The sequence below is a fragment of the Grampus griseus genome, assembly GCF_964374135.1.
Source record: "Grampus griseus genome assembly, chromosome: 2".
In the NCBI taxonomy this organism is placed as follows: domain Eukaryota; kingdom Metazoa; phylum Chordata; class Mammalia; order Artiodactyla; family Delphinidae; genus Grampus; species Grampus griseus.
In genome coordinates this window covers 116520449-116581396 of record NC_139018.1, presented here as the reverse complement: position 1 = coordinate 116581396, position 60948 = coordinate 116520449, and the positions used below count along the sequence as shown (strand labels likewise).

The following is a 60948-nucleotide window of genomic DNA, read 5'->3' as shown; positions in this document are numbered from 1 at the left end:
GCTGACTTCACCCGACGGCAGGCCGTTTTCTGGTGACGGCTGCAAGGTTGAGGCGTGTCTGAAGAGGCCGCTCGGGAAAGGGCCCTCTGGGAGCGAAGGGTCGAGGCAGGAGGGGATCCGGGGTCCGCGATGTGCCCAAGAGCCCGGCAGTGGGAGTTCCCACCTGCGGCGCTGTAAGGACCCGGAGTAACCGAAGGACTCTGCATGCGTCCCAGGACAGTGGGGGAATCGCAGGGTTGTAAACCTCACGCCAAGCCCCGCTCTCGTGACGCGCGCCTTGGAACACTGACAGCTCTAGACTCCTCTCCGACGAAAGCACGAAGACGCTCTCGCGCCGGAACTTTCAAACCGCGGAGGAGCCACGCCCTCCCTGGAATCGGAAGCTTTTCAACTAGTGCCATTTGCAGGCTGCCTATTTATAAAGGGGCGGGGGCCATAGTAGGAACTGCAACTCCCAGAATGCAGCGCGGAGCTTCCTGTTTCCGGCGAGAGGACCTGAGTGAGTGTTTACACCGGCGGCCCTGCGGCCGGGTTCCTTCCGCGGGACGGGTGAGGGCGCTGGGTCCTGGGTCGCGCGGGCTCGACGTGTGTTGACTAGTTAGCTGGTCCCGTGGGAGCGGTGGGGTCGTTACTCAAAAGGTAGTGTCCCTGTCCCAATATAAACTATCAGTGACCTTGGGCCACTGACTTCACCTTTCTGAATCTCGGTTCCTTTGTCTGTAGAATGTAAATGAGAATTCCTGTTTCAGGGAACAGTTGTGAGGATTAAATGAGATATGGTAGATTAAAAGCCCCATTTCCTTCCCTGCCATAAACCTGGAGATGGACGGTTTGAGGATGCCTTAGGGTCTGCTGGGCAGCCTCTGAAGCCTTTTCTTTCCTCTTACAAAGAAGCCACTTTGGAAGCAATAATGATAATAGCAAGGGCTTATCTTGCCTTACAAGGTTCTTCCCTCAGGTTTTTGACTCATTTTCTGGGCACATAAGTACTGGGCATTGGGACAGTAGCGACCAAAAATTCTGGTCTTTGCTTTCAAGAGCCTCTAAGAATGGGATGCGGGGGAGATTGAGAAGTAAATAGATATTTGTAACCCTTTGCCATGAGGGAATATGACAACAATAGAGGGAAGAGAGAGGGGACAGGAGAGGTTGTATTTGGGTTGGTCTTGATGGGAGTTTGCTTAGAGATGGAAGAGAGAAGAGGAGTTACGTGCAGAGTTAGCAGATGAGTGGAGGTATAAAGTGGGGGAGAGCTTTGTTTTGAATCCAGGCTTGGGGAGGGTGGGGCAGCCCAGAGCTCTTGAAGAGGAAGGCTGGCAGAGAGAACAGTTGTGAATGTCTTTTAAAGCCAGGCTGTGCCGTTTAGACTTATTCATAGAGGTGGTCTGGAGTCATTGGAGGGATTCTAAGCAGAGGAGTGACTTGATTAGATCTGTGTTTTAGAATGATGGCTTGGGGGCTTCCCTGGTGGCGCAGTGGTTGAGAGTCCGCCTGCCGATGCGGGGGACGCGGGTTCGTGTCCCAGTCCGGGAAGATCCCACATGCCGCGGAGCAGCTGGGCCCATGAGCCATGGCCGCTGAGCCTGCGCGTCCGGAGCCTGTTGCTCCGCAACGGGAGAGGCCACAACAGTGAGAGGCCCGCGTACCGAAAATAAATAAATAAAAAATAAAATGATGGCTTGGGTGGCAGCATGGATATTTGGTAGGGAGAGGCCAGAGGCAGGGAGCTTGTTGTAAAGCTGTGTGGTAGTTAAAGCAAGAGTTGATGAAGAAACACGGAGTGTACATAAGGGAGAGTGTTGGATGATCTCATTTGAACCTCACAGCATTCCTATTAACATGACTTTTTTTTTTTTTTTTGCGGTACGCGGGCCTCTCCCTGTTGTGGCCTCTCCCGTTGCGGAGCACAGGCTCCGGACGCGCAGGCTCAGCGGCCATGGCTCACGGGCCCAGCCGCTCTGCGGCATGTGGGATCTTCCCGGACCGGGGCACGAACCTGTGTCCCCTGCATCGGCAGGCGGACTCTCAACCACTGCGCCACCAGGGAAGCCCCTGGCATGACATTTTTATGTCCACTTTAAAGCTGAAGAAACTGAGGCTTAGAGAGCTGAAGTCCCTTGCTGTCTGTCATAGGATGAGTGAAGAGAGGACCCCAGGTTCTAGTTCTGGCCTCCTGATGCTGCATCTTGCGCTTTTCCAAGTGTCACCCTGAATTACCTCTCATTCAGCCCCCTGGTGGGGTGGGGGCAGTGTAGGGTCGTGGTCTGTCCTTTAACCACTAAGGCTTTGTTCCTTTACAGGGAGAAAGAGAGAGCGCGAAAGAGAGAGGATGTCTCTCTCAGATTGGCACCTGGCGGTGAAGCTGGCTGACCAGCCACTTGCCCCCAAATCTATTCTTCGGTTGCCAGAGACAGAGCTCGGAGAATACTCACTGGGAGGCTATAGTATTTCATTTCTGAAGCAGCTCATTGCTGGCAAACTCCAGGAGTCTGTTCCAGACCCCGAACTGATCGGTGAGTCTCTGTGGACTAAGGATGGGCTGCTGCTCTGATCTCTTTTGGGGGAGAATAATTCTGGAATTAAAGGGTAAATTAAGAGTTTGGGATTTGTCTCCTAATGTTAACGCTCCAGGGAGTTGATTGTTGTTGGGTGAATGGAAACACAAATCATAATGGAAGTGATTGTTGTTGGGTGAATAGAAACACAAATCATAATGGAAGTGATTGTTGTTGGGTGAATAGAAACACAAATCATAATGAAACTATTGTTGCCATTTTAGTCCTTCATTATACTGAGCTACTTTATCACAACATTCCTTAACTATGACATTGTTGAATTATTTCTCTGATAGAGCAAGAGTTTGGGGTAGGGAGACTTCCCTGGTGGTCCAATGGGTAAGACTCCGTGCTCCCAATCCAGGGCGCCTGGGTTCAATCCCTGGTCGGGGAACTAGATCCTGCATGCGTGCTGCAACTGAGAATTCGCATGCCCCAACTAAGAAGCCTGCGTGCTGCAACTAAGACCTGGCACAGCCAAAAGAAAAAAAAAAGAATTTAGGTTAGGAAGGAGGAGCTGGCTAGGGAAAGCCCCTCAGTATATGGCATTTGAGCTGGGTATTAAGGGGTGGTTAGAAGGATTTTTGGTTGGTTGGTTGGTTAGAGGGAAGGCAGTGAAAAAGGACAGATGGCAAGGGCATTCTAAGTGGAGGAAGAAGGAATTTAAGTATAATTTCTTCCTTCCTTCCTCCCTCCCTCCCTTCCTTCCTTCCTTCCTTCTTCCCTCCCTCCCTCCCTCCCTCCCTCCCTCCCTCCCTTCCTTCCTTCCTTCCTTCCTTTCTTCCTTCCTTCCTTCCTTCTTCCCTCCCTCCCTTCCTCCCTCCCTCCCTCCCTTCCTCCCTCCCTCCCTCTCTCCCTTCCTTCCCCTCCCTGCGTGGCTTGCGGGATCTTAGTTCCCCCACCAGGGATTGAACCCAGGCCCCGGCAGTGAAAGTGAATATAATTAAATTATATTACAAACTCAATGTCATATAAACTGACAAAATGGTATATGCTGGCAAAAAGTGTGTTTTCAGTCATAAAAATATGGGGTTCATCCTTTTTTATTGTTGCATTTTCCCATTCATTTAAATTGAGCAGTCTCCATGGTGTTAAGCTCTATAGAGTTTTCCTGCATAGCTTCTGTGTTTTATCAGTTTGTGCTCGCTAACCGTTGTTATTAAAATGTATTTATTGGGCTTCCCTGGTGGCTCAGTGGTTAAGAATCCGCCTGCCAATGCAGGGGACACGGGTTTGAGCTCTGGTCCGGGAAGATCCCACATGCCACGGAGCAACTAAGCTTGTGTGCCACAACTACTGAGTCCACATGCCACAGCAACTGAAGCCCGCGCACCTAGAGCCCGTCCTCCGCAACAAGAGAAGCCACCGCAATGAGAAGCCTGTGCACCACAAGGAAGAGTAGCCCCCGCTCGCCACTATTAGAGCCTGCGTGCAGCAACGAAGACCCAACACAGCCAAATAAAAAAAATTAAAAATGTATTTATTAAGTAAGAGTACTTTTAAAAGCATATATCATTCTCTAGCTATCTGTCCAATCAAGATAAGGTTCTTAGGGGACAAAAATCATTTAAATTGTTTTGAGGAGCAAAATATAAATGAACAGTTCTTTTTTTTTTTAGATCTGATCTACTGTGGCCGGAAGCTAAAAGATGATCAGACCCTTGACTTCTATGGCATTCAGCCTGGGTCCACAGTCCATGTTCTGCGCAAGTCCTGGCCTGAGCCTGATCAGAAACCAGGTGAGAGAGTGCTGTCTGTTAGACAGGCAGGGCTTCTGTAATATCTACAAGGGAAGGAGGGTCTGTGTGTGTTCTTGAGGCAAGGGCCTGGGTGGAACAAAGGGGTGATTTACTGAGATGATAATAGAGGCTATCTTTATTACTTATTGGATTAGACCACATTGATTAACAGAGTACAATTTTGATCTTGCTGCCAGTGCCACTAACAGAAAGGGATTTGTTTCTCTACTTTTAAGTTCATTACCCACTGTTTTAATGGGGTGGGGAGGATGTGTCTATTTAAATTCCTTTAGGGAGTGAACTTTGTATTTTTGTTATTGTTGTTGTTGTTCTCATTAGAAAAAAGCTGGAAACTCCCTGCTTTCCTCTAAATGCTGTAGTGTGCTCTCATGTTAGCAAATCTTCGCACAAACTGTTGCAGGCGGTGATTTGTTCAGTCACCTCACTCCTGCTATACTGATAATTTATTTTCCTGAAGTTTGAAAATATTCGAGTGGTATGAAAGTAGCTCTTGGAGAAAACATACAAAGCTTGTAATGCTTCTTTGACTTATTAATAAAAGGTGCTGCTTGGAGTTTAAATTTTGCATCTGTGTTTTAAAAGCGTCCCCAAAGATAAGGCTAAGCTGTGTAAGAGATTAGCTTTGTTAAAAACGGGCAGTTTGACATATTTTAATAATGTTCACGATCGCTTTGACTGGTTATCAGCTTGAAATTTTTCCTCTTTTCAATTCTAAACATAAAGGACAAAAAGATCTTCTTTTGTACCCTGATGGGAAGTGAGAAAGAGAAAGGCAGTCTCTGACATCTGGAGGCTGGCCTGGCCTTCAGCTAGGCCTTGAAACATGAACAATTTCACAGGTCACCAACATCTACAAGGCCACTCACTCTGGGACTGTAATGGATCAAGACAAAAACAAGATTCTTCTCATTTCTGAGCAGAGACAAAAACATGAACATTGTCCAAACCACAAAAATGACCAAATATCCCTCTATCCTGGCTATTATGAATTACTGCTGCTTCTTTACCAATTACAGCTTTCATCTTGCGCTAGTTTTCCTTCCTTCTAGATAAGAATTATTAAGATACGTGATCATAAAATCACCCCCACTTCCTGACAGCCTCTAATCCGGAGCAAAACCCTGCTTCCTTAAACTTCACCCACCAAGTCACCCAACCAAAGCCCAAATCCTATAAGTTCTTTCTGACTCCCTCTTATTGAGATGCCCCATGGTTCTCGTGGTGGCATTCTCTCTGTAAGAGCAGTAAACGCAACTTGCTCAGCTGTAGGTGTACCCCTCTGATCTTTGGCTGGAGGGGATTGACAGAAGGAAAGTAGCATTTGTTGCTTCTTCCAGCCAGATTGTTTCTCTTTGATATCTCATTTAATCATTACAGTGGCTCAGCAGGGTAGGGTAACAGCATTAGCATTTTATAGACAAGAAAAAGAGGGTTAGAAAGGTATTTATTCAAGGTCACCTGCTTACAAAATGAATGTAAGAGCTGGGATGTGAATCCAGGTTTTCCTGGCTCAAGAGCCCATGTTCTTTCCACTGAGCTGGCTGCCTCTCACTTCCAAAGGGTGAAACTAGCTCAGAGATGTTAAAGAGACAAGCATAACTCTTAGCTGATTGTGGGCTTAAGATTTTGAGTCCTTTTCATCACTCCTTCTGCCTGGAGATTTATTTTTGAAACAAACGGACTTTTTGTTGGGAGGTGAAAATAAACTTTTGGATTTGAAAATAAACTTTTGTGACAGCATTTTAGGTATTTTATCCTTGAGTGTTCTTCCAAAAGGAAGCGCATTTCTTTTATCTTCCACCAGATTAGATCCTGTAGGAGGAAAAGGTGTCAGTTTCTTCCTTCCCACCTGGATCCTTTTGGTGGTTCTCCGCAGAGGGTTACAAATTCCTTTAGGATCTCACTTAGGCCTGCTGTTTGAGCAGGGGTGTGTACCCCGGCCTCCAGCCACCAAGAACGACTTACTGTTCCTTTGAAGCACCTCTTATATTCTTCCATGCCTTTGCACTCGTTCTCACTTAGGCCTGGAATACCTTCTCTTCCCAGTAAACATCTGCTTTACCTTAAATATCCCTCTCAAACGTTCTCTTCTGGGAGGCAGCTCTGTGTGGGCCTCCCTCTCAGTAATGGCTGTCTGCCTCCATGTTCCTAATGCCCTTGCTGTGGTCTGTGCCTCTGTTGAAGTCCTCAGCATGGTATTTTGTAATTGTGTGTGTGTGTTTAATTCAGTCTCATTTCTCCTACTGTTAAGTTCCTTGATGGCAGGGACTCTCACTTTTTGTATTCCTGTGCCTTGCACAAAACAAGATTTACTCCAAAACCATGGAGTAAATGCTTAGCACAGGTTTGTTGAATGAATAAATTAGGTAATTTACTTGAGGTGAATATTTTTCAAAAGAGACAACCCTCATGATTAGAGCGATAGGTAAGGATGTGGTTGCCACACTGAACCCTAGGGGTGCTGTTCACCTTGCTCTGGGAATGGTGCGTCTGGAGTTGGGCAGTACACAGTCCATATAATCACAAGTAGCCGTTTTGGGTGAGGGTCACCACACTTTTTAAAAGTGTGACCGAGGGTGGACTTCCTGCCTACTCCCCCTTCTTTTACCCAAATTTCTTTACCTGTGAGATGGGCTGATGTCCTAAATAGTAAAGTGACCAAGTAAAACTAAGACAACTGCTAAACTTTCCCATATATATGAGTCATTGTGTCCAAAGATCAAAAAGGAGCTTTGAGTCCCAGTGACATGCTTGTTTTTGGACATGTGATGAGTTTGTTAAGAACCCTAGGAGTACAGTGTTTTCTTGGTCATTGTTGTATTTGTTTTTTTTTAATCAAAATAATATTACAGAGGCCTGAAAGAAAATATCCAAAAGAAAAGAGTTACCCCTGATCCTGTCACCCTAGCTTGTTCCCTTCCAGCCTTGGCCCACGTGCACACTGACACACATCACAAAGTTTTACTAGAGAATGCGCATACAACTATGTTCTATTTCTTTCTCTTAACATATTGTGTCAACATAGCTCCATATTGTTCAGATGGCTTGCAGCACTTATTTTAAATCATTGCACAAAAGTCTGCTGAGTTCCTTATACCCTCCTCCTTTTCAAATGTGAAAAGTCTAGAACTCCTGCAGTGGGATATTGATCAGAACAGTCTCTTTCATGTGGTAAGATTCCCCTCTGCTGGAACTGGAATTTGTTTATCTACTGAAGATACTTAAATGAGAGTGCAGTTTTCACATCTATGGCGTAAATGTTTTTTTTCTGATCGGGTGCCCATTTTTAGTGGGGTGATGAGGGAAGGGAACCTGCATCTGGGCACTTGCTGAAGTGATGTTGTGCGTCTGCAGCAGGGGCAGGGCCGGGTTGTAGGGTAACTGAGTGTCTTGTCCCCAGAACCTGTGGACAAAGTGGCTGCCCTGCGGGAGTTCCGGGTGCTGCACACTGCCCTGCACAGCAGCTCCTCCTACAGGGAGGCGGTGAGTATGTGCCGAGCCCCCTGCGAGATGCTTGCCAGGACTGCTGGAGAGGGGTTGAAGTGGTGTAGAGAGGGAGCTGGAAGCCGGTTGCCAAGGCTCCCAAGAGTTCCTTGGGGAGTTTTTGCCATGTCTGTGGGTCTCAGTAGAGCCCTATCTTCCCCCAAAGAGGCTCTCAGCTAGGCATTGTTGATTCCCTCTAATGATAATGATACAACCTCTCCTGACATTGGCCTCATGGAATGAATATGGTTACAGCAAAGGATGCATATACTGTTTCTGCTGGGCCTCATTCTTTGACTTTGGCTGAACTGCCTGCCCCCCACTCCTTACCAGGATTTCCTCACTGGGAAAATGCACTGATGTCTTTCTATAGGAGAGTCGATAATCAAGATTAATACAGCTACAGGGCTTCCCTGGTGGCGCAGTGGTTGAGAGTCCGCCTGCTGATGCAGGGGACACAGGTTCGTGCCCCGGTCCGGGAAGATCCCACATGCCGCGGAGCGGCTGGGCCCGTGAGCCATGGCCGCTGAGCCTGCGCGTCCGAAGCCTGTGCTCCGCAACGGGAGAGGCCACAACAGTGAGAGGCCCGCGTACCGCAAAAAATAAATAAATAAATAAATAAGATTAATACAGCTGCAAACTTCCCAATATATATAAATGTGAAATGGTAATTGTGTGGAGATTGAAAAGGACTTTTGGGATCTAGAGAAACCTTTGTTATTGGGCTTTTAATGAGAGCTTTTATTTTAGAAGCACTAGAACTGTAAATGGGGGAAAAGACCAGAGATTGAAGGTTTATTGTGCTCTTGCTTTTATATTGTTTGTTTCCCCTCCAGTAAGCCATGATCTCAGAGAAAAAAGAGGTTCATCTGTTTCCTGGGGCTACTGTCCCATTGCGGTTGTGTATGTGCAAGCACTTAGAGGGAGGAAGTACTTCAGCAGAGAGTGGGTATTTGCTGAGTGCATTGAGCTAGTTGGAGTGCTCAGCCCTCCCCACTTCTCTTGCAGGTCTTTAAGATGCTCAGCAATAAGGAATCTCTGGATCAGATCATCGTGGCCACCCCAGGCCTCAGCAGTGACCCCATTGCTCTTGGTAAGTGCAAGGCTGAGCTTAAGGAAATAGGAGCTGTTGGAGAAGGAGAAACCAGGAGGAGGCAATGACCTTAAAGAACCTTTGACCATCTTGTGAGGAATCACTGGTCTTGTGGCTGGAGGGGGAATAATCCAGATGTATTCCATACACCCAGCCCTCCAAGAGTTGTCAGTCCCACAGCGAAAATATGGCCTAACATCAGAAATGAGACTATGAGGAAGCCATGTGAGGGCAGCTGTTAGCCCAAACCACAGCCATCAGGGAAGACTTCCTGCACACCTTGATGGATAAGGGAAGAACCCAGAGATAAGGGGAAAAGAGGCTGGTGTAGTGGTACACAGCATGTAACCTAAGTGCGGGGGGCAAGTAGGGAGCAAGATGGAGAGCACGTGGTTGTGCTGCTGGGGCTTTGCTTCCCCCTCTTCTCGTGAGGGCTGCTTTGTAGTCTCGCGTCCCTGTTAAGCCGGTTGCTCTGAGGCCTGAAAGTCTCTTCTCCCCACTGGATCTGGCTAAATTTCCAGTCTCTGAGGTGAGCCCTGTTCTCCTTCAGGGGTTCTCCAGGACAAGGACCTCTTCTCTGTCTTTGCTGATCCCAACATGCTTGATACGTAAGTATACCCATCTTATTGAGGGGACCCTATCTCTCCTCATGGTCGGGCCAGAAACCTAATCGTCGCCCTGGATTCTGCTCTTGCAGCCCATCCCCCAAATCTGTCTTCTAAATGTGTCAGGAGGTGAGAAGGAGCAAGGGCTATGGGGGGAATAACAAGCCCAAGGGCAGGGGCATGCAGAGATGTTGGGATGAAGCAGCGTTCTGAGGGAGGTGGCTTTGCAGGCCATGCTCACTTTAGATCTCATTCAGTAGATATTAGGGAGCCTTTGAAGGATTTTAAGCTGGGAAGGACACAGGTGCATACATCCCAAAATTTTAGAGCTGGAAGGGACAGTAGAGGTTGTGTCCCCTTATTTGCAAGTGAAGAAAACAGCCAAAGCCTGGAAAGAGAAGGGACCTGTCAAAGATTGCCCAGTGAAGTAGTGGTGGAGTCCAGACCAAAAACTGACCCCTGAGCCTCCTGGGCTGTGCATGTCCCATCATGCATTGCCAGAGGGGAAGGTGAAGCATCTGCAGGGGTGCCCGGGGGTGAAGGCCTTGCTGTTCCTGGGGACAGAGCAGCAGGAGCACAAGCCGACTGGAGGGAGGTGCTGAAGACTGGGAAATTGAAGGGCAGGCGTGGGTGACTTGATTGTTGTTCGGGGCACCCAGAATTCCTGTCATGGCCAAGGGTGCTCTTTCCTTCTTAGTCACACTTGGGTTTCTTCCTGCCCCATCTCAGGTTAGTGCCTGCTCACCCGGCTCTGGTCAATGCCATTGTCTTGGTTCTGCACTCGGTGGCAGGCAGCACCCCACTGCCGGGGGCCGACTCCTCCCGGGGCATGCCCTCCAGCTCGTACCGGGATATGCCAGGTGAGCCCCAGGACAGTGGAACGCAGGCCCCCTCGGGAGCGGGCAGTGGTCCAGGGGTTTGCTTTACTCAGCAGCTATGTATAGTGCTGGCAGAGGGCGTTCCTTGGGAACTCTCAATTTGAGTCAAGGAGTGCATCTGTCCTGTAATTTTCCAAGGGGAGAGATGAAAATACGAATTTGGAGAGTAACTGGAGCTGAGATTCTGGAGCTGCGCCTCTGCCTCTGTTCTTCCTCCTGAAATCTGTTCTCCCTCCTCCAGGTGGCTTCCTGTTTGAAGGGCTCTCTGATGATGAGGATGACTTTCACCCAGTAAGTGGCCTGGCTGCCTGCCATTTGGGGGGGATGGCGCTGGGGATGCACCTCTCCCTGGGACCTGGCACGCCCCAGCTGGGAGGTGATCGGAGGCCCTTTGGTGACCCAGCTATGTCATACTATTGCTGTCTGAACCTGGCAGGTTGGGGAGGTTCCCCAAGAACTGTTCCTGGAACGGGGGTGGGCTTCATCTGAGAACGTCACAGGCTGCTTCCCTGATTCTTGGTGCCTCTCTTGTTCAGAGCGCCAGGTCCACGCCCTCGAGCAGCACACCCGGCTCCCGCCCAGCTTCCCTGGGGTACAGTGGAGCTGCCGGGCCCCGGCCTATCACCCAGAGCGAGCTGGCCACCGCCCTGGCCCTGGCCAGCACTCCAGAGAGCAGCTCTCACACGCCAACTCCTGGCACCCAGGTATGGAGAGAGGGCGGGAAGATCAAGGCCAGGCCCCTAAGGGAGAAGGTCCCAGTGGTAGAATGGATTGACCTTTGCTGATCCTGGTGCTGGATCTGCTTTGAGCCGAACTCTACCTGGAGCCTGGTGGGTTTCCCGCTGCAGCTCAGGCGACCTCCCGTCACCAGCCTTTAGGGCTTAGAAGTCTGGGCCTGATTTCATCACGGGCCTGATTAACTCCTGCCAGCACTTTGGAAGAACCTTCCATCACATAAGACACCCTTACTTGTCCCTGAAAGTGGCCAGACGTCACAGGCTTAAGCGTTCCTGGTGACGGTCACTCCAGCTTGCAAGGCCATGTCTCCCAGTGCTGGGTCCTAGGCTAGGTCGGGGGCTCCATTCCATCTCCCTGGAGCAAAAGAGAACAGAACCTTTCCCGCCCACATAGAGAGCTTTTGGGTACCTCTGTGTGGTTGTCTCATGCAGGCCCCTGCTGGGAGGCAGTCGTGGGGCACCCAGGGGCACCCTGGGTGATGTGACAGCAGTGGGTATGTGCTGGGAGACTGAGGTGTCTCTGAGCGTGGCACTGACCCTGGTTTGTCTCTAGGGCCATTCCTCAGGGACCTCCCCGGTGTCATCCGGCGTCCAGTCAGGGACGCCCATCACCAATGATCTCTTCAGCCAAGCTCTCCAGCATGCGCTGCAGGCCTCCGGGCAGCCCAGCCTTCAGGTCAGTCTTCCCCACTCCTGATGTTCACATGGCTTCTTAGTTACTTTGGACACTGAGCTTTCTTCTGCTCTCTGGAGGCCCTTCCCACTTGGCCTGCTTTGCTCCAGGAACAGCTGGGGCGTGGCAGTGTGACAGGAGAGGATGCTCCCAGCACGGGCAGTTGTCCCTGTGGCTTCCACTCCTGCACCCAGTGACCACGGCCTGGCTCCGCTGACCACCTGGCTTGAATACTTGCGGCAGTTTTAATTGAAGAGACAACTCATCCATTCTGTGAGCGGTGACTGAGCCTTGAGCACATATATACCGGGCCTGGGTCCAGCTCCTGGGGTAGAGACGAGCCAGTGCTCATCCCTGATATGGAGGGGTGCCAGGCAGTTGCTGCAGTGAGGGAGCAACAGGGCGAGAAGCCCAGCCCAGGCTTGAGGTGAGGACCTAGGTCAGGGAAACCTTTTCTGAGGAAGGGGTGTTTGGACTGACTGTCAAAAAATTAGTTAGAGGTTAGCCAGTCAGGGAAGGGGTGTTTGGTTGAGGGGACATGGTGTCCAGGTAGACACAGCCACCTGTTTGAGTGAATGTGGAGGTACAGGTGACAAAACTCAAATAGGCAAGCCCAGAAGACGGTGTCCTTGTGGAGAAGATCCTGAGATGGAGCCAGAGTAAAGGAGAGCAGGAGCCTGAGTGTGAAGGCCTCATTGGGTGCCTGCGTAAGGAGATTAGTCTTGTCTGTGGTCACCAGGGAGCCGTGGAAGATTTTAAGCAGCAAGTGACACCATCTCCCCTGCCTCGTGGAATGTGGAAGCTTAGCTAGCAGCACACCCAGCTCCCGCCCAGCTTCCCTGGGGTACAGTGGAGCTGCCGGGCCCCGGCCTATCACCCAGAGCGAGCTGGCCACCGCCCTGGCCCTGGCCAGCACTCCGGAGAGCAGCTCTCACACGCCAACTCCTGGCACCCAGGTATGGAGAGAGGGCGGGAAGATCAAGGCCAGGCCCCTAAGGGAGAAGGTCCCAGTGGTAGAATGGATTGACCTTTGCTGATCCAAAGGTGCATGACCCAAGGGGTCCACATTGTACTGCATGCCTCTGTGCACAGGCTGTTTGCTTCACTCTCTTTCCTTTGCTCCTAAGCCTGGGGCATGAAGGTCATTTCTGGAACTTGTCCACGGTCATCAAGCCATTAGTGATAGAGACAGGGTCAGGCTGTGTGGTTTTCGGCAGCCCACGTGGCCCTGGTCGACAGTGAGGGGAACGGGAGCAAGACCCGTGGACAGCTGGTCTTTTCCGTTCCTTCATCTTCCCCATCCTGATGCCTGTTCACTCTGCTCTCCAGCTCAGAAGCTTTCATGTGTCTCCCTGGCCTGTAACATGAGTTTGAGTTGGTTTGTGCGGTTTTTTAAAAGCCCAGCACATCCTCACCCTTGCCTGCCTACTTCTCTGAATTTGCATTTCATCCCCACTGCCTTCTCCTTCCCATAGTGTGAACACAGCCTTTTCCCTCAGGTGTGCACTTCCTTCTGCATGGGTTAGAGAAGCTTTGAAAATATGAAATTTCTTTAAACCCTTATGGTAGAGAAGGACTTTCATAACTGAAAGTCAAAATCGAGGAACCATTGTATAAAGAGTAAAAGATATTTTGAGTTAATAAATGTGAACGTTGCTGCATAGCAAATCAAACCCAACCAACCAACCAACAAAAAAAACAAGCGAAGTCTGAAAGCTAATAACAAACCGGGCAAGAAATCTGCACGTATCAGACAAAGGGCAAAACCTCCCTGAACTATAGAAGTTCTTGTGGTTTAGGACCAAGAATGCCATGGAAAAATGGGCAAAAGACATGAACAGACTATTCATGAAGAAGGAAGTACAGATGGCCCTTAAAGCTGTGTAATTCCTTGCAGTCCCATTTCTCGAAATTTATCCTGAAGATGTATGTGCATGTAGAGGATGAGATTTGTACACAGTCAGTCGCTGCAGTGTTGTTTGTAATGGCAAAGACTGGGAACAGCCCAGTTGTACATTTCAGGACATCCACAAGTTGGAATGTTATACAGTTATTAAAAAGTTCTTTATGTATTGGCATAGGGAGCTCTCTAGGATACATTAATATGTTGGGGAAAAAAAAGGAGGGGTGTAAGGAAAGGGTAAATATAGGAATATATATTCATATTTCTTCAAAGAAAATAAAATATGTTATCGGGGTGGGGAGGGGAGTAGATGAGAGCGAGACTTTTCACTGTGTATCATAGTAAAAAGCGAAGTTAATTTAGAAATGTACCCCCCCACCCGTTTGTGTGTGTTTGTGTGTGTGTCTATACATACAGCAGGAGAAAGAAACTTAATCTTTTGAAATTTAGGCATTGAGTACTTTGTGATTTCTCTTTTGATCCTTACGTTACATTTTCCCCTTTTTTATTGGAAAGACTTTTACTGTAACTTGTTCTCTAAACCCTCAGGCCTCTCTTGTAGTTCTCCTAGAAGCGCTGTGTTGTATGGAGCTTCACATCAGCAACTTTACTGGGGGAACCCACCTTTCTGTCTCCCCCTGAAAGGACAGACATAAGCAAGTCACTGCAGTAGCCTAAGTAACAGCTTCTGCCTTTCCTGTCTTTCTGCAGAGCCAGTGGCAGCCCCAGCTGCAGCAGCTGCGTGACATGGGCATCCAGGATGATGAGCTGAGCCTGCGGGCCCTGCAAGCCACTGGGGGGGACATCCAAGCGGCCCTGGAGCTCATCTTTGCCGGAGGAGCCCCATGAACTCCCTGCTCCTCCTGAGCCCCCAGCAAACTGCCAAGGCCGCTGCCCATGGGCAGCACTCTTGAAGGTGCCCCATCCCTCCTCTCCCCAATACACCTGATGGTCGACCTTCTGCTTTGCCCAGTGCTTGGCCTTTCTGGCTGATCTGAGCTGGTAGAGGCAGTGGGGCAAGCATGGTGTGCAGGTTTTGGTGCCGTGGCATCAGGGAGCACAGCTGGTCCCTGCTTCTGGGCCCTGGGTGGAGAATTTTAGATCCACATCCTGAGATGCTGCGTGATGCCCACACTGGTATTTTGGCAGAAGTTTCCAGCGGTAGCCCCCAGAGCCTTTGGTGCTTTGGGTGTGGCATCCTCAGGATGTGCCCAAGGACTGCTGCCCAGTCTCCATGTGGCTGCTGTGTTACAGCTGTGGCCAGAAGAGGCTGTGCTTCTGAGGTGACCGGTCTCAGGAGGGGCCAGGTGGACTTCCGGGGCAGCAGGTCGGGGAAGCTCACCCTCCACATCGCTCCCTCTCCCAAAGGCTTTCAAAAGATTTCTTGTCCCTCCCCTGGCCTAGTCTCACCAGGCACTCTTTGATGCCTGTTGTGTAATGATGCCAGAATCCAGGCCTCAGAGCCATGCCAGGAGGCAGGGCCCTCTTCCCTCTCCTGAAGATGTAAATACAAGAGCAGTTAAATAACAATACTAAACAACACCACCAACACAAACAGGGCCCGGCTTTCATACTGAAGAGAGGGCACGAACCCCCGAGCTGCTGCTCCATCTGCCCGAGCTCTCATTCCCCTGGCACAGTGTTCCCTGGCACGTCGCAGACATGTCCAAGTTGAGCGAGTGGGTTTCATGTGCTTTGACTACTTTGTCAGGAAGAAAATCCTTCAGCTGGTGTCTCGGTGGGAAGTTGCTCAGAGGTCTGCTCCTGCTGTGTCCTCTTGCCAGAGGTTTCATCCACAGCATCCGCAATCACGGTCGTTCGTCTTCTGCTTGTCACCCCCTGGGACAGAAGTTTTACCACTGATGAGGACTGCCTGCTCTGTCCTTTGTTCCCCAGAGCGTTTACCCCTTGGCCCCCTTTCTGTCTTGAAGGACCACACAGAACAGGCCTGCTCCCTCCGCTCTGTGAGCTGGGCTCCGTGAGTTCAGGAGAGTGGTAGCAATTCATTTGTCCTCTGACCTGTCCTCCTGGTTTTGGTCCCCAGCACGTCCTGTTTCTCTCTCTGGATGACCACCAGTCTATCAGCGATACTCTTAAAGAGAGGTACTTGGGAGGCCCCCCTATTCCAGACATGGCCTGAACCGCAGGCCATATCTGGAATAGCGGCCTGCCAGAAAATGTGAAGTCTCCACGTGTCCCTCTCCACGCTAGAGTTAACGTTGAGCGGTGTTTGAATTGGCTGAAGAGACTCAGAGCTCACCAGGCTTCTTGGTGCCAGGTCTCTGTGCCTCAGTGGTCTGCCTGGAACCCAGCTGCCTCTTCGTGGTCAGGAGCAAAGACCAGGAAGCTCTTTGGACCTGATGTCTCTGGTTTGTGATGGAAATAAAGGCCAGTTCCATCCTCACAGGCCTGCCGTGGTCACATGGGGCTGACACAGCCCATCCCGTGCCCGTGATACAGCCTGCCTAGGGCTGATTTCCATTCTGTGGCAACTTGCACCCTGCCCCCAGGGACTGTGCTGGGGCTTCTTAACTCCCCCGGCCCATTATGCTGCGAAACTCTTGGGTGACCTTGCCCTGTCCCTGGAACTGACTCCCAAGTACCAGTTATACTGTTTCCCAGAATTGAACTGTCCCACGGTTTCCCTTTCCCTTCTTTGTCAGCTTTTTCCTCCAGGGTCTTGGCATGTTGGCTTTGCTTCCTGTAGCCATGTTTTAAATAATATATGTTGAGTCTGGTAAGTTCCTCCGCCGAGCCTGGGGCTTTCCATGGGCCAAGGACTCCTTCCTTGCCATTGTCTGCTTTACCCTTTCAACAAACATTCAGTCTCTGCCTTGTGCCAGGTAAACATGACAAGGTCCTTGCTCTCACAGAGCCATGCCATTGGGAAGACAGACCAACAGATGTTTACACTAAAGCCTGATGAGAGTGGGCCGGGCAGATCCTGTGGGCTTGGAGCTCATAGGAAGGGGCACTCACTTGGGTTAGGGTGGGGCTGTGTGTGAGGGAGAGCTGCTTGGAGAAGGTGGCGTCTGACTTGAGACCTGCAGCAGGTGAGGAGGAATCGGGCAGGGAGGTGTACGTGCAGGGTGGGCTGGGAGAGGAGAGGACACAGCTCCTGGAGCCCTGTGTGTGAGGGTGGACTTCAAGGTAGGCAGAGGCTAGATCACTTTCAGCTATGCAAGGAGTTTGGACTTATCCTAAGGACAGTGGAAAGTCACAGGAGAATTTGAATCAGGGGAGAGAGTCAGGCTTGCATCTTAGAAAGGCAGCTGGCTGCTGTGTGTGAATAGATGGGGATTGGGGCGAGCTTGAGGAGGGGAGACCAGCGAGGAAGCTGTTATCCTCTTAGAACTGACAGTGTGTGACGGGCAGTGTAGCAGCTGGGAAGGAGAGGAGTGGGGGGGCGGGGAGACTTCAGGAGTTAGTGTTGATAGCACATCTTGGGAAAGGTGAGTGTGTTATGATTAGCTCCATTTATCCGATGGAGACACCAAGGAGGAGAGGTGAGATCATCTGTGCACAGTCTCATGGTGGGGCAGTGGGCAAATCGGCCTTGGAAACTCAGGTCTTACTCCAGAGGCGGCACCCTTCCCGCTGCTGCCTTCTGAGTGTGGAGAAGTGGGAGGCGGTGTGTGGGTCTCATCAGGCTGAGGAGCTTGGGCTTCATCCTGAAGGCAAAGAGCACCCCTAGGATGGCTCTAGGCAGGGCAATGGAGGACCAGACTCGTGTGTGAGAGAATCTGACAGCTGCGTGGAGGCTGGATTTGTGGGAAGTGAGATTGGGAGTGGGAGACCAGCTAGGAGGCCCATTGCCTCCGGTTGGGACACAGTGGGGGTCTCGACTAGAGCTGCAGTGGGGGAGCTGGGAGGAGGAGAAGGAGGTGAGATGTGAAGGACTCGATGGGGGGGGGCAGGCAGGTTGTGAGTGGGTAGATGGTGGTGCAGCAAGAATGAGGGAGTGGGGGTGGGATCTGGAGTGCAAGACCAGTTTTGGAGATACTGAGCTTGCGGTGCCATGGGATGGCCAGGTGGGGATGTCTTGTAGAGAGGTGGAAGTTTCTAGGATGGAGATAATGATCAGGAAGTTTCAAGTTGAAGGCTGGGCCTGTGTCAAGTGCAAAGGGAATCCAACTTTCCGGGGAAAGGTAGAGGAAAAGGGATGCCCACTAAGGAGTTAGACTTTCTAGGAGATAGTGCCTGATGGGCATGGGCGTGGAAGGGGGAGATGTGCTGCCTCTGGGAAGGCGAGAGCAGAGGTCATCAGAGCTGACGGAGTGCAGAGAACTGGACAGTGGGGCATGGTCAGTGGTGTGGAATGCCACAGAGAAACGTCGTGACCAGGGGCTGACCTTTGACTTGACTCCTTTAGCCATGGTGACCTTGGGGACGTGTCACAGAGCTCAGTTGCAGGGGTTGAGGCCTTGAGTAGGTGGGAGCGGTGGAGGCAGGGAGGGCAGAGAACTCTGGAGTACCTTTCCAGGGAGAGGGTAGTTGGAGGGGAGATGGGATTGAGAGTGAGCTTTTGCAGTTCAGCAGAGGTGAAGTTGGAATTGATCACGAGAACTTTTCTAGGAAGCTAAGGGGAAAAAAAAGGAAGAGACCCCAAAATAGAACATGCAAATATGCAGAGATGGGTGAGTTTTCTGAACAGATCCCTTCTCCTGATATAACTCATATTTGGCTGGGCTGGCATGGGCTGGGCTGGCACAGCTTGCTGGGCACATGGGCCCCGGTTCTGCTCCTTGCCTCAGCCCCATATGGCCTGGGCCCCCGACCAAGCTCTGAGTCCTACCCTGAGGTGGCCTCTTGTTGCCTCTGCCACAGACTTCGGCAGTGAATGTTTGGTGGGGGTGGGGGGGGGGGTGGTATTTAGGCTTCCCTCTATCTGCTTACCCAGCCTCTGCAAACCCCCTCTGGCCCTGGGCTGGGGTGGGGTCAGCTTGGCTGTGCCCCTGGTTTCCCTGGGCTCAGCCGCGTTTGGCTCCTGTATCCTCTGCAGTTGCTGGTGACAGAATTCGGCCTCTATGCTTGAAATGCATTTTGCAGAGACCCAGGCACTGCCCTATTCTACCTTGGCAAAAGCGGCTCACAGCAATGCGGTGCAATGGTGCTCACTCATCAAGCACCCTCTCTGTGCCAGTCATTGAGCTAGGCATCAATACGCCATCTCAGTTGATCCTCATAACAACCCTGAAAAGTAGACATTATTATCCCCATTTACAGATGAGTGCTTCCTGTTAACCGGACGTGACTGTTCTGGGAAACTGGTCTTTCTAGGACTTGGGTGGGATTGTATCAGCACAGTTCCATCAGTGCACCCACCTGGGACCTTGTGCCTGGCTGGCAGGTCGGAAGCTACTCAGAGGGACTGAGGGTCTGTTCACCACTCATCCTTCCTGGAAGTGGCAGCTTGAGTCCTGGAGGGAAATCGGTCTTCTAAGTCAGACTGACTGAGCTGTAGGTCTCTTTTCCACAGAGAACCTAACCTCTTGGAGCCTCAGTTGTGTCCTGTTTGATATTTCCCCTCAATTTATGTAAGTGGATGTTGACAATGTGTATATCTGAGATGCCAAGGCACTCAGAGCTGGACTGGTGAATGTTCTAGGTGACCGAAAGAGTCCGGATCCTGACAATTAGGCATCCCTAGCAAGAGAGAGAGTAACAGGGACACTGAGGTCCTGTGGTGGGGACTAGAAAACCATTTGCTCTTCTGCAGGATGGGGTCTCATTTCTTCCCCACTTGAACCCAGATTCACACTCAATCTTTCTCAGCCAGTATCTCAGAAAGCCACTGCTGATAGATGGGAATGGCTCAAGGATGACCCTAGGCTAAGATCAACAGGATTTAACAGCCCCATGTCTCAGCCCAAGGAGGCAGTGCCTTTGGAGGGGCTGTAATAGGAGCCCTTTACTTTCCACCTTTCCAGCCCTTTACTCCTCCACCTCTCTTCTAAGTGCTGTGTTCTGATCTGACACCGACCTTTGAAGGAGATGGTCATAAACCAGACTGCCTAGCACCTAGGAGAGCCTCAGTAGAAGTTTGTTAAATGACTGGCTGATGATGTTGTAGGAACCAACCAGGATTAGAGAGACCAAGCAAAGCCCCACGGGGGGACCTAGTTGGAACTGGGGTTATTTACCCTGAAAAAGAAGTAGATTTAGAAGGACATGACCTCTATGTTGAAATCCCTGAAGGGCTCTATTCCAGGAAGAGGGATTAGACGTGGTCTGTGTAGCCTTGGAGGATAGATTTAGGACCGATGGGTAGAAGTCTTCCACTGGGGAAGAAGACTTTGTGTCAGAGCTAAACAAGAGGGGCAAGGCTGCCTTGTGGCTAAGCTCATCGCCACTGGAGGTATGTTAGCAGAGGCTACATGACATCCAAAAGGGCTGTTTGAGGGGCTCCCAGGTTGGACTGAATGACGTCTGAGAGTTACTTCTGACCCCAAGAATTGGGATTCTTGGATCACGGTATCCATGAAAGAAAGTGAACTGTTTGTGGGAAACCACATGTCTGCATGCATTTCTTTTCCTCACTCAGGTGGCCCCAGCAGGCCCAAGGATCACATCAGAATTGGGTGGGTCCTGCGACACCGTCCATCCTCCAGAGATTTAAAAGCATGTTTATTTCAGCCTACAAACAAGAAGGAAATGCAGAAGATAGAATGAGAAAGTTTTGTCTACTCTGGTCCAGATAGGAGATAGAAGAACTGCTGATTTAGCTCCTTTTTCTCATTTTGTAAACAAAGAAATGGAGGCCTGGCCTGGGGTAGGGTCTTGCTTAACTTGGGTCAGTGATCAAGCTGGGGCTTCATCTTTGGCCTCCCAGCCATGTCTGGTCAGGAGACTTCGTTAGTCTTGATGGGTTCCGCATGACTCCCACAAGATCCTGCTCTGCCTCAGGCCTTGGGCACTGAGAATGGAGGCTCAGAGATGGATTTTGAGTGGGGCGGGCAGGAGAGGGAGTAGGGTGGAGTGGAGGGAGGAGTTTGTCTCCAGAAAGGCTTGGGAGTGTATATAGTTGACCCTTGAACAAGCCGGGTTAGTGGTGCTGACCCTCTGTGCAGTCGAAAATCCACGTATAACTTACAGTCTGCCCTCGGAAACTGCTGTTCTGCATATGAGGACTCAACTGACCGGGCATAGGACTGTGTAGCACTGTAGTTTCTATTAAAAAAAAAAAATCCACGTGTAAATGGACCCACGCAGTTCAAACCCATGTTGTTCAAGGGTCAACTGTGTTACCTACACACTTGGTCTCAGCTAAGACTCTGTTCTTAAGTGGCCACCAGGTGGCACTCCCGCCACAAGCCCCGTGACATATGGGCAGAGTTTTGGGGCTGGGGATACCGGGCTGCCCTTGGAAGCCATGGGAGGACTTACCATGTTTTGGAGTGAGCTGAGTGCCCTGACAGAAGGAGAAAAGGTCTCTCTTCTGCCAGTCTCCTGTTCATCACTGAATATCCCCCTGTGGATTTTTACTTTTTGTCTCTCAACTTGACTGGCCAGACTCCGATCTTAGCAGTTTAGGGTAGGGCCAGTCAAATAAAAATGCATCTAGAATGACTAGGACAGAGAACAGAGATCCAGGAATGGGATGCTCCTGGGAAGTAGTGACCCTCAGAGCTAAGAAAGGTGGTGGCAATTCTGAGAAGTTCTTCATTTAGGGTGGCTCTGAGCTGGCCTAGAAGGAAGAGGAAGCCTGGGGTAGGAGGGGAGCGGCAGGCACTAGAGGGGACATCCTGTCAGAGGTTTAGGGGTGGGCAGACCACTGAGAGAAGGGTGAGATGTGGTATTAGCGTCTGTATGAGCCGAGGTGGTTTCCTCTGCGTGCCTCGCTTGGTCCAGCCCTGAGCCCTTACATGGTCTTTCATGAGTTAGGCCAAGTCCAGTGGTAGCTGAGGCTATTATGACCATGCCTGTGCCTGTGAGACAGGGGCCTACACACCATGAGCACACAGTAAGTTGGAATTCTCAGATGTGGCCTACATGACCATCAATATCTTAATTTTGAATTATTTGCAAATATTTTAAAATTGGGAGTTTCAACAAAAACTCATTTTTAGCTTCTCTTGAAAAATCAGCTGTCTGTCATATTGAGTGTACTTTCCCATGGCCCCAGGGGCTGGAGCTGTCTACAGCTGCCCTGAAGACAGATCACCCTGGTCTCTCTGCCCCTGCAATGGGTGGTGGTGGTGATGGGGGGACAGGAAGAGTTGGCTATTATTAGTAGCTGCAGGTCCTAGGTGGGCACCAAGCTCTGAGGCTTCATGAAGGGGCTGTCGTGGGCTTGGGCTCCTTATACCTCCCACAGGCCTGTTGTTAGGGGTGGGTCACTCCTTTGAAGACCAGGTGTAGCCATGGGGTCAGGGCTGAGGAGGGGTCAGAGGAAGCCTGGAGTGTGAGGAATGCTCTGAGTATGGTCCTAAAAGGTCTTACTTGGAAGGCTGGGGGAGGCTTCCAGGGCCTCTTGCGGCTTTGGGACCTCAGGTCTATGTGTGTCCATTTCTCTGACTCCCCAGGGGGCTTCTTGGATTTGGCTGTGCCTCCACTGCCCACAGGGAAGACCTCTACAAGGTAGGTTTCTCCTAGATAGAAGCCCCCGCATCATCTCTTTCTCACAGCCTCCTCCCCCTATTCCCCCCATGTGGAGTGGCAGGGAAGGGGAAGGCAGGACTGTGCCTCCCCCTCAGACCTGTCAGCGTCCACATCTGTTGCTTCCTCTGCTGATCCATTTCCCATCATTGACTCTGAGTGTGGATTGTGCCCCTGTGCTTGGTTCAGGCCCAAAAGCCAGCCTTGGGCCCCAGTGAAGAAGGCAGGCTCCTGTCACCACCTACACCATTCTGGTTTGATTTCCCCGTGCTACATGAGGCAGGCAAGTCCACGCCAAACACTGGCCCTGTGCTCTCCCCACCCTGGGTACCCGTTCTCCTTCACGCCCTTACTCTAGCTGCACTCTTTCGCTATAGAGTTACTGTCCCAAATCACTTTCACGGGCTCGCTTCTCACCTCCCCTGGCTGCCTGTAGCCAACCAGGAGTGGGCTGCCATCTGGTGCTGGCCCTTTGCCCTTAGATTGGCTGGCTCGGGGTGTCAATTGGGGTGAAGCAGGTGCTGAGATGAGCATGGAGGAGCCCAGCCAGAGGCCCTCCCTGAACATGAGGTGGGACGGTCTTCAGCACTACCCCGTCACCCTCACCCCAGCCTGGAAAAAAATTCCCTGGCACCTGCCCCAGTTTCCATCTGCTGCCCTGTTTCTTGGGAGGCTGAGCCCAGCCCCTGACCTGCCCTCCTGTTCAGCACCTGGTAACCTGGGCCCCTGTCTGGGTCTTTCTGAGGATCGTTTGGATCCAGCCACACACAGGAGGCAGTAGCGGAAGGGTGCGATGCATTGAGAGCATTATGATATAGAAGATAAGGGGGTGGGCCCCAGAGAGACTGCCTGGACTTCAGTCCCGGCCCTTCACTAATGAGCTGTGTGACCTTGGGCACATCTCATCCCCTCTCTGTTCCTCGGTTTCCATGTTTGCAAAAGGAGCCAAATAATAGCACCTACCTCTTAAGCTTGCGAAGATGAAATGAATTAAAACGAAGCTATGAAACGTTCACGGCACATAGTAACCTCAGCATTAGCTATTGCTATTGGAGTCAGAAAACCCGGGTTCCCATCATGGCTCCATCAGCTGAGCTTGGGGAGATCTCTCTCCCTCCCTGTGCCTCAGTTTCCTTCTCTAATATAGGGATGTGCTCTCTCGCTCACTAAGGGAGAGAATGTAGGACTGGCAGGGAGAACGTAGGTGGAAGTGGGTTGTGTGTTGTGAGTTGCTGTGCACGTGGGCAGTGTTATCGTCAATTCTGAATTCTCAGTTCTTAAAGGCAGGGCAGGCAATTTCTTAATTTGCTTACCTTGCAGAGAGGGCAGACACTGGGGGTCATAAAGTTCAGCAGATGAGGCTGGAAACAGAGTGTCACTCTTGGAGGCCAGCCTGGGCCAGGACGTGCTGTTGGCTTCAGGGCCACAGGCTTGGGTATAGGACTGGGGAGGGGCTGTTCGACTGTCCACAGCCTCCCTCTCTTTGTGGCAGTGTACCTCTGGGCATCATGAAGCTGTTGGCCCTACCCAGCAGGCCAGGAACCTAGTCCTGCACTATCTCTGGAGGCATCCTGATTTCACCTTTTGGCTTGTTGGGGTATCTTAGGAGCACTTAGGGAAGAAAGGAGGGATAGCTGGAAACCAAATATGGAATGGTAAGGCAGAACTTCCCGGTGATAACCTTTTCTTGGCTGTGGAGCTGGACAGAGGGCTGGAGCTGGGGCTGGGGCCAGGGCAGCCTGTTCCCTGTCTTTGGTGGTGTCTGCAGTATGTGAATCGAGTCCAGCTAGGTGTGTGTGTCTTGGAGGCCCCAATGCACCTCTGCTCCTTCCTCCTCAACCTGTCTTCTCTCCGTGCAGTCCATCTGGGGATAGACATCCAGTAAGCACTGGATAAGTGGATTTCCCATCCATGGTTACCTTGGGCCGAAACAGAGATGGAGGGTCTGGACCCTCTCTGGTTTGAGGGAGAGGAGACTTCTTTACAAAGGGCAAACATGTGGCTCTGAAAAGATAAGCTGACAGCAGAGCTTCCTGGGGCTGTTCAGATGACTGCAGAGGGACTGGGCCGGACCCTGCCGGGGGTCACCACCAGGTCATCAGGTTGCCTGCGCAGCTGAGCCCTATGCATCTTGTGGGCAGAGATCACTTAAAGCTGGTCTGATTCTGCCTCCCCAACAGTGAGTCCTGGGCATGCAGGATGCTCCCCTCTCTTTCTACTTGGGGAAGGGGACTTCTTAATTATATCCCCCTCCACTCACATGGAAATGAGTTTGGATTTTCTGAGCATACACCAGCTGGCTGGGGGGGAGGCAGCCCAGAAGGCTGCTGCTGGCTGGGGAAGGGAGGAGAAAGGAGGGGAGGGAGCCAGGCCAAGATGAAAATTCCGTGTTCTCACAGCAGAGCAAGGATGGGGCTCTGAGTGCTCCCCACAGGTTACTGACCCTATGCCTGAAACCCACCCCCCCTCATTAGGGAAAAGCATCTTGCTCCTGCTTATAGGCTCAGAGGAGCTGTTATCCACTCAGGCCAGTCCATCCTCTGAGCACTACAGCCTTCAGGGTCCAAACACTTAACTGACCATTAGCGAGGTTGTGCCCTCAGGAGAGGTCCTCCCTGACTTCTAGGCCAATCCCTTTATGGGGTGGGGGGAGTGAATCTAAGGCCCTGAGAGGGGACAGGACCTGGAGCCGATCACAGAAGACCACAAGTCTGCCTTGCTTCCCGCCCACCCGGGTTCTCCCCGTGGAGTTGCCCAGGAAGAGGTGGTGAAGGTTCCTCGGGCGGCGGTCACTGCGCCCCCTTGGCCAGCCGGGAGGCGAGAAAGGCTGCGGGGGGGGGGGGGAGGGGCGGGGTGGGGTCAGGCGTTTGACTCCGCCTCCTCGCGCTCGATTCTGCCTGCTGTCGCGCGCTGGCTCAGTCTCTGCTGCTCTCCGCTGTCGCTCCCGGGCCTCGGGATGACACCGCCTCCGCCCGGATGCGCCTCCCTCGGCGCCCCGCGCGCCCGCGTTCCCAGTCCGCTGGCTCGGTCCGGGCTCCCGCTGCGGCTGCTGCTGCTGCTCTGGACGGTTGCCGCCTCCCAAGGCCACCCAAGGAACGGACCCCGCATCTCCGCTGTCTGGAAAGGTAGGTGGCGCCGCGTGAGCGGCGGGGCGCGGGATCCGATGCCGCGCGGCGCGGGTGCGGAGTGTGCGGCACCGGAGGGAGTGCGTGCGCGCGGCTCTGCGGGTCCTGGGCTGTCCCCGTGGATAGCGTGTGGGTCTGGGTGAGTGTGTGAATGTGCGCGCTGCTACACTGGAGCGGGCAGTAACGCTGCGGCGAGAGAGCCGCGGGGGCTGGAGACCCGGCTAAGTCACTCCAAGTCCGCCCGCAGCCGGGAGCCGCAGCGCCCGGGCGCAGGGGGGAGGGAGAGGGCCCCTCTCTCGGCCCCGAGGCGCTCTTGGTCCTCCAGCGGTGGGGCCTCTGTGCGGGATCCTTTCTCCCGCCGGGACCACCACCCAGCTCCTCTCTTCCTGAGCTGCGGTCTCCGCTGTCGCGCGGGGCGCAGGCTGGGCCGGCAAGGGGGGCGCGGACCCTTTGCCGCCGCCGCCGCCGCGCTCCGGCTGCGGGAACAAAGACCCCGCTGCCTGCCCCCCGCCCCCGCCCCGGCCCCGAGCGCAGGCCGGGTAGAGGGGGTGGGCACCCAGTGGTGAGCCGGGACGTGGTGCGGTGCGGAGGCTTCAGACACCGGGGCGCTGCCTCTGCAGTGCCGGGACCGGCCGCTCCCTCCTTGTCCGCACGTGGCAGTTGTCACCAGGAATCGGCGCCAGCGTGGGGGGCAGTGCCCGTTGGGTGGGGCGCGGCCATTGGGACCCCCAGGCAGAGGATCTGGGGAAGGGCTGCAGCTTTTAGGCCCTGGTGGTTATGTGAACTTGGGGGACCGGAGTCTCCCCCAGGGGCGCCTCAGTTTAGACCACACTGTACGATGGGTCAGAAAGCCGGCTGGGTGGGTTTTGAGGTTTTTCTGCCGCGAGGGGCTGAGCTCGCCTCCCCTGCAATGCACACATATGCTTCCCCACCTCCAGGCTGACTGGGCTCTGTCCCCAAATTTGGCGGCGCTGGGCCCCCCTGTGGTGGTGGTGGCCTTGCAGTGGGGGGTGGGGGGATCTGGCCCCTCCGGGAGCCCTTTGATGCCTGAGGCGGTTTGCAGGGATTGCCAGAGCCTGAGCATTATCTGGGGCAGGTATTCTTAGCAGAGAGAGAAGAAGAAAAAAAAAAAAACCGCTCAAAGAGCGAGTGGCCTGAACTGCGGCTGCAGTGGAGGGGATGTGACTTGCCCAAGGTCACTCTGCATTGTGTGAGCTCACAGTGCAGTCAGGGGGCTCTGATCTGGCACAGGACCAGTGCTTGTTCTGGGTTAGGAAGTGGAGAAAGATTTAGGCAATTTTTTGGCCATAAAGAGGGTACTCTGGGGGCCAGCTCTGCTACCCAGCCAGAGAGGCATTCCTGGTGGAGGTGGAGCAGGACATCTGGACCTCTGGCCATCTATCTACTCATGGTGGACACCTACACACCCCTCAGTCGTATTAGCTCCAGTCTGAGCTTCCTCTGCCTTCCCAGCATCTTTGCCTTGCCTCAGTCCCCTTAGCTGTCTTGGACAGCACGGCATTTGTACACGCTGAAGCAGATGAATGGCCACATCTGAGTGTTCTGGAATCTCCCTCTGCGCCAAACCTTTGCATTTGGCTCTGCTTGTCCACATCCCCCATCTTCCCAAGATACCCTTCCACACACATACTTAATGCACACCCACCTCTTAGCACCTAATGCTGCCTCCTCATCTCGGGCACTTAGTCCCCACCCTGAGGCTATTTAAAACTGCTTTCTGTCCTCTTACCCACTTTCCAAAGTGCTCTCTCCCCTGCACACAGTTCACTATTGTAGCCACACTGGCCATGCCTTCTGCTTGGTAATACACTATTGACCCCCACTGGGGTGTGCCAGCCCCTCACCTATCTTGTCCAAGGGCCGTCTGTGGTCTTCTTCACCAGTGCCAGGCACCCCACTGGCCAGACAGACCCTGCCATCCACCTGTCCCCCAGGACCACCAGCTGGTAATGGTATGCCTAGCTGACAGCTGCCTCCTAGTTCCTGTGGAGTGACACATGGTAGTCGGACGGGAATGGGCTTGGGCGGGGCAAACGAAGGAGTAGGGTGAGAGGAGGACCCTTGCTGTAGGCCTAGTTCCCTATATACCAGTGGGCTGAGGGGATGCGGACGGTGGCCTCCAGGAATGACTAGATCAAGTGTAATGGTGGTTCTGGAGCTGCTTCGCCATGAGGCCTAGACAGGGCTTTTAGTTATAAGACAGGACAGGTGTGGGAACTGGAATGGGTATGGAGGGATCTTCTCCATAATTTATTGTCTGCTGCTTGGACCTATAAGTTCTAGGGAAAGATTAGATAAGGGAGCTCTGGGAGGGTCCCAGCCTGCCCTTCTCGGGGCGGTTGATGCCTCTCTAGCCTGATGAAGGCCTGGCCCAGAACAGCTCTGGACAGAGAGAGGGATGTGCTAGTACTGACCTGCCATGTACCCTTGAGCTCTGTACCTGTTTCTGACCCTCAGAGCTTGCCAGGGCTCTGGAGGTTGTCCCCCAAGGGCTGTCGCTGACACATGGTCAGTCAAGGATGTGACTTTGTGGGCCTGACCTCCCTGCAGCAGGGACTGGAGGGGGTGGTTTGAAGGTAAGGGCTGGAGGTTGGCACGCTTGTGTAAGCTGTATACCCCTCTCCCATTCCATCCCTGGTTGGAGGAGATGGAGAAGCCCAGGAAGGCCCTGACCTCCAAGGTCAGAGGTGAGCCAGCTTGTCCACAGCAAGAAACAGAGCCCAGTCTCCACTTATCCAGCTGGTTCTGGCCTCACCCTTGTCCGGTTAAACAACAGGATGTTATTGTTGACTTGGTGGCTGCTGGGGGAGCCATTATGGGGCCGCGCCGCAGGGCAGGGGGGTGTTGTTACCTCCTCTAGGGGATGAGGTCACAGCTGGGGCTCTCCAAGCATCACCATTTCCAGTGGAAATCCTTGCCCCCTTGGGAACTTAGATGTACTCATCACCTTCAAGGTGAACTCCCCCTGCCGAACAGGGTGGCGGGGTGGGGGAGCAGTTCCCAGGAGGAGGGGGGGTTTTCTAAGCTGGGAGAGATGGGAGAGATGCTTGGTGATGTCACCTGGAGTTTCCTGCCAAGCTCTGTGGCCCCTCTGTCCTGAAGAGTGAAGATTCTACGAGCAGGCTGGGGTGAGGTAGATGCTGGCACAGGCCCAAGATGACCACGGTGTGGAGGAAAGAGATGGGAAGTTGGAAGCCTGGTTCTGGACCCAGCTCTGCTGATTTTCCTTGCGACTCTGGGCAAGTGCTTGCCTTTTCCTGAGCCTCAGTTTCCTCAAATTTCCAAAGCAGGTATAGGGAGGAGCTTATACTTATCAGAGCACTAATCCCTTGCCTCTCTGGGGTAGGTGGAGGCTGCAGTGGTCTGTTCAAAGCCTAGCAGTGAGGAGAAATTGAAATCTGGGAAGTCAGGGAAATCCTTTAGTTTCGTGTTCTTTCCTTTCTTTTTCTCTCATAAGCGAAGGCTGGTGATCAGCTGGAGGAAGCGGCTCATTTGGGTTGTGACCTCAAGGGTGGGCATAGTAATGCAGCATTTTTGACATTTATCACTTGCTGGGGCCGACCTTGTGCTGGTCCTGGGCTTGGGGACCAGGGATGAGAAACTAGATGTGTCCATAGGCTTCTCCGTGTAGATGGGGAGACAGACAGGCAGGTCAACCTACAGTTACAATGAAATGTGTCAGGGCCTGTAACAGAGGCAGCTGTGGGGGTCGAGGAGGTACCTAACCCAGTCTGCACAGTCAGAGAAGGCTTCCTGGAAGAGGTGATAAGTCAGGATGGCAAGAGGAATAGGAGCCAGCTTGGGGAGGGGTGGGACAGGAGGAAGTACCCTGGTGTGACAGGATTTCAGACCCCAGAACTTGCAACTAGGACCAAGGAGAGGAAAGGAGCTGTGTGGGGGTCCCCAAGAGGGAGACGTTGAGTCAGCCTGGGCCTGGGGGCTCCAGGAGGGTTTCGTGCAGGAAGGGATATCTGAGCTATGCCACCTGACCTTCCACAGCCAGCCCAGCAGTAGGAAGGAAGGACCATGGCAGGCAGGGAAGACTTCCCCAGTGTCACAGCTCCCTGATGGAAATCTGGGGCTGGGTCCAGGGACATCAGGGCTTTCCGCCTGACTCCTGACCACAGGAGTTCTCCAGGTGAGGAGGCCTAGTCCTCAGCAGAGACTCTTCATGGGGTGAGGAGCTCCCCCAGCATCAGCCGGGCCCTACAGGTGTGGGAGGGGCAGATGACCTTCCTCTGCCTAGCTTCCCCTTCCAGGAACCTTCACCTCAGCAGGGGTATATCACTACCCAGGCTGGGCACTTGGGAGAAGCAGGGAGAGCTGGACACTCTTCTTGGAGGAGGGCCAGGCCAGGGCCCCTAATGTGCGGGTGGGAAGCTGAGGCTCAGCCTAGGGGGTGGAGCGCAACAGCCTACAGGGAGCAGTGGTAGGAGTGGGTGGCCCTGGAGTTGACAGCTCAGCCCTCACCTGATGTCCTACCCTCTACCCCTAGTCCCATTTCAGCCACTGCAGTGCTGTCTAGCTATGTCACAAGAGACTGACCACACTTCCCGTGCTCTGGTTGACAGCTCTGGGGCCAGAAAACTTCCCCTTTTCTTGGTTTCCTTTTATGGCAAGGCCTGGCTGCCCTGGAAGCTTCCTCTTTTGTGGGGGCGGGGGGGAGAGGTAGGGGGAAGGAAGGGGTCCTCCTAGAGCAGGGACTGTGGCCTCTTGTTTGGTACCCCCATCAGAGAACATGGACTTCTCCCTTCCCTAGCCAGCCCAGGCAGTGACGGACCGTTTGATCCATCTCTTTCTTTCCCCCTATGGTCTATTCAGCCTCCACGCCTCTTGTTCCACTCCTACCCCCCACCTTGGCCTGGGCCCTGCTGTGTCTTCAGGACTGTGCCCTGGCCTTCTCCAGGCCCTTGCATCCCTCTGGGTCACTGTGCTGAGCATTCCAGCTGGAGCACACAGCCCACCTGATCTCCTACAGTTCTTCCCTCACCATTCCCCAGCTCCCCATGCTTTCCTGCCTCAAGGCCATTGCCCTGCCGGTCATCCCTCCATGTACCCAACTCACCCTCCTCCTCCTTTCTGCCAGTTCTATCTCACTTCCTCTAAGGAACCTTGTTGGATGACGCTAACACAGCCTGATGTCAGAAAACAAACGTCAGAGATCAGCTGGGTCAACATTCTACAGATGGGGAAACTGAGCTCTGAGATGACGGGGACTGGCCCAGCATCACCCAGTGAGACAGGCAGAGCTGGGACCAGGCTAGGTCTTCTGCCCGAGCCTGCCCTGGCCTTAGCTTTTGGCCTCCCTCCACTTGTCTGTCTGTCTTCATGCTCTGTTCCCAGGCTTATGGCTCCCTGTGCCCATTTCCTCCTCAGCCAGTTCAGCTGAGCCCAGACTCTCCCTGCCCCAGTGCTGTCTGCTCCCAGGAGCCCCAGCAGCCACGACCGTCCTCCCTTCAGGACCTTAGGTTTGGGCCAGCTCCATGCACTCTTCTGGTCTTTTCCTCAGGGCAGCTGGGCCTCAGGTCTCGGGGGCAGGTTGATCTGTGTCATGGCCTGGGCTAATCTGGGTTTAACCGTCACAGCAGCCTGGGATTAGGCGGATGCTGTCGAGCCTCCTGCACCCCCTTCTTCCAGTCAGGAGCTGGGGCTCTGAGCCAGCACACCCCTGGGGGCAGCCCTCACGATGGAGGGCAGCCAGTTCCTGTCCCGTGCCTAGGTCTGTGTTCCGCTCCTCTGGGGGAGGGAAGAGGAGAAGCCCTGGGTTTGCCCTTGGGGGGCATGCTGGTGCCTGGAGAGGTGGGCCTGCGGCCTGTGACGAGAGAGGGCACGTGGGGAGGTCAGGAACTTTGCGCAGCCAAGGACTGTGACAGGAAGTGAGAGCAGGAAGGGTCAGTGTGGGGTGGTGCCACAGGGGAAGACTTCCTGGGGAGGGGGAAGAGCCAGGCTAGAGAGAGAGGCAGGGACGTGGTGTGGGGCAGAACGGGGCACAGACTGCTGCTCGTGTTCTCTGTCTTCTGGGCCCAGGGCTCTGGGCCAGCCTAGTGAGGGAGGAAGGTCACTGTGGTAAGCTCGGCATCCTAACAGCGGCCCAGGAACCTGTTCTAAGGTGTCTCAGCGTCTGACACTGGGGTTTGACCTACCCCAGTCCTGCTTCTCCTTGCGCTCTGAGCTGCCCCCTCTTGCCCAGTCCTGGCCGTGGCTTGGCCCAGGGACCATGGAGTAGGAGGAGGGCTGGCCTTCACCTTCAGAATCCCACAATCCAGATGAAATTCCACCAAAACAGTGTGATCTGAGAGAAGATAGTGTGTGCCAGATGGTGTATAGCACAAGGTCAGAGGGAGGACGGAGCTGTGAGGGCTGGAGCAGTCTGGAACACTTTGTGAAGCCAGGGGGATTGAGGCTAGATCTTAAAGGACAGGTAAGACCACGTGCCTAGAGAGAAGGGGAAAGGGCAGTCAGGGGAAGGGAAAGCACAAGCCAAAGGGTGGAAGCGGGACTCAGCCGTGGCAGAGATGAGCAGAGACGGGTGGGCCTTGACTGCCAGGTAGAGGAGTCGGGCCCTGCTGGGACAGGCAGTTGGGACCCATGGTGGTTCTTTTTTTTTTTTGCAGTACGCAGGCCTCTCACTGTTGTGGCCTCTCCCGTTGCGAAACACAGGCTCTGGACATGCAGGCTCAGTGGCCATGGCTCACGGGCCCAGCCGCTCCGCGGCATGTGGGATCTTCCTGGACCGGGGCATGAACCTGCGTCCCCTGCATCAGCAGGTGGACTCTCAACCACTGCGCCACCAGGGAAGACCCCATGGTGGGTTCTTGAGCTGAGGAGCCAGGGTGGGTAGAAGCGAGTGTTTTTTGCCTGTGCAGGTTCGGTGGGAACCTGGCTGGCCGGATAGTAAGGAAGGGTCTCAGCACATCCTCCCTTCTCTATAGCCTGTCCCAGACTGCACAGCACTTCTATTCTGGGCAGAGACTATGGGATACTTGTACGCTGGTCAGTACTCAGGGCCGCAGTACACCCCCAGATCCCTAGTCCCCTCCCCACCTCAGGCCTGCACACCCACGCTTACTTACACACACTGTCTTTAGGGCATCGTGGATGAAGCTCGGGCATTCATTGGCCAAGCAGCCTCTGACCAGGCTCCACCCTCTCTGGGCCTCAGTCTCCTCATCTGTATGGGAGAAGCTGGCCTAGAAGCTTCCAAGGGCTCATCTATGGAACACAGTGTTATAAATACAGATTCCAGAGTCAGTCTGCCTGAGTATCAACCTCCACACCACCACTTAGCTGTGTGATCTTGGGCAAGTTAACTCAACTTCTCTGTGTCTAGCTGCCCTCATCTGTAAAATGGGCATAATAAGAGAAGCCACGGACTTCCCTGGTGGCGCAGTGGTTGAGAGTCCGCCTGCCGATGCAGGGGACGCGGGTTCGTGCCCCGGTCTGGGAAGATCCCACATGCCGCGGAGCGGCTGGGCCCGTGAGCCATGGCCGCTGAGCCTGCGCGTCCGGAGCCTGTGCTCTGCCGCGGGAGGGGCCACAGCAGTGAGGGGCCCGCGTACCGCAAAAAAAAAAAAAAGAGAAGCCACCTTATAAGAGTTCAGTGATGATTGAATGAGTTAATACACCTGGCACTCAGAGAAGTGCCCGGCACATAGTATATGCTATGGAACGGTTAGGTCGGGGTGGGGGTGGGGATATCATCATTGCCAGTATCATCCTCCTCCTTTGGCATCTCTGATTTCTGATGAAATGCAGCCCTGGAAGCCCGGCCCCTGCTAGCTCTCCCTAACTGCCTATGTTGGCTGACTGCCCTCGTTCTCTGACCCCTCCCTCCTTCCCCACCGGCCCAGGCTAAGGCTGAGGTAAGGAACCTTCTGTTTCTCAGCAGTCTTCCTGTCCTGCCTGCGTTCTTCTACTTGGGGTAGTTTAGCCCTCCTCTGCCCTCTCCCTGACCCCTGCCCTGGCTCTGGGCCCAAGGGCAGGCCCTGCACCTCTGCCCATCCTTTCCTTTGAAGGATCCACCAGCTGACTTCAGCCTCACTCTAGGGCTTTTGGAACCTGCTGAGCTGAAGAATGGGCAGAATCTTGACGTGGCCTCCTGCCTTCCCTGGGCTTGGAGCCTCCTCCCCCCTCTGGCTGGGCCTCTGTGCCAGCCTTCCCTCCCCGAGCCCCCAGAATCTGCTTCGGCTCGGCCCCGCCCCCAGGACACACTCAGCTTTCTCTCCACACTACTTCTTACCCACAAGCCTTTGCCCCACCAGCCAAGCCTTCTGGTCCTTTGAGTACAGTGGCGCAGTGCAGAGAGCACACAGCCCTTGCTGGCGTGGAAGGCCCTCAGTTTTCCTGTCTATAAAATGGGCACGCAGATGCTGTCCTGCCTTCTTTACAGGGTGGTTGGGGGATTTGGTGAGCTAGTTGCTGGAAGCAGATGAGGACGTGGTTTCTTCTGCTGCCTCCATCTCTAGGAAGCCATCTCTGACTTATCCAGTACTCACTACCCCACACTTTCCCCAAACGCCCCAAACTTAACCCTGATTGTTTTGTTCCAAGAGTCATGGTGGGTCATAAAACCTAGACCTTAGCCCCTCCAGTCCACAGAGGAGGAAGCTAAACTCAGGAAGGCCCAGCTCTTGGTCACAGTCACAGCCAACCAGCCACTTGGCTGAGAGAGGGAGCACAAAGCTTTTTAGAACCATGGCTGAGCCCACACCTGAGATGCGCTCCCCTCCCACCCACGGCTGACCTTGGTGGGCGGGAAGACGCTCCCCCTCAGCCCAGCACACAGCTCACTGTTCCCATGGCTGGTAAAGAGAGACACACCTCCCACACCCCCATGAACTAAGTACCACCTCAAGGACCCACCGCCTGCCCCAGCACACCGGCTCTGCCCATCAGGCAGCTGTGTCTGGAGCCTTGCCCTGCTGAGTGTCGCCAGCACCCCAACGGCAAGCACAGCCCTTCCTTAGCACAGGCCCGTGCCTCCCAGGAAACTGGGCTTCTGGATATGAGGAGCGGCTACTCGTGCCCTCATGCCTGGCCATACTGCGAGAGGCAACATCGATGAAACATTTGTTCCTTTGCCCCCCCTCCCCCTCCTGTGAAAGGTTTCCGTCCACCAATCTGACACACGCAGAGTTCCACAGTTAGTCATTCCTTTGAGTTTAAGGCTTTGATTGCTGAAGGCCCCTGGAGATCAGAGTCTTACCTGGAAGACTGGTGGCTGGTTGATTCCCTTCAGTTATCAGGTCAGTGACTTATTCCCTGGCCTGCAAGAGAGCATAGGGTGGAGAGCAGGAGATGACACAGGGAAGTGGAGAGAAGGTGATGTACAACTTTTTGAAGATCAAGAGGCGCTCAAGGAAGTTCCGGCTGTGGTCCTGGTCTGGAGCCGGGTGATGGGCACCAGAAACCCTGAGCGGCTGCCTCGCTCTGCTTCTGTCTCCCTTGTTCTTTTTTTTTGGCTGCACCGTGTGGCTTGCAGGATCTCAGTTCCCTGACCAGGGATTGAACCCGGGCCACGGCAGTGAAAGACTGGAATCCTAACCACCAGGCTATCAGGGAACTCCCCTGTCTCCCTTGTTCTGTGCCTTGGGCCAGTGGTACGGGCTCTCTGGCCTCTGTGCCTCCCTCAGCTTAGTGACTATTCTCTTCCCTTCCACCTTGACCTGTGGGGTTCCAGAGGGTGGCGAGGCTGCAGGCTAATTCCTGGGCCCCGCACGGGCCTTCTCTCTTCCTCTGGCGAGGGTGTGAGGGGGGACTGGTGATTCAGGTGGGGCACGACTGTGGGAGGAGACTCCTGCCTGATGTGGTTGGGCCTCCAGTCCGAGGCAGGCCTGGCTCCTGTCCCACGCTCGCTCGGGCCTCCCTGGCTGCCTGACTCAGGCACTCCCTGCCGGGCGCAGCATTCCTGCCCTTCTCAGAGCCCGCCTCACTGCCTGCTCTCAAAGGGCTCCTTGAGGTTAGGATTCAAGGCCCGTCAGGTCGCTGGGTCAGCTTGGAAGGCTGTCCCTGCCCAGACCAAACTGTGGGGTCCATCCCTTGTTGCTCCCTTCACAGGTAACGACACTGCCCCCGATCCTAGCCGCCACTCCACCCTCCCCCTGAGCAGCCCTCTTTCACAAGTAATGAGGATACGGGGTTGGCGAGGACCAGATGGGGACAGCACCCAGAGTGAATGAGGAGGAATGATGCTCCACCAGGCAGACCTGCTTTAGGAAAACCCACTCCACGGAAGTGCACACTTGTCCCAGCCAGTCGGTTGCTGGGATTGTGCTGGGAGGGTGGGGGGTATGAGAGGAAGGTCTGATTCATTCCAACAGGATCAGAGCCCCATGGATGGCCTGGCTGGGGGCCTGTGATAGGGGAGGACAGCCCCTCGCACCCAGCCATCTTCTCGACCCTCATTTCTGGCGGGGCTGGGGCTGGGCCTTGTTGGTCCTGCCACTGTGAGGAAGGTGGGGGCTTCGGGGGCCATGGAATCTAGCTGGGTATGGGGCAGCCTGACTGTGCCCTTTCTTGGTCCAGAAGGAGCCAGGATTGGCTCAGAATCACATGGGGGTGGGGTGGAGGCTTGTGCTCGGCCCGCCCCTGGGGCCATGCCCACCCCACGTGTCCCTAGCCCCCTCCCCTGCCTGAACCCCTGGTTATTCTGGGAGCTTTTAGCTCCCACTTAGTCAGCCACTAATGCGTCAGGCCGGGGAGTGAGGGGGGAGACACGGTGCCAGTCGGTGCTCCTTTTAGACATCCAGGATGGAAAGCAGAGGGGGCTGGTCAGGCAGGGGGACCTGGGGGGTGATGCTGGAAGAGAGGAGGCTTTCTGGATCCTGGCCCTGCTCATAGATAGGAGAGGGCAGCTCCGCAGACTGACAGGCAGTGGGTTGGTGTATCCTTGGGCCGCTGCAGCTCCCTTCCCCCATCACACTCAGGGCTTCAGCCCGCCTTCCTGATTCTCCTCTCATTAGGTCTCTGTACCCACCGTACGGTCAGCTTCCCCAGCTTCCCCACCGTTGCTCAGGCTGTTTCCACTGGCCGGAATTCTCTTCCTGCCTGTTTCTGACCCATCTAGCTTTGGTCCGCCTTCCCCATCCTTTTGGATTCCTAAGGAAGCAAAAGGACGCACTTAGGGATGCGGCACTTGCTCCCTCGGCTGGGCCTCTTTAGGAGCAGCCCCCAGCCTTGCTCAGCCTCTGCGTGGGTGGAGCCTTGAATGCCGCCACCTCCCCTCTTGGTGCCAAGGGGCCACAGATCCTGGCTGTGAAGGCTTGGTTCTGCCTTCACTTCCAGGCAGCCCTCCTGCCCCTGAGCCCCCAGCCCCCGGCTCCTGTGACCTGAACAAAGCTTCCTTTCATGTATTCATTGAGCTGCTGCCGCTCAGACACTTCCCGGGCACAATCAGGCCCTTTGAGGGCCTCGGGCAGTACGGGAGCCGGGCTGGGGCTGGGGTAGAGAACGGGTCAAGGCCTCGTCCTGGGGCCGAGCTGGTGCCATCTCCCCCATGCACATCACCGGGCACAGAGCCGGGAGGGGCGGGTTCTTCGGGGTTGAGGGAGGCAATGCTCCTGGGCTCCTGTTTGTTCTTCTGCAAAATGAGGTGAGCAGTCGCTTCCTCCCTCCATATCCTGACCCTGGCAGCCGCAGCCAGGATTTGAGGGGAACAGGGCTCATACTTGCAGATCTGTGCAGGACTGTCCTGGCTGGGAAGCCCCGACGCCGCACCCAGCAGCAGGCAGCCCTCCCCCTCCCTCTGTGTTCTCAGCAATGCTTTGTGAGCAGCTCTGGGGTCTGTACCAGCAGTTTTGCTTGCGTGGTATGGAGGCATGCTTTGCTATTGCAGTTTCACCTCTCCAGCTGGATTCCGGGATAGGGCCGGGCCTCCCCCTCAGGCCTTGCTCTCTGGGGCCAGGCTGAGTCTCTCCCATCAGACTAGACTTCCCAGGGCAGGACTGCATCTCCTCCTCACTCTGACAGCCCTGTGACCCCAGACAAGGGCTCCCTCAGGGCCCCTTCACGCACCCCTTTCTCCACCACTAGAGCTGTGCATTGGCTGTGCAGGCCCCTCTTCTGAGGCCTGGGGTTGTGGCCTTGATGTGAGCCGAGGTGACTGTCTGGAGGTGGCCAGCATGACCTGAGCCGTGGGGCTCCTCCCCTGTGGCCTCTGGAGGGCTTCAGATCTCAGGCCCCAGCCCAACATCTTCAGACACAGACATATAGCTTTTCCCAGTCGCCTGGCTGTCTGGGGGAGTAGGTGGGGAGCTGGGGCTACAGACTGTCTAGATTCCAGGCTAGGCTGTGGGAACAGTGGCCGCTGCTCGGGCTGCGGGTGAAAGGGGAGCTGGAGCCATGGAGCTGAGTCAGGAAGGCCTTGTGTCTGTCCCCTCCAGCTGGTGGGGAGGGGGGGCCTGGGGCCTGAGACCTATCAGCCCTGCCCGAGCCTTGGCCAGCACCACACCCCTACCACCCAGCAGGAAGTGGGCTGTCAGCTCCCACCTTGTGCAGCCCTGGGGTCCTGGGAGGCCTGACGTCCTAAGCTGTCAGGCTATTTGCGGAGCACCGGAGGAGACCCAGGTGAACCCGAGGGCAGTGAGCTCAGCACTTCTCTGTGGCCTGTGGTGCGGGCATCTCCCTGAACGCACCTGAGAACCACTACTCAGTCTGGATGAGCCAGTCTCTCCTGCCTCCTAGTGCGACCTTGGGCTAGAGTATCCCTGAAGGCCCTCCGTTTCTGCATTTGTACAGTGAGCTGGGCCACAGCTGAGGTGGAGGGTAAGAATAGCCCACTTCCAGGGATGACTTGGCCACGCGGGGATGTATCTTAAGGAAAGAAAAGGGAATGAAGGTGGGGGTCGCGTGGTAGGTCGTGCTCTTCATCCCTGCTGAATGCAGCATCGGTAGGAATGGTTCAAGCGGCACCAAGGGGAATTGGGGGTAAACTCAAGGACATGGCAGTTCTGTTCTCTCTGGGCTTGGAGGGTGTCCTGCTGGGATGTCCCTGCTAAGTTGGCTGCCCCTGAGTTTGCTGCAGCTGAGTAAACAGTGGTCAGGCTGAGGACCCAGGCTGGTCCGAGGTGGGAAGATGGCTGATTGCTGGGGGCGCAGCCACAGGCTGTCCCATTCCTGTAATTTAGCCCTGCAACCAGGACAACCTCAGCAGTGTCACCGGAGATGAGACATCTTCTCCCCGGAGGCAGTGGCTACAGGCAGTTTCTATCTTGGGAAAAATTGTACCGGTCAGCCCTTTTAATTAAAGGCCCAGGCTGTGCTCTGTGAAGGGCCCCCTGTCCCAGAGTTGCTGGGGAGGGAGGGCTGATCTTTTCCCCCCGGGGTGAGCTGGGATCTCTGTGAAACCAGGCCAGGGCAGGCCAGGGTGCAGAGTCCAGCTTGGGGGCAGGAGCTCTGGTTCCTGGCCTGCTACTGACCATGTGAGCTTGGGCTGCCCCTCTCTGGACCTTTGTTTTTCCATCTTTAAAATGGGAGAGAGTGGACTTAAGATTCCTTTCCAGCTCTGATCTGTACTGACCTGCTCACTAAGGGGATGGAGTGGGCTGGGAAGGGTCAGAGAGGGCTTCCTGAAGGAGGGGATAGGGTTCTGAGCAAAGTGATTCCTGGGAACCTGAACTGTACATGGGGTTCTTAGAGGCAGGGGGTGGAAGTGGCTGCTTGCTCTGTCCTAGATAGCAGAGAGCCTCAGAGCAGAGTTGGGAGCCCTGGTCCCTCCTGCCCAAGCCCAGCCCCTTAGGAACAGCAGAGTGTGTGTGTGGCGGTGGGGGGCGGTCTGTTCTCCCCAGGGGTCCCTAAATTCTGCCCCCACTCTGAGGTCACACATATTGTAGGGTAGGGGTCATGGCTTTGGGGTGAGGACATCTGGTTGCTGGACCCCACCAGAGGACCCCTGTCTTCTCCCGCTCACAGCTCTTGAGTTCAGGCGCCGCCCTAGCCATTCCAAGCACTAGTTGCTCGGGGGATGCCGGTATGCAATGGTGGGGGGGGCCCAGGATCTTCCAGCCCAGGGTCCAGCCTCAACGTTTCTGCCAATTGTTTCTTCCTTAGGCCATGCAGGGCAGGACCATGTGGACTTTGGCCTGGCCGAGCCGCACACGGTGCTTTTCCATGAGCCGGGCAGCTCCTCCGTGTGGGTGGGTGGACGCAGCAAGGTCTATGTCTTCGACTTCTCCAAGGGCAGGAACGCCTCCATGCGCACAGTGAGCCTGGACCCCTCTCCCTGCCCCCTTTTCTCTTCCCCCTTCCCCATCTTCTTATCTCCCCTCTGGCCTTGGAGAGGAGCCTCAGGGAATCTGGGGGAACTGGCATTTCTTCCAGAACTGGTCAACCCCCTATTATATCCCATAAATGGTCCCTGGGGGAGGCTCCCTGAGGGTGGTCCCAACTGGCGTGGGTGTTGGGGCAGTGTGGAGAGAAGCGCAGAGCTAACACGCCTGGCTGGGCGGGTAGCGCCGACTGCGGAGGCCTAGCGGGAAGCTGGGCTCCAGAACCCCATGGCCCCTGTCTTCTGAGATCTCTGGGCTGGCTCATGAGCTCTGGCCTTTGGCTCCGGGTATCAGGCTGAGCAGCCTGTGTGATGTTGGGTAAATCACTCCTCCTCTCAGAGCCCTAGTTGCTCATCTGTCAAATGAGCCTATCCTGAGGATGCACGGAAAGCACTTACGGGGGCATCTTGCCCCTGGCAGAGTGGACTGACGCTCCCCCTGTTCCCCTCAGGTGAACATTGGCTCCACGAAGGGGTCCTGCCGGGACAAGCAGGTGAGTGGGGGAGAGGGAGTGCAGAGGGGAGGCTGGACCCCTTGGAAAGGTTCCTGAGAGTCTGAGGAAGGAGGCCTGGCCCTGTCTTGGGAGCCCCAGTCCGGGAGGAGAGAAGTAGCCCTGCCCCAGGGTTCCCAGTCTGAGGGGGAGACACTCCTTCCCTGAGGCCCTTCCTCTGGCGTCAGCTGCACCCGCTCTGGGCCCTCCTTAGAGGCTGCCTCCTGTGCTCAGACTTCTGATGCTTTCTTCCCCAAGACCGAGGGTCCCAGTGCTAGGCCTGCCAGGGCCTCCCACCAACAAACCTCTCTCCTTCCCCTTCTCCCGAGCAGGACTGCAAGAACTACATCACGCTCCTGGAGAAGCAGGGCGAGGGGCTGCTGGTCTGCGGCACCAATGCCCGGCGCCCCAGCTGCTGGGCCCTGGTGAGAAGGCCCCTCCCCCTGTGCCTGGTCAGCTCACCCTTGTCTGATGGGCTTCTGCTCCCCATGGTGGGAAGGAGGTGGGGGGACTCTGAGGCTGGCCTCACCTTGTACAGAGTTCCGGGGAGGATGGGGACCCTGGCTGGGCAGCTGGCACCCATGGGAGGCAGTGACTGTGGGATCACATGGCAGTCTGACCCCCTTGGTCTCCCCCAGGTGAATGACACTGCAGAGTTGCTTGGTGAGAGGAGAGGCTATGCTCCCTTCAGCCCGGATGAGAACTCCCTGGTTCTGTTTGACGGTAGGGCTGTGGCTGGCGCAGGAGGGTTCCCAGAGGGCTGCTGCCCTGGGCAGGGGGAGGGTGGTCAGCTCTGTGCCTGGTGCCCCAGGTCCGGGGGAGGGATTTCCAGGGCCTGTGTGCCCTTACCCGTGCTCCTCCCGCTGTGCCCAGGCTCTGAGGTGTACTCCACTATCCGGAAGCAGGAATACAATGGGAAGATCCCTCGGTTCCGGCGTATCAAGGGTGAGATTGAGCTGTACACCAGTGATACCGTCATGCAAAGTGAGTCAGGCTCCAGCTGGGCTGGGCTGGGCTGGGCTGGGCTGAATGAGGCGGTGTGAATGCTCAGGGCGGCAGATGGGATCCGCACGTTTATGGGGAGGCTCCCCTAAGGCCGCTAGGGCCACAGGCCAGTCGGGAAAGCGGGAGCTTGGTACAGCCCTGGGAAGATAGAGCTGAGGAGGTTGGCCTGGCAGGGAGCAGGGGAACAGCAGAGAGAAAGATGTGGAGGCAGGATGGGCCCAGCACCCTCTGGGAACAAATCAGAGGAAAGCCCAGACCCAGTGTGGAGTCCCCGGGTGCCGTAGCGTATCCCTCTGCTGAGCTCACATGGGGGCAACACCCACTCCCTCCTCATTAGGGCTCTGCCACTTAGTCAGAAGTGACATAGGGGCCCCTAGGGCTCTCCCCCCAGTCCCTAGGCCTGAAGTCATTGCTCCTGGGCCAATGACATCTTTGTAAGAGAGGGCAACACAGGTGTGGGGTGGGAGTGCAGAGGCTCAGGCCCTTTGGGGTGTTAGATCTGTTTTTCTGAAGTTTATTCCAGGTGTGATTTGACCCGGGTTTGTTTGTGCAGACTCAGAGGGTGGGCAGGGTGTGGGTGGGTCCTTTGAGGGGCTCCCCGCCTCACACCCTTTCACTTCTGTCCCCGGTAGACCCGCAGTTCATCAAGGCCACCATTGTGCACCAAGACCAGGCCTACGATGACAAGATCTACTACTTCTTCCGAGAGGACAACCCTGACAAGAATCCTGAGGCCCCTCTCAACGTGTCCCGAGTGGCCCAGCTGTGCAGGGTGAGCAAGTGCTGAGTGTCTGTGCCCGAACAGGAGCGAGTGAGTGTGTGACTGCCTGTGTGCAAATGTGCAAGTGAGTCTGTATGGGACTGTGGGAGGAAGTGTGCGTGCACAGGAGTGTCCCTGCACCTGTGAGTGGGTAAAGATGGTTGGGCTCAAGTGCACGTGTGATAGTGTGCAAATGTGTGTATTCGTGGAGAGGGTGCATGAGCGTGTGCGTGCGAATGAGAGTGCAATGACGTGTGTGTGTTTCCCCTGTGTGGAGGTGCTGGGTTGTGCAGGTCTGTGTCGTGTGTGTGAGCGTGCACGTGTGAGAGTGGGCAGATGTGTATCTGAGCCGGTGTGCTCTGTGGGGACCTGGTACCCGCACCCTGCAGGTCCCTAGTGTGAGCCCTGTGCCCTGGGTCAGCCAGGCCTGCCTCCTGGAGCCTGGCCCAAGAACCTGGCCTGAGTGGTGGGGTACCTCAGCCTCGTCCCCTCGCAGGTCCCGACCCCTTTCAGGGCCTCCCTTCCTCCTCAGAAGCCTGGGTGCTGGCATTCCCGGCAGCAGGTGCCCCGGGTGTGTGGGGCAGCCCAGGCAGGTGCTGAGGGACCTCCTCTCCCCTCCACCCTTCCAGGGGGACCAGGGTGGAGAGAGTTCACTGTCGGTCTCCAAGTGGAACACCTTCCTGAAAGCCATGCTGGTGTGCAGTGACGCCACCAGCAACAAGAACTTCAACAGGCTGCAGGACGTCTTCCTGCTCCCTGACCCTAATGGCCAGTGGGGGGACACTAGGGTCTATGGCGTTTTCTCCAACCCCTGGTGAGTGGCCCTTGTCCTGGTGCTGGGGCTGGCATTAGTTAAGTGTCCAGTGGGGATCAGAGGGTTTGGGCCCTGCCCAAGGGAGGGCTGGTGTGGTAAGAGCAGGGACCCCAGCTCAAGGGACAAGGCTGTTGCTGGGCCTGGGGTGGGTGGACACACAGTGCTCGGGGACGTGTGTGTCCTGGTGTGTTTGTGAGTCTGTACACATGGGTGTGTGCGCATGCGCCGTATGCATGCTCACGGCTGCACTGTGCCTGTGTGCCCGCCAGCTGTGTACTCAGAGCGGTGCCCGGGAAAAGGCTGCTGCGGCCTCTGGGGTGCTGGGTGCCGGGTGCTATTACACCCGCTCAGGCACTGCCTGCGCCTGACAGTTCACACCTCTTAATCACTCTCATTGATTGAAAACAGGCAGGCAAAAAGTGTCAGGTGTGTGTGGGGAGAGGTGGGTGGCAGGGTAGGGAAGCCAAGACCCTGCTCTGGGGCTCTTGTGTGCATGGACCCAGCAGTCTGGGAAGGGGATGGAGGTCTGGCCTCCTTGGGCATCAGCATTCCAAGGATGCACGTGTTGGGATTTCTCCTGCCCTGGGGTTGGCCTCTGAACTCAGTGATTCTGTGGCAGAATAGAGGATGTGGTTTTGCACTGCAACAGAAAGAAATTAGGTTGAACTTCCCTCTCTCCCTCTTCCCGTCCTCCCTCCCTCCTTCCTTCAATGGTTTTTGGTAATGCTCAGGCGCTGGCCATGGCCCCCAGGATAATCCCTGCCCTCATGGAGCTCAAAGGCCAGGGAGCTTGGTCGGAAGGCTGCAGTTGTACCCCATCTGGTGCTGGGCTCGCCTGGGTGAGTGGAGGTGGGTGGGTCCTGGGCCTCCCACTGAGGTGGCCTGTGTGTCCCCCAGGAACTACTCTGCCGTCTGCGTGTACTCCCTCGGTGACATTGACAAGGTCTTCCGCACTTCCTCACTCAAGGGCTATCACTCAGACCTTCCCAACCCACGGCCTGGCAAGGTGAGCGGTGACACCCACCATGGCCCAGGCCCCAATCCCATGGCCCAGCCACCCCATTGATCTGGACCTGTTCTCCTTTCCCAGTGCCTCCCAGACCGGCAGCCGATACCCACAGAGACCTTCCAGGTGGCCGACAGTCACCCTGAGGTGGTGCAGAGGGTGGAGCCCATGGGGCCTCTGAAGGCACCGCTGTTCCACTCTAAGTACCACTACCAGAAAGTGGTTGTCCACCGCATGCACGCCAGCAACGGGGAGACCTTCCATGTGCTTTACCTAACCACAGGTGAGGGGCTACCCGGGACCAACCCCTCCTGCCCCCCCCCACTCCGCCCCTGGTCTGCTTTGTAAAAATGGGTATAAAGAGTAATGTAGTTAACATCTGGTTGGGAGAATTGAGTGACTAAGAGCTGTCAGGAGTTAATGTGTGTGGCTGTGGAAGAGTCAGGCAGTGAGAGCTTCCCGGAGGAGGTGGGGCAGAAGGGAGAGGGAAAGGCATCATAGGCTAGAAGGTGCCAGGATTCAGAGGCAGAAATGTTGTAAGTCTGAGCAAAGCTGGGTATAGCTTTGGTCCAGCTGTCTGACTCCTGAAGATAGTAGGAAAAGATGTGGAAGTCAGGAGGAAGGACCTGGTCCAGGGTGTCCTGTGGGCCTCTGCCACGCAGAGCGAGGAAACTGGACCCTCTCCCTGTCTTCGGGATTATGCAGATGAGAGGAAACTTTTGATGTGGGATGCAAAGAATTTAGTGAGATGTGACCAAGGACTTGCAGATGGCAGGGCCTTTGCAGAGAGATACTATTCTGGAGTCTGCAGCAGGAAGGATTGGGGCTAGATATGAAATAGACCTTTCTGAGCCCTCTGCAGAGAATGGGAGGCTCTCACGGCTGGGAGAAGCGATGGGAGGCTGTCACCACGCTGTGTGGAGGAGGTGAAGGGCAGTGTGTGTATGAAGGTAGTGACTGGGCTGGGAGCTTGTCGGGCTGGAGGAGCAAGGGGCCACATCCCAGAGCCTGCAGAGGCGGGTCACAGACACATAGAGGAAAGGTCCTAGGCAGGCAATCATCTGATCATCTGACTGCTTTTTTGGGGCAAGTGGTACCCTGGGAAATTGGGAGGGAGCAAAAGGGAGGTAGGCTATTCTAGAAACTGGGACAGCCCGTGAGGTCGGATTGGGAGGACCCAGGGGTCAGGATGCCCATTAGTCCCCGATAAGTGTGAATGGAGAGAGCACTGGCCTCTGAGGCAGGCAGCCTCTTGTGTGACCTTGGGTTCCCCTATGCTGAACCTAAGGTCCTTTTCAGATCTAAGATTTTATAAAAATTTTAAAATCCCCTAAGACTACATGCAATGTGGAATCCTGGATTGGATCCTGGAACAGATGAAGGACATTAGTGGAAAAACCCGTGAAATCCCAGTGAAGTCTGTAGTCGATTTAATAATTATGTACCAGTGACAACTGCTCAGCTGTGACAAAGATCACAGTTATCTAAGAGGAAACATTAGGGGAAACTAGACGAAGGGTGTACGGGAACTCTTTGTACTATCTTTGTAACTTTTCTGTAAATCTGAAATTATTTCAGAATAAAAAGTTTATTTTAAAGACAACAAATCCCAAAGAGTCCAGGAAGCACAGGGGTTTATAGAAGAAGTTGAGGGGTAGAGTTCTGACCCCTCTGGGTTCCAGTCACCAGCTGTGTGACCTTGAGCAAGTTGCTTAGCCTTTCTGTGCCTCATTTCCTTATCTTCGAAGTGGGGATGATAACACCCACCTCCCAGGGGTGTGGAGGATTAAACGAAGTAATGCTAATGCATGTAGCTGGAGGCTTAGCAGTGCTTGGCCTTGTGAGACTGCTGGTTCTGTTCTCCATGCTCCAGCTTCCCCTGCGGCCTTGGGGAGCCCAGGGCCTCCTGCGATAGCCTCCCTGGCCCAGGCTTGGAAGCTTCCTGCGATGCCTTTGGGCTCTTAAGACCCTCCCCAGTCATGCTGTCCTCTCCCCATCCCACCCCAGTCCTATGACCCTTGCCTGAGCCATGACTTCCCAGCCCTCCCCACCGGCATCGTTCCTGGTCAGCTCAGCCCAGAGGGAGGCTGCCTGGCTCTGGGGTGGGACTCCCGCCTGCTGACCCTCTGCCTCTCACCTACAGACAAGGGCACCATCCACAAGGTGGTGGAGTCGGGGGAACGGGAACACAGCCTTGTCTTCAGCATCTTGGAGATCCAGCCCTTTCGCCGTCCGGCCACTATCCAGGCCATGTCACTGGACGCTGACCGGGTGAGCCTCCCCAACCAACCCCTGCCCTATGGGGCTGCCCAGGGATGGCCAGGTGAGGACAGAGCTCCTCTGCCTGTGATTTGCATGTCCTTTGCTGGGTCTCTGGGCCCCAGGGTCTGCCAGGCATCTGGACCAAAGCTTAGGGGCTTAGAACTCAGTTGGGATGGGGGCCCTGACCTGACTCAGTCCTTTTCTCTTTCCAGCGGAAACTGTATGTGAACTCCCAGTGGGAGGTGAGCCAGGTGCCCCTGGACCTGTGTGAGGTCTACACTGGGGGCTGCCATGGCTGCCTCATGGCCCGAGACCCCTACTGCGGCTGGAACCAGGACCGCTGCGTCTCCATCTACAGCTCCCCAAAGTCAGAGTATGTTGGCTGGGATCCCTTGTCGCTAGGAGACAGCGAACACAGCAGTGGGGGTTGATGGGCTACAGGAGGCGGCCCTTCTGGCCAGACCCTCCTCTGGGTGGGCACCACTGCTGATGCTGGGTGGGGAGGAGGACAGGGAAGGGGCCAGGCCTGTGGCCTCCTGTCTGCTTAGCCTCTCTCTTCCTTCCAACTCCAGGCCAATGCTGCAGTCCATCAATCCAGCCGAGCCACACAAGGGGTGCCCCAACCCAAAGCCAGGTACATGACCTGGCCCTGCCCCCATCCCATTAGGGTGGTACCGCCGTGCCCCGATTGCCCTGTCTGAGGGAGGCCTGGTCTGGTCCTGGGGGCTCCAGACAGGTGGGCAGGACAGTCCTGTGGAGGGAGCCCCATCGGTGTGGGGTGGTTGTGAGAGGAGTGGGGTGAGGGCAGCAGGGGAGAGTCAAGAGGAGACTGGGCGCTGGTTTCCCCGCGTTCATTCAGAAGCCTTGGCCTTGGAGGCCTATCAGTGGGGGAGGACACAGCCTGCCCTGGGAGCCCTCAGCCCCTCCTCATGGCTATCTCTCCATCCCTCCCCAGAACAAGCCCCACTGCAGAAGGTTTCCCTGGCCCAGAACTCTCGCTACTACCTGAGCTGCCCCATGGAGTCCCGCCACGCCACCTACTCGTGGCGCCACGAGAACAGTGTGGAGCAGAGCTGTGAGCCCGGCCACCAGAGCCCCAACTGCATCCTGTTCATCGAGAACCTCACGGACCTCCAGTACGGCCACTACTACTGCGAGGCCCAGGAGGGCTCCTACCTCCATGAGGCTCAGCACTGGCAGCTGCTGCGCGAGGATGGCGCCATGACCTCACACCTGCTGGGCCGCGCCCGCGCCCTGGCTGCCTCCCTCTGGCTGGGTGTCCTGCCCACGCTTACTCTTGGCCTGCTGGTCCATTAGGGCCTCCTGGGGCTGGGCATGCTGCAGGCTTCTGCAGCCCCAAGGCACTAGAAAAGTCTCACACCCAGAACCGGCTGGGCCCGGAGCTCCTTGCCCACCACTTCTTCCAGGGGAACTACATAACCCAACGGGGAACGCCAGGCCTGGAGATGGCCAGCCGCAGGCGGCTGCTGGGCCCCGGTGGGGCAGGGGCGGGTGTGGGCCAGAGAATGAAGGCTCCGACTGTGAAGCTGGCGCCTTGCTGACCCAAGACTTTATCTTTTGGAGACCATTTTTCAAAAACTGCTCCTCAAACTGACTAAATGCAATGATGCTCTTGGCCTAAGAGCCTGTGGCCCAGAGAGTGGGGTTTAAAGAGGGGAGTTGGGACCCCATCTCTGGACGTTTGGGCTGAGGCCTGAGTCCTTCTGGACTCTCTATACCCAAATCGCCCCCCTCATCCTCCCTCCTGCCATGGCTGGGGGTGGCTAGTGTTCCCGCAGGCCCAGGGCTGCCCTCTGTGGCCCCCTCACCAGCCCTGGGTCTCACTAGGCAGCTGCCTTGCATGTTTATTGAAGGATGTTTGCTTTCCGGACAGAAGGACGGAAAAAGCTCTATTTTTATGTTAGGCTTATTTCATGTATAGCTACTTCTGACTGCATCTGTATGAAATACCAAAACTGCGTGCTGGGGTGGGGTGGGGAGGGAGGGGCTGGGGAAGGGATGGGTCACGGGCAGGGGGGTCCCAGTCTGTGGCTCCCGGGAATGCGATAAGAGTCCAGGGATGGGTGTGGGTTTGGCGAGAGTGGCATGAGCTGGCTCTGCCCTGGGAGCCCAGTCTGAAGGGGACGTCGTCCAAGCCCCTGATGTGGGGTGGTTATGGGAGGGGGTGGGGTGAGGGAGACAGGGGAGAATGAAGGAGAAAACTGAGCGCTAGTTTCACCGTGTTCATTTTGAAGGAGGAGCCAGGTCCTCAGGGGGAGGTTCCGGGACTCTGCCCTTGGCATTGGGGGTTGGGGGGCGGGGGGTGGGAGCTCCCTCCCCTCCCCTCCCCTCAGCCCCCTTCCCCAGGGGCTGTGCTTCCATGCTCCTAGCCTCCCACCTTCAGCTCAGGACATGTTATAACTTAGGCTAAACTGTGAATTCCTGTAGGGACGACCTGGGCCAAGCTCTCCAGGTGGGCGGCTCTGCCCCCAGTCCTGTCCATGGATTTCAGCAGAGAGCTGGGCCCTTCTCTGGCTGTGTCTGGCCAGCCTGGGGCAGGGCCTGGGGCCAGTGGCCTTCCAGCTTCGGCCCCTGCATCTCTTCTCAATGCACTTTAATAATGTAACATATTACTAATAAACAAGCTATTTATTTACCTGTGTCTGCTGCTTGCCTTTAAAGCCATTCTGGTCAGGGGGTCAGGGGGTGAGGGTGAGGGCACCTGCTGCCCCTGGGAGCATCACGCACTCTCACTGGCCCTCTGCTTAGAGCCTTAGAACTAAGGAAACACACAGCAGGGCTCCCAGTTAGTGAGAGGCAGGAGTGGGATCTAAACCCACAGCTCCTGAGCAGGGCTCTGCCTGCCAAGCAATGACCCTGGAACCCATACAGCTCCTACACCCCACCTTTCCTCACACCTCAGGAGCGGGTCTTTTCCCTTTCCAGCCTCCACCCCCTGACCATTTCCCCTGGTAGGCCTGGCCATGCTAGAAACAGCCTTGGGCCTCCCTGCCTTCAAGGGGTCCATTCTGGGAGGGAAAGCTGACCAAATAAGACCCTGTGGGGTAAACCTGTGGCGATGGAAGTGTGTGGGCAGGAGGCTAGAGGGCAGGGGAGGTGGTGGTGCCTGAGTGGAGATGAGGTCCTTATTCCAGGTAGGGCCAGCAGGAAGGGCAGGGGTCAGTGTGTGCAGAGGGGACAGCTGGAGAGCAAGGAGGGACCAGTGGGCAGGCTTTGTGTGCTAGTCCCAGAGCTTGGCTTTTCAACCCGCAGGGCAGTGACAGGGCTGAGGTGGGATTTGTGCCTTAGAAACTCTTGAGCTCCCTCCAAGATAAAGCAAATCAAATAGATTTAGAATCCCAAAAGGTGTGTGAAAAGGAGCCCTGACGTAGGTGTGGGAGGTGGGGAGGGGAGCTTGAGGCTTTTCAGGGGGGATAGTGGACAGAACTAGGACAGGACCAGGGATGGAGGGTGGGGCGTCCTGTGGGGAGATGCACAGGGAAACCCAGACTTTCTTCTCTCCCCTCCCCACCCCTTTGTTCCCCTCTCTCCCGCCCCTTGTGCAGGGATCCAGGCCTTTTGAGATTTGCTGGGAGATTTTCCCGAGCAGTAACTACCGGGGAGAGGGACGTGGCCGACTTGGGACAGTTCCCCTCCCTGAATCTGAGCCGAGCTTCTGGCTGGCTTGCAGACCCCACAGGGCTGGAATCGCTCCCTCCCATTCAGGCTGCCCTGTGCTCTCCTGGGCCAGCCCTACGCTGAAGGTTCTCCTTGGTTCTTTCCTCTCCCACACACTGCCTTCCCAGGGTGGCCAAGGTGGCAGCAGGTGCTCAGGCCAGGAGTCTGAGAGTTTGGGGGACCCCAGTGAAGTCTGGGCTGGGGGCAGAGACCTGGGGCCACCATCACCCTTCGCGATCCTGGGCAGACCTGGCCCTTCCTGAGCCTCATTCTCCTCATGTGGAAGAGGAAGGGGCTTGGCCGGGCTTCTGAGAGGCCCCTTCTTGCACACTGTACTGGGTTCTAAGACTAATTTGGTCTTTGGAAGGAGCTCAGAGTCAATGACTTGGTCAGTCAGTTTTTCCAGATCACAGCTGGGCAGCAGTGGCAACAGCGGCCCCCTCCACAAGCCCCTCAATGGTAGGGGAAAGGGCAGAAGGAGTGGGTTCTGGGAGCCGCTAGCGGAGAAAGTGGGGCTCAAGTCCTGGCCCTGATTGCTGGGCAGCCTCCAGTGAGGTCCCTGCCCTCTCTCTGGACCCCAGGGAGTTCCCTCTTTCCTATGGGGATTCTCTCGGTGCCCCTCTGGGCCTACAGCAGGGGTCATGAGGGACAGAACATACTCCTTTGTCTCCATGGAGGCACCGGGAGAGGCCTGGCGGGCAGGCGGGGCGGGAAGCCGTGTGCATTGAGGCATGAAATGAGCCCGTGTAAATCCCATGTAAATGAGCCGGCGGGGAGGGGGCAGGCCGGGCACAAGGCTGCTGCCTTGTTCTCCCCTGACAGGTAAGCAGCACAGTGGGCCTTGGGGGTGGTGGGTGGGAGGACCATTAAGTTGGGCCCTGGGGGGCATGGAGAGCCACAGAGTATCACGGCACCAACACCAGCCTCTTGGGGGCCAGGAGCCAGGCGCGTCCTTCTGTCTCCTGTCTTGTGCATCCCTCCCCAGGGGGGCACAAAAGAGAGAATGAGACTGTGAAAAACCAAAGCTCAGCTCTCCTGGAGAAGCCAGCAGGGGATGGGGCACTCCTTTAGGCCTCCCTCTACTTCATAATTCTTTTTTTTTTTTTTTTTTGCGGTACGCGGGCCTCTCACTGTTGTGGCCTCTCCCGTTGCGGAGCACAGGCTCCGGACGCGCAGGCTCAGCGGCCATGGCTCACGGGCCCAGCCGCTCTGCGGCATGTGGGATCCTCCCGGACCGGGGCACGAACCCGCGTCCCCTGCATCGGCAGGCGGACTCTCAACCACTGCACCACCAGGGAAGCCCTCTACTTCATAATTCTAAGGGCCATTGAGGTTTACCACCATCGGTCAGTGTCCTGCCATCCTGTCTTGCTTGGGGGAAGGCCACTGCCATCTCATCTCTCTGCTGCTTGAAACCCTTTAACAGCTCGCAGCATTCACAGTCCTGAGTGCCTGGTCTTCTCTATCCCTGTCTCCCCTTTGTCCTCCACCTTCCTTTGCTGGAAACAGTCTGTGCCTTTGCTCCTCCGAGCCTCTGCCCTGGAATGCCAGGAGTAGGATGGTCCCAGGCAGAGGTTTCAGAATGACCTTGAACTCTTCAGAGGAGTTCTAGACCCCACCCGGCCTCCATGCCTCTCCTGCTCAGTCCTGAGCTGGGGGGAAGATGGAGCTTCAGGGGGAGTGCACCCGGAATTGGGTCCTGGGGTCCTGGTGAGGGAAGGCACAGGCCCTGCCCTCAAGCCCTTGCATCCTGGTAGGGGAGGCAGATGTGGGGCTGGATGGTGACCATACTTGCAAGGGTCCTAGGTGGGAGGGGAACCAACCCATTTTGGGGGAGGTGTCAGGGAAAGCATGGAGTGGGCCTTGGACGATGAGTAGATGCCCCCCCCAGGTAGAGAAGTCACCGAAGAATGGAAGAGGGAACAGCATTTGCAAAGGCCTAGGGGTGTGCGAAGACTTGGGGTGTTGTAGGATTAGTTGCAGTAATGTGAGCTCCAGGAAGGCAGAGAAACACGTGTCAGTTTTGGTCACAGCTACATCTCTAGCACCTAGAACAGTGCCTATGATACATTCTTGTTGGATGAGTGAATAAGATAAAAGGGGGAGAGGTTCTTGAAGCAAGATTAAATTACCCCATCAGTGCCAGTTCCTGGGGCCAAGGCCCTAGATCTTTATCCCGTAGGTTCTAGGGAGTCATTGAAGGATTTTGAGCAGGGGTGGGGTGGATGATGATGGTAATGATGGTAAGGATGATGTGGACCTGAGATCCAGTTTTTCTCATACTTTATCCTTGCCTCCCTCACTCCAAGCTCACCACTGCCCCCTCCCCCTCTCCCCTCCCCCAATCCCCAGGCGTTTCCAGCTGTCTCCACGGCCCAATTTTAGCTTCTCATTGTCTGGAAAAGCAAGTGGGCAGTCTGGGATGGGCTTTCCCAGCTAGCGTTCTGGTCGGGAGGTCTGTGGGTGTGGGCTGGTGGAGTGGGCCTGAAATGGCTAATTCAGGCTCAGGAAACACTTTTATGTTGATATTATTTAGCTTTGGGAGGAAGAGGCCTTGGAGAAAAAACAAAAGCAAAACCCGCATTCCCAGTGTCACTGGCCACAAGCCAGACCACACAAGAGGAAAGAGCACAGGACCACACCCAGGAGGCCCTCGTCCTGTTGATGTGCTGGTACCATTTGGTAGGATGGTGCCCATGCCAGAACTACTGGACCGACACCTGATTAAAGCCCCAGAAGTCAGATTGGTAGTTTCTCAGGTTGGGCAAAGTGGATGGGCTCAAAAGGGCTAGGTAGAGATGAACACGTGCTTTGAGTTGGGCCTATAACACAGAGGCCAACACATGGCCTGCAATTTTATACAGCTCAGGGGACCAGCCCAGGTCCATAGCAGACATCACTAATCAATCGTGGCATTCCTTTCTTCTGCGCTCAGATGAGCAATTTCCTCCAGAACTGCGTTCTCCAAGGGCTACTGAGAACTTGAAATGTGTAACTCAAGTGAATTGAGATGTGCCGGAAGTATAAAAGACATACTAGATTTTGAAGATGTAATATACAAAATAATTTATCTTATTAATAAATTATCAGATTGATTACACATAGAAATGAAAACGTTTTGGATAGATTGGGTTATATAAAATATATCGTAAAAGTTCATCTCCCCTGTTCCTTTTAACTCCTATTTAATGTGGCTGTTAGAAAAGTTAAAATTACCTGTGGGCCACGCCGCTGTAGAATTCCTGCTTTGTGAGCGCATTTTGTCATTTTTGCTCACAGCTAGATCTCCATCACCTAGAATAGTGTCTGGCGCACGGTAGATACTCAAATGAGTATCTGTGGATTGAATAAATGAATCCTTGTCAACATTGCTCTTCAGGGAGCTACCACTGAGTGATCAGATGGAACGTACTTGCTACCCTGCTAAAATCCCCTGTTTGTGCTTTCTGATTTTAGAGCTTCATCACCCTCTCCTGACTTTCCTGATACCCAGGAGGGGCAGCTGGAAGTGGACTCGGGTGAGTGTGCTTCTCCACCAAGGGTCCTCTGAAAGGGACTTTTCTGTTCCTTCTGATGAGGAAGCAGGGCAGTGTGCAAATGATATGGAAATCCCTCATGGGTGTTTGCATGTCTGGGTGGACTGGACATGCTTCTGGTCCACTTCCTGACCCCAGCTCCTGGTCTCTAAGGACAAAAGAGAAAGCTCTGGAGACCTTGAGCTCCAAGGGGAACCGGTCCCACTTTAGTCTTTCCCCAGTGAGCAAGGGCTGTAGCCTGGAGCATCCTTGTCTCTCCAATCCAACAGGAGCCTAAAAATAGTCTGCAGTTCCAGCCTCCCTCACAGCTAACCGCGCGAAGCTGGGCCCTGTGCCCACGAGCTCCTCCGCAACCCAGACTGTCTGCAAGGTCTGTCCCAGCTACCAACCCCTGTCTCCTTGGCCTTGGTCTGTCTTGGCCCCTGGGGACCCTGAGCTCAGTGCGCTCACTGTCAGACCTGATGAGGGTTTGCCTACTGCTCTGCCCTCCCTAGCAGACAGGACCCTGGACCCCTGGACCCCTGGACCTCCAGACTCCATGCTCTGTTCACTCTCCTGTTCTTGAGGGGATGCTGGCCAGACACAGAGGCAGGTGAGGGTGTTCCAGGCAGTGGAGCCAGCACATGTAAAACCAAGTGGTATGAGGGACCATGGGAAAGGGTGAGCTGTTTGGAAGGGCTGGTTGAACAAGATGGAGCGGTGGGGCTGGAAGGTAGTAGGGCAGGTCTGCTGCCTCCCTCCCTCCCAGGCATGGGTCCTTCAGGTGTCTCTGTCCTGCCCCATGGGGAGGGGGCTGTCCCTCTTACATCTGGCAGCCCATGGTAGGGCTGTTGCCATTCTGTCCCTACCGTGTGTAGAGCCCAGGGGGAGCGCTCAGTGCCAGGGCTCTGGTCCCCCATATGGGCCTTCCATATCTATGATTTGTGGGAAGCCCTGGTGCCTTCCAGATCTGAGCTTCTGGGGTCCCTGCCTACTCATCAGGGCTGCAGGTGGGCTCCCCAAGGAGGCAAAGAGGGAGGAGGTACTCAAGGCAATCTGACAGAGCTGGGACCAGAATCTCTGAACACTGATGCCCAGCTGGGACCTATCCCCTCACTCCGAGGCTGGGTAATCATTGTTGCGGGCACGCCCCGGTCTGAGTCTAGAGTGAGGTTTGAGGCCCGCCTCTGTGGGGGGCCTTCCTCGTGGCAAGAGTGAGCATGCAGGTGACACTGTTCGCCCATGACGGTTTCCCGGCTTGAGCTGAGCAGGGTCCCAGCTGCAGGAAGTGGGGCCAGCAGATGTCACAGTCACTTTCCTCTTCTGGTCGGGGGCGAATTTGGGGGAAACGCTGAGGTCATGGAGCAGTTCTTTCCACAGCAGGTGCCGGGAGTCCTATTACCAAAGCCCCTTCTTGCCCTGACATCTTCCAGTAGCCTGGCCACAGCCCTGAGAGGCAGACAGCCTGTGTGGGCATCAGCTTCTCCCCCAGCAGAGAGATGGGCCGGTGAGGCCAGGGGGAGGGAGCCAGAGCTACCTGGCCTATCAGAGCCTGGCCTAGAACCCCGGATTCTTTTTTTTTTTTTTTGCGGTACGCGGGCCTCTCACTGTTGTGGCCTCTCCCGTTGCGGAGCACAGACTCCGGACGCGCAGGCTCAGCGGCCATGGCTCACGGGCCCAGCCGCTCCGTGGCATGTGGGATCTTCCCAGACCAGGGCACAAACCCGTGTCCCCTGCATCCGCAGGCGGACTCTCAACCACTGTGCCTCCAGGGAATTGTGGGATTCTTTACCTCTTCCTGTTCCCACACAGCACCCTCCCCCAAGGAAGCAGGGGTGGGTGTGATCTAGATGCTTCTTGGCCAAGGTGAAGGTGTTGAAGGAGCTATTTAGATGTTTGAGGTTTTCGCACCCCCTACAGCTCCCTCATTTCCCAGAAGGTAGAAGCCCTTCTCTGTGCCCATAGGCTACCTTGAAGTGTCAGACAGTTTCAGGACATTTGTTCCTGATTCTGGGGCCTGTCACAGGTGCTCCCCTCCCCCAGCCACCTCAGGAACCCAGAGCTACCTGGAGCCCTTCTGTGCCCTGGATAGCATCTTTGGGACCTTAGACCCATTTCTCAGCCTGAGGAAACTACAGCCCTTGGAGAAGGCCAAGACTGGACCCGTGAGTGAGGAGGTGTGGGATTGTTGACGTCCTAGCCCTGATAGAGCTTTTCCTGAACTCCACCTGCTGCTTACTCACCTCCCCTGGAGACACCCACACCTCTACCCCAGGTCATGAGTAGAAACACAGGCAGAGTGTCAGTGTAATGAGAGAAGAGTCATGTCCCCGACAGCCCTCACCAGGGAAGATGCAATTGTGGGATTCTTTACCTCTGTGCCTTTCATGTATACACATAACAGGCACATGGGACCACACACATTACCTGCTCACATGTACACACATGCAGACATGCACATATGTGCACCCACCCACAGAACCCTCTCCTAGTGTCCTGCCTACATACTCAGATAGCGGGGGGGTCGACAAGCTCTCTTTTTGTGTGTCCGCACGCTCAGGGCAGACCCATGTCTAATTTCCCAGCTGTCCCTGCCTCCCTGGAACTGGCAACTGGGAGCTTGAAGACCTAGGCTGGGACCCCCACTGATATCTGGGGAATTTAGTGGGGAATCCCTGGGCCAACAAGACCTGTAGAGAGAGAAAGAGAGAGAGAGAGAGAGGACTCCCAGGAGGTGAGCAGGGGAGGTGGAACAGGAGGGTGCCATGTGGGGATGGTGCCCTGGCCCAGAGGGTGTCTTAGACGCTCCCTGTGGTCCTGCTGAGATGTTGTATGACCCCTCTGGGAACCCAGAGGACAACTGGACCACAGGAAGCCCCAGGGTGAGGTGGCTGCAGGGAGGAAGGCTGACTCTGCGTGTACCCTGCCCACAGAGAGCAGGGTGTCCCTGGCGGTCGGGAAGGGGGTCATGGTGACAGAGGCCTCTGTTCCCACCCCTTTAGGACAATGGGCCAGATGAGGCCATGCCAGGTACTTGGGTTTCCTGGGTGAGTCAGGGTTTTCCTGGAATAAGCAAACTTCCTGGTCTCCCAGGGTTGAAGTGATCTCACTGGAATAGGGGGGTTGTGCAGGCAGGAAGCCCCTGGAGACACTGAGGGCCTGCCCTACCCTGGCATCCGGGCTCAGGTGGTCCCTGGAGCCTCCTTGTCTGCCACCCTCAGCCCATGACCGGCCCTCTGTTCGGAGCAGCCCACTTACTGAGCACCTGAGTGCAGGCTCTGCGTGCAGGAGACTTGTGAGGGGCAGAAGGAGCCAGGGCTGGGCACCTGGGAGGGGGCACATATCACCACTGGGGCAAGAGCTAACGGTGCTCCAGGGACTGGGGCTGACCCAGCAGGAGCCCAGAGGTCTCCTGAAAGGTGTCACTGATCTCCAATCTCTTTGCCAGAAAAAGGCGTCGGTCAGCCAGCCACCCGGCTTGTCTTCAAAGGGCAAGACTATGAGGGCTATATTACAAATAGTGATAGCAGTGACTGTACACCATAGATCATCACACATATGCCTGGGACTGTTCTGGAAGTTTTATATGAGTCATCTTAGTTACTTTTCTCGCCAGCCCTATGAGGTTGATACTATCATTGTCTCCATTTTATTAAAAGAACTCAAGCACAGAGAGGGTAAGCAGTTTACCAAAACTTCACAGCAAAAAAAAAAAGAAGCAATTAATCCTTGTCCTCAAAAAACTGGGCTTGGGCTTCTCTGGTGGCGCAGTGGTTGAGAGTCCGCCTGCCGATGCAGGGGACGCGGGTTCGTGCCCCGGTCCGGGAAGATCCCACATGCCGCGGAGCAGCTGGGCCCGTGAGCCATGGCCGCTGAGCCTGCGTGTCCGGAGCCTGTGCTCCGCAACGGGAGAGGCCACAACAGTGAGAGGCCCGCAAAAAAACAAACAAACAAACACAAACAAACAAACAAACTGGGCTTTTGGGCTGTTTTATCTGATCTCATTCACTCATTGTGTAGTTATTTATTAAGCTCCTCTTCTTTGCTGGGCTTGTGGTTGACATACGGGATATATAAGGCAGAGGTGAGCATACAGGTAGACGGACAGGTCACTCTGGCAAAATGAAAGAGATCAGGCCTGGGGCAGACTCAGCCCCAGCAGACCAGGGCTCCTCTCACACCATCCGCTCAGACCTGATGCTTGGACATCAGAGGAAGATAACGGGACCACTCATTCTAAAAGGCTCAGTGAGGGGAGGGCCACCTGCCAATCTATCTATCCTCTGAGGGACTAGAGGCAGGTTTCGTGGGGTCCCAACCCCTCTGTTCTGGCTAGAGGGCTGCCGCAGGAGGGTGGGGAGGGGATCAGCCTTCTCTTGGCTGGAACCACTTCAGGGAACAGCTGCTTTGGGGGCTGGAGGGAGCCCACATCCTGCTTCATCAACATGAAGTGAGCATTTGAGCACAAGGACCTCCATGGCCACCCAAAGTTGAGTAAGGCTGAATCAGGCTGACTCAGCGGAAACCTCTGCCCAGTAGTGTCTCCAAGCTGGTTACAGCAGTCAGACCAAAGGAAGATCTTCCCAACTGCTGGTCCCTACACTGCTGGAATGCAAGCCAAGAGAGAGGCCTTTGGGATGGTGCCCCAGTCTCAGGCTCTGTCATACCTCATCCTCCCCTGTGAGGCAGATTCCTGATGGGGAAACTGAAGGAGGAGACAGGACCGGTGCCAGAGCCCAGAGTGCAGCCAACCCCCTAGTCCCCTTGTCATGAGGGCACCTGCCCTGAAGGTGGGACCCAAGGTGAGGGCTTCATCCTCCTACAAGGCCCACTGGGTCTCTTCCCCTCCCACCTATTCCTTGCAGGCTGAGTCTTGAGGGCAGGGGTGGGGTGTGAGTGTGTAGCCTTCCCCAGGACAAAGAATGGCTCCTGTGGGCTGGTGTTTTCAGAGGGACATGAATAGGTGAGCAAACCAGCCAGACCGACAGGTTTGGCCTTCCAACTAGTCCCTAGGGAGGTTGTTTGCTTTTATTTGTTTATGTATTTAATCGAGATAAAAATCACCCTTTTAAAGTGTACAGTCCAGTGGTTTTCAGCATATTCATAACATTGTGTGGCCACCACAACTATCTAATTACAAAACATGCCATCACCCCGAAAGAAATTCCATACCTGTTAGCAGTCACTTCCCCTTCCCCCTGCCCCCACTAATTACCTTTCTGTCTTAATGGATTTGCCCATTCTGAACATTTCATGTAAATGGAACCATATGTATGGACTGTGTGTCTGGTTTTCTTTCACTTAGCATAATGTTTTCAAGATTCCTCCATGCTGTAGTAGGTATCAGTTCTTCACATCTCTTTATTGCCGAATACGAGTCCATTGTGCCGAATTATTGCCGAATACGAGTCCATCGATACGCCATATTTTGTTTATCCATTCATTAATTCCTGGACACTTGGGTTGTTTCCACTTTTTGGCTATTATGAATAATGCTGTATGAACGCTGGTGTACAAGTTTTTGTATGAACATATGTTTTCAATTCTTTTGGGTATCTATCTACCTGGGAGTGGAATTGTGGAATCATATGGTGATTCTATGTTTAACTTCTGGGGACCTGCCAAACTGTTTTCCACAGAAGTCATACCATTTTACATTCCCACCAGCAATGTGTGGTTCCAATTTCTCCACCTCCTCACCAACACTTGTTATTTTCTGTGCCTTTATTCTTTCAACACATGTTTTGTTGAGCACCTACTTGGTGCGGGGCCTGTGCTTGGGCTAAAGGATGCAGGCGGTACTGAGCCTCAGGCTGCTCTGACAGAGCCAAGGGGACACAGACATAAAACAGTGGCAGCTGGTGGTGAGTGAAGGAAGAGTAACAGGGGCCCCGACCTGCGAGGGACAAGCAGGGCAGTCTTCAGAGCAGGTGACATTTATGCCGTGGTCTCCAGTTCCTTCCCCGGCCCCCTTCCCGGTACTCATGCCCCTGGGAAGGGTGGTGGTCAGGTGCCAAGTGCCTCAGTGTTGCTTATCTGGGAAGTCCCCTCCTTGCCTGAACTTCACCCACTAGAGCCTGTTCCTTTGTGCCGAGTCCTTATCTTCACGTCACAGGTCAGCAGCCCAAGCCAGAGGAGAAAACTGAGGCTCAGGGGGGAAAAGACTTGCCAAGGGTCACCCTAGAGGCCAGTGGCAGAGGGGAGACCAGAGCCCTGATCTCCAGACTCCCAGCCTGGGGTCCTTTTAGCCCTGCTGGGGTGAAGCCTGGGTAGCATGAAGCTGAGGGGAGGGAAGGGGAGTTGTCAGAAGGCTGAAAGGGTGGGGGCCCAGGTAGCAGGAAGCCAAGTTTCGAAGATTTTCCCAGGCCAGGGGGAGGGGGCTCTGATGTGAGTGAGGGGTGAGCAACAGAGGTCCCTGGGGACCGCTCAGACTGGTTTCTCCCCTCCCCAGTTTCAGTTCTGCTTCACATGCCCCCTGAGACCCTGGGATTGGCGGTGGGTTGGGTGGTATCGGGGTGACTGTTAGTCAAGCTCACCTTGTTCCTTGGGGGTGGGGGTGGGTGATGGGCCCAGCACCTGTCAGTGGGCCACCTCCTTCAGCCTGCCTTCCTGTCCCCACCAGATCCCACAGACTGAGAGAGGAGACTGGAGGCCTGACTGGGCCCGTCCTCAGTGGGTGGGGGTGAGCTAGGGCAGGGCCTGGCTGACAGACAACGTGACAAGCTGATGGCCTCTCCAGGGACTAGTGACTGGCCCCAAAACAGGGCTTGGGGAATGTTTGCTCAATGAACTCCTGCTTTATAGGGCTAAGCTGAAAAGCGCTCACCCCCCTCATTCCATACTCAGGGACTCACGGGCCCAAAGGTAAGTCCCTGGCCACAACAGGTGTTGTGGGCAAGTGGGGACAGGGTGGGACACAGTCTCCATCCTCCCAGACAGCAGGAGAGGCCCTGGTTCCCCAACCAGTGTGCTCAGGGCACTGGAAAAGGCAGTGGTGGTGGTGCTGATGGGGGTGCAGACAGGTGGGACCAGCCTGACTGGGGTGCTCAGGGGGGTGGGCTGGCAGTCCCGGGCCCTGCCTCAGCCTGGAAGAACACTTTCCATCTCCCCACGGCGATGTGAGCTCAGAGACCACACCCCAGATTTATCAAAGATGGTCCCCATTTGGGGCCTTGGACCTTTGCGGCCCTGTGGGAGAGGTGTCTGGGGCTGCTTCCATGTCTTTGATTCTCTGGGGTTTTTCCAGGGTTGGGGTGCATCCTTTAGGGGCTCTGGTCAGTGGCAGAGGGACCTCAGGCCCGCCTTGACTTCCCCTCACACACCTCGACCTGCCGGCCCTGGGGGCCTGAAACTCTGGGAACTAGGAGGGACCACATGTCTCTCAAGCCCACCATCTGCCCCCTTGTTCCCCTCACCCCACACCTCATTTCCTCCTCTTGGGGGGGAGCTCAGCTCACTCAGGCTGACGTTATCTTTTGATCTTGTTCCCCGGAAGTCCCCAGGCCTGTCCCAGTGGCTGCTGGGAAGAAACTTGAATCGTGGGGGAAAGTCCAGAAGATGCTGTCATTGAAGCGCCTCTGGTCACCCTGGGCTCCCGAAGGTCTCACTTCCCCGTCTCGGAGCTCCCGTAGGGCTTCGGGGACAATTGTTGGATGTTTAGCAAAGGGCCTCTGAGGGACTGGCTTTCCTTGGGGCTGCCCTGCTGCTGCAACACTGCAAGGTG

At 55.2% G+C, this 60948-nt stretch overlaps 2 protein-coding genes across 3 annotated transcripts; both read left to right on the top strand.

Moving 5' to 3' along the window:
- Positions 1-473: 473 nt before the first annotated feature.
- UBL7 (ubiquitin like 7) lies at positions 474-15589 on the top strand. 2 transcript variants are annotated; one of them, XM_082648894.1, is made up of 11 exons: positions 474-499; positions 2301-2513; positions 4175-4294; positions 7716-7798; positions 8807-8891; positions 9442-9499; positions 10226-10356; positions 10616-10665; positions 10911-11078; positions 11665-11787; positions 14399-15589. In XM_082648894.1, exons 2-11 carry the CDS (start codon positions 2330-2332, stop codon positions 14534-14536), a joined length of 1140 nt encoding a protein of 379 aa, XP_082505020.1. In that variant the 5' UTR covers positions 474-499; positions 2301-2329; the 3' UTR covers positions 14537-15589. The 2 variants fall into 2 exon arrangements, with proteins under 2 accessions (XP_082505020.1, XP_082505021.1); XM_082648895.1 differs by having other exon boundaries at positions 490-549.
- A 9643-nt stretch (positions 15590-25232) lies between these two features.
- Positions 25233-47937, top strand: SEMA7A (semaphorin 7A (JohnMiltonHagen blood group)). Its single transcript, XM_082648420.1, has 14 exons — positions 25233-25410; positions 39478-39629; positions 40147-40188; positions 40518-40610; positions 40824-40908; positions 41059-41169; positions 41823-41962; positions 42580-42764; positions 43662-43770; positions 43855-44053; positions 45914-46041; positions 46245-46405; positions 46605-46666; positions 46988-47937. Exons 1-14 carry the CDS (start codon positions 25242-25244, stop codon positions 47347-47349), a joined length of 1998 nt encoding a protein of 665 aa, XP_082504546.1. The 5' UTR covers positions 25233-25241; the 3' UTR covers positions 47350-47937.
- The last annotated feature ends 13011 nt before the right edge of the window (positions 47938-60948 follow it).

Bases quoted from the DNA above. Each gene is read 5' to 3' on its own strand.
- SEMA7A (XM_082648420.1), top strand. From the start codon at position 25,242: ATGACACCGCCTCCGCCCGGATGCGCCTCCCTCGGCGCCCCGCGCGCC. The intron at 40,611-40,823 runs GTGAGAAGGCCC...GGTCTCCCCCAG, and splicing joins GCCCCAGCTGCTGGGCCCTG to GTGAATGACACTGCAGAGTT. The intron at 43,771-43,854 runs GTGAGCGGTGAC...CTCCTTTCCCAG, and splicing joins CCAACCCACGGCCTGGCAAG to TGCCTCCCAGACCGGCAGCC.
- UBL7 (XM_082648894.1), top strand. From the start codon at position 2,330: ATGTCTCTCTCAGATTGGCACCTGGCGGTGAAGCTGGCTGACCAGCCA. The intron at 2,514-4,174 runs GTGAGTCTCTGT...TTTTTTTTTTAG, and splicing joins TCCAGACCCCGAACTGATCG to ATCTGATCTACTGTGGCCGG. The intron at 11,788-14,398 runs GTCAGTCTTCCC...GTCTTTCTGCAG, and splicing joins CCGGGCAGCCCAGCCTTCAG to AGCCAGTGGCAGCCCCAGCT.